Source organism: Anarhichas minor, unplaced genomic scaffold (assembly GCF_050575085.1).
Source record: "Anarhichas minor isolate MPS153535 unplaced genomic scaffold, ASM5057508v1 ptg000024l, whole genome shotgun sequence".
Classification (NCBI taxonomy): Eukaryota; Metazoa; Chordata; class Actinopteri; order Perciformes; family Anarhichadidae; genus Anarhichas; species Anarhichas minor.
Window position 1 is genome coordinate 7,370,638 of NW_027466470.1, and position 71,713 is coordinate 7,442,350.

The following is a 71,713-nucleotide window of genomic DNA, read 5'->3' on the forward strand; positions in this document are numbered from 1 at the left end:
CTATCTCTTGCTTATCTCTGTTCTACAGTACATTACAGGTTGATCACAGTTCATAAGACTGTTCAGCGTACTTAGATAAAAGCAAGTGACTAATTCTTCTTTTTAAAGCGCATCATGACCTTCTTTTTTTCTGTACATCCCTTTACTGTGATGACTCCTATTGTATCCACGTAGGTGAGATTCTTCTACTTCAGCCTGGATGATGCTACAGCCGGACTGACAGCCCGGTCCAGGACGCTGCAGTCTGGGAGTGACGACGCTGTGTTGTGGCTCAGGGAAAACTCACACAGCTACAGCTGGCAGAGAGCAGAGGTCACGTTCTCCTCCTCAGTCAGTAGCAAGGTCAGTGAGGAGACAGTTGGGAGCTTCGGTCAACCAGGGCCTCATTTATGGAAATTATTTGTTAATTCGATATTATCATATGTGTATTATTTAGATATCAATCATTCATTTTGCAGGTATGTCGCAACACCCCTGGTCTTTAAAATGTCATAAAATGTTTTTTTAGAAATGGCCCATGATAGGTTTCTAGAGCCTGATGTGACACATTTACGTGTCTTTTGTCCTTAACAACAGTCAGAATATCATATCATATGGAAACGCAATGATAAAAGGAAGATTTTTATGACTCTGCGGCAACGACATCTATGGCCGGAGGAATTATGTTTTTTGGTTGTCCGTCATCCGGTCCATTCTCGTGAACGCAATATTTCAGGAACACCATGAGCCGATTATCTTTGTTCCAATTTGGCACAAACGTCCACTTGCACTCAAGGATAATCTGATTAGAAATTTGGTGGTCAAAGGTCACTGTGGCCTCGCAAAACACGTTGTTGGCCATAACTCTGATTTTTTTAAAGATTGTCTCCTTCTCAGATTGTCTTCAGATATGAGCCAGGTGATGGTCTCAGAGGGCTGGTTGCGCTGGACGACATCTCTTTTTCAGGGGGGTGTCTATTTGACCCTGACAACAACAAACTGCCTGACCCATCCTCCACCTCCGCCCCACCTGTATCCTCTAACACTCCAGCCTCAACTGCACCAACCCTCCCCTGTCAGGTAAACTACTTGATAAAATGAGCTCATGCCTGCAAAAGTAAATTCTGTGAAGCATAAAGTAATCCATTAAACACGTTTTTAAACCTGTATAATCCAGAGCCGCTGTTCTCTTTCTTCGGTGTTGCAGGATAATGAGTTTTTCTGTTGGCGATCAGCGAGAAAAGTGTGTATTCTGGCAACTCTACAGTGTGATTATCATCCAGACTGCCCACAGGGGGAAGACGAGGATGGTTGTGGTGAGCTGCGTGTTTCACCGACTGACAAATGCTTTTTTTATCATTCTGTCAGCAGAAAAGTACAATGTCGTACGATAACAATTATTTTTTTGATTCGGGTTGATTCATTACCAGGCTACTAGATTTAAATTAGGGTGGTAACTCAGTCTCATTCTTTTAAGTGGGGAGAACGAGATAAATCGAGCATGTGGGTCAAAATTACTGTGCAGAAAATGAGTCATGTGATCATTGAAGTTTTCCTGCCGGATACAATGCCTTTAATTTAATTTCACATTTTGACCTTTTATATGTTCAAATATCAGATAACCTGATTAGTTGCATGTTCCAATTTTGCAACATCAACTTTTGTATGTATAAGGTATATGCAAGTTGTGATGATGGTTGTGTTTTTTTTCAAACATAAGAGAAATGATTACCATTTAAGGAAAAAGGGATTATACTGTTTACTCACAGAGAGTACTCAACCACAAGACCAAAGTTTATTCACCTCCTTTTTTCCCAGCAGTCTTTCTCACGCCTTGTCTCAAACTTTCAGGCCGGTGCACATTTGAGAGTGACCAGTGCCAATGGACGGACACCAGTGATGGACAGAGCAGGTGGCAGAGACAGAAAGCCAGTAACGACACCGAGCCGCCCACTGATCACACTACAGAGACAGGTGACTTTAGGGGCTTATTGACTTATTGAATAGGTTATTGATTTGAATGGACCCACAGGACAAGAATTCAAAGGATAACATGACATCAGATGACATAATCATAACTACACTCCACTACCTACATGTTTAAGAGTCCACTCTTTTGATTCAGGATGTTTTCCCTCGTTCTCAGGCTACTACATGAGAGTGAATTTCAGTCAGGGGTCCACACAGACTGAAGCCCGACTCCAGAGTCCCCCACTCCCCCCTTCATCCGCCTACTGCCAGATTCTGTAAGCGATAGCCACTACATTGATGGCCACGTTTCTCTTATTATCATCCCTAATGTCTGTGAAATATTTGTTTTGATCCAGAGTTGAATATTTAAAGTATGAATTGCTCAATGTTCCACACCACCCTCGTCTTTCTAACACGCAATTTTCTTCCCAATCCAACGCTCTCCCCTTCTTCCTTCCTTCTTTCCTAAACGCAGGTTTCACTTCCACATCGCTGCAGAGACTTCTGGGTCACTCAGAGTGCTTATGCAGCAAGCTGAGGGGAGTGAAGCAATCCTGTGGTCACGCAGTCACAACACTCTCTCCCATTGGCTCCCAGAGCATCTGCCTGTAGGCCTGCACCAGCAGCCGTATAAGGTGTGGTAAGGTATCCACTGAACAGTTAAACAGTTACGTTTTAATCCTCACGAAAGAGGCATACGCAAGAGTGACATATTAAAGAAAACAAACTCTTAAATGGATACAGGAACATTATGAATGAAGAAGCTTGCATACAGAGCACGGGGGTTCACTGCACGGTTTGACGACGATGAAAATAATGTGAATCACTACGTCTCAATCCAATTCAATACCTATGGAGAAGGTTGACTGTCTTGGCAGCTTGTGGTGGTCCAACACCTCACTGAGACATCATCTGTATATTCACAATGAATGGAGATCTCATACAAAAACATACATTTGAAAGTGCATATATGTACAATATGTGTTGGAAATGGATGTATTGCCGAATGTGTCAAGTAATGCTACTTTTGTATAGGGTAAATATATTGCTGTATAGTATACAGTATTTATCATATGCAGTATATCTGAATGTGATAAAAACCCTAGTATGTGCAATCCTGTTATTAAATTTGTATTGGTTGGCTAAATATGATTGTGAATACTGTATTTCCAAATTTACTTTTAATACATATTACTGTCACAGCCTGGCTCATGGCTCAAAAGCACGCAAGTAATGATTTCTATTGTCAGGTTTGGTTCAGCGGCATGAATGAAGTGATTCAGACGGACACGACTTCTGGAGATGACATTGTTGCCGTGGATGATATCTCTTTTATAAACTGTGAAAAATCCTACCAACCACCCGGTAAGTAAGGTTTCCATCAACATTACATGTAAATTTATTGGACATGAGTAGTAGTGGTATGAATCATTACTTTATTAAAAAACTAAAGAGCAATGAGGAAGAAAAGCTGGCTACTCTTTAAACTATGTTTCCCTCCTCAGCTCTGTCTGCCTGTGGCTGCTCCTTTGAAGTTGGTCTGTGTGTTTGGGTTCAGGGGGCTGAAGATGAGCTGGACTGGCTCAGCAGGTCTGGTCCCACTGAAACCCCCAACACCGGGCCTGCAGGAGACCACACTACCGGCAAAGGTCCCTTTTATTCCACACTACCTTTCGACAAGTAGTGTCTTAAAACATTATTCTAATAAATGAATTGTAGTGTTTTGCGCTTATTAGTTACTTTTGTTACAAAAAGAACATTAATGCCTTTGCTGGGAATTTTTCTTTGAAGACGGCTTTGTTAACTTTTACAGTTACTGTGGCTTCAAGTGACAATTACTGGAAATTCACAAGAAGTTACAGTCATTTAGCAGACGCTTTTATCCAAAGCGACTTACAATTCAGTCTATCACATATCTACACCATAGGCACAGCTACGGGAGCAATTTTGGGGTTAAGTGTCTTGCTCAAGGACACATCGACATGCGACTAGCGGAGCCGGGGTTCGAACCGCCAACCCTCTGATTGAAAGACGGCCCTGCTATCCAATTAGCCACAATCGCCCCAAGTCACAAGAACCCCAAGTCACAAGAACCCCAAGTCACAAGAAGAGAAGAGTCATTAAGACAGAAAACTGACTCAATATTGTTAGTTATCTCATCTAAGGAGTTGCAACAGGAATAACAGCGGTGCATTTTTATTTCTTATGAATTCATGTTTTTAGTTGCGGGAGGAAGATTACGTCATAACTTCTTGTACAAATATGGCTTTAAATTGATGACAATAAGGTGTTTCTCAACCTGGGGTTACAAGATGATTATCACGGTCAGAAACAAGAAAAAAGTCAATTCTACCCCCACCCCCCCCCCCCCCCAATTTTACTTTAAAAAAAAAATCCTTTTCTCTTATCTTTATTTTCTGATTCTTTTGATTTTCAAATGAAAATCACTCTTTGCTTGAATTCCTCTCAGCTCATAGATTTATACAACCTATGACGAGGAGTTACAAGTTCACATGTCAAAGGGCGTCAAAAGCCAAAAAGGTATTAATGGTTCCGTTGTTTTACAGGGAAATACATTTACATCAAAAGTTCCCGACCAAGTGTGAAGGGAAATGTGGCCCAGCTGAAGTCTTTGATGCTGCCACCTGCTGGCGAACAAGGATACTGTTTCACATTTTGGTACCACATGTTCGGATCTACTGCCGGCTCCTTGAGGATGCTTCTACAAACAACTGATCCCTTGACAAAAACATTGGTAAAAAGATCAATGAAATTTGTAGTTTTCTCAGTTTATTGCATGTTCCAACAAGTATAAAGATAAGGTCAGAGAAGGACACTTTTTTTGAATCTGGACACCTCACTTCCCTTTACTACAATGTTAGAAAAACGGTTGATTGAGAAATATTTGTGACTGCTCCCACTGGGTTTTCTCTCTGTTATTATACTTTCCACGTAGTTGTGAAATGCTGATTGCAAAATAGCATTAATGCATTGTATAGTGAGTGCAAGCTGCACAGTTTCAGCGCCTACCACGATGTTGCAAAAACCTCACATCCTCATTGTGACGAGTGAATCAGCCTCCTGTCCTTCCTGTAGGTGTGGCAAAAATCAGGAAATCAAGGAGATGAGTGGCTGCTGGTGCAGAGCCACGTGAGCTTGCAGAAAGTCCACCAAGTGATTCTGGAGGCTACAGTGGGGGGAGAAGCAGGAGACATATCCATCGATGACATCTCCCTCATCAGCGGACCATGTCCTGCCTCTGGTAATACAAACTGAAGAGTTCCAGAAAAACAAACAACATTTGACATTTTGGTTCAGTTTCGACTGTAATTCTCAAGAATTTTCTTCACTTTAAAGTGATTCATTATGTAAAAGATTGAGTAGAATAGCCAGGAAAAGAAGGAGTCATGGCACATTTTCAAGAATCACTGTCTCTCCCCAGTGAGTCACATCCACTCAACCATATCTTCCTCTTTTACTGGCTCTAATAGGCTTGCACACTAAAAAGAAAAAAAGATGTTGGAGGGGGGAAATGTTGCCCCTCTCCCTCCTTATCTCTCATTCATGTAGTTGCTGTCGGCACATTTATGTGATCAAATCTTGGGTGATAGGAATTTCTTGATACACCTACATTTAATGGATAAGTCTGGATATATTGTATGTTTTTCTTGTTGTCAACCACTCCCAACAGGACAACAGGATTAGAAATCTAGTCAAAGACCTTTTAAATCACAAATTATGATGCATCAATGACTTTCAAGGTCCACAAGGAAAACAGGAAAACAAAGTCACAAATGCGAGAATTCTTTTTTTGAAGCACTGCCAGTAACCTCCTGTTAAGTCCCTGTTTAACATCCCACCTAGACTGACTCCCATACACAGCGTTTTAGCAATAAACATTGAGTTATAGTAAAAGGTATGCATACTTTTTACAATCCTTTCCAAAACATTACCCTGTAGATTTGTGTGACTTTGAGGAGGGGAGCTGTAACTGGCAGCAGCAGACCACCGATGACTTTGACTGGGTCAGACAGTCGGGCTCCACCCACAACCCCAACACTGGGCCGGACAGCGACCACACCACCAACACACTCACAGGCCATTACTACTACCTGTCCTCCTCTGCTGCTGACAGTGCGGGACAGACAGCTAAAATGTCCTCACCACTGTACCCTGCAGGTGAGACAGTCACCTGTGTGTGTGTGTGTGTGTGTGTGTGTGTGTGTGTGTGTGTGTGTGTGTGTGTGTGTGTGTGTGTGTTACTTCCTTTGCAATCCACAAGCTAACATCAACATTATGCTGCCATAGTTTGGTTCTACTCTTGTTTTCCTACAATTACTGAACTACAACTAAATTGACAATAGGCTCTCAGCGGTATATCTCAAGATTTTATGTAGACAGTGCACTCCTCTACACACTGAGTCACTTCCAGACTGGAACAAACATTTAGTTGAATGTCTCGATAGAGAACGTACCTGATTTAAGACGTTTGAATACATTGTGATCGGACCCTAGGATTTCCTTTCTCTGCCCAATAAATGGGCCTTTTAGTATTCAATTTATAATGTATCATTAATTATAATGATGATGATTATTTGCTCATACTTTTCTTCAGTGGTATTGGAGGAAATATTGCGATATTTTACTTAAGTAAAAGTACTAATACCTTACTGTAAAAATCTCAAGTACTCAATGCTATAAAAAATGTCTGTGGCTCTCGTATCATTAGATTATTAGTACTCATGCATTAATGTCAAAGCAGCATTTTCAACTATTTTGTATAAGGCTGCAACTAAAGATTATTTAACTATGGATCCATATGCTGATCATTTTCTCCTGTAACCATTGATTGGTTGGTACAACTTCAGGAAATACTGAGAAATATCTGTTGTGTGTGTTTTGTCTGTTTTAGACCAGGAAAAGCAGCAAATCCTCCCTTTTGAGCAGATAGAACCATGAATGATGACAAAAAACAATCAATCGTTTATCAAAATTGTTTCAAAATGGTTTAACTAATTGCTTAATTAGCTAATAATTTCAGCTCCAGTTGCACGTACTGTTCACCTTGATGTTTTAGAAGCACTGCTCATGTTTTGTATGTAAACTTTGTAAAGTATCTTCAGCTGTCCAATAAATGTAGTTGACAGAGTACAATATGTCCACTGTAACTGCTGTATGTATTGGAATAGAAGTATAAAGCAACATCAAATGGAAACACTTGAGTAAAATACAAGCTCTACATAAAAACACAAATATCTGGACATCTAAGCGGTCTGTGATCTGGTTTTCTTTCTTCTGGCCCTTCAGGCAAAGGAGCTTGTGTGCAGCTGTGGTACCACATGTATGGCAAAGGAATGGGGCAGCTCAACGTTTACCAGCAGAGTGAAGAAGGGAAGCAAGCTCTGATTTTCTCTCAGACAGGAGACCAGGGTCGGCTCTGGAGGTTCGCCCAGGCGTGGCTTCTGCCCCGGGTTCAGCCTTACAGGGTGAGTCACACGGATCTGCCCGAGACAGTCAGGTAGTAATACACTTTGGGGAAAAGAGATATACATGAACAATAGTGGAAAGTATATAAGTACATTTACTCAAGTACTGTAACTGTACTTAAGTAAAATATTCTTCTTCCATGTTGTTTAAGCACAACATTTAATCGAAACCTGTAAAGTGTAAATGTCTTTTAAAGGGTGAGATCACCCAAAGTACAAATGTATTACTACATCTCACTAAATCAGAATATTCCACAGATGGTGGATAGTTTTCTTTGGGGGTGTTTCTTGAGTAAAATGAGTACTAAGTATATTGATACCTCTAAACCTCTGGACATAAAACTAGAATATGGTCTGACCTTTTTAAACTTATAAATATTGATATTTAAAGTAAGCAGTTTACATGGTTACACGCTTTGTGTTTCAGATCGTGGTGGAAGGTGTGAAGGCTGGCCCCACCCAGGAGGGGGACATGGCTTTTGATGATGTACAGCTGACGGACACTCAATGTTCTTCTCCTGGACATTGTGACTTTGAGAGCAACTCGTGTAGCTGGAGCAACCTGGGAGGAGGAGTCGACCAGGGGGACTGGCTCCGCGGTAGAGGAGCCTCCCCAAACCCCAACACCGGGCCCAGTGTTGACCACACCACCAACTCGACACACGGTAACAATGCGTACACGTTAATCTGCGATTCCACGTTTGAACCGAGTGGATGTGAGTGTGATTTAATACGGTTTATGGAAACTTACAGAAACTTCATGCCACTGATTGTACATCACTTCTGTTCATATAGCACTTAAAATGCATGCAGTAAATAAACTTCACATGCAGACCACAGACACAAACCAGAGACACAGACATAACTAATCTAAGTATATTATCATAAGCCTTGGAAAGCAGACACGTTTTCAGTTTGTTTTTAAAAGTGGACACAGTTGAGATGGATGTGAGAGCAACAAAAAACACCCTCCCCAGATCTGTATCGTATGACAGGTGCAGTTAAAACCATCAGCACCAGGTCTGACTGGATTTATAGTCAGTAGATAGTAGCTTTATTGCAGCATACCAGCTGTACATATATTTAGTTTGAAGTGATGTTGACCATACCATGTTATGAAATGAATATAAGAGTTCTTTCTCTCGATATTTTTGAGTGATCGTGGCACGTTTCCACCAGGTTTCTATCTATATGTGGACAGCTCAGTGGGCGAGTGGGGAGACATGTCCTTCCTGATCAGTGAAGTGTTCCAGCCGTCCACCAGAGGTCACTGTCTGACATTCTGGTACCACATGTATGGCAACCACGTTGGGACTCTCAGAGTTCACATAAATGACAGGTAACTTTAGCCGTTAATGAGTTGTAACATGAAACGTGATCTGTACACGGATAATTTAAACTTGAGCTGTCCTGTCTCGTAGAAAAACGCACGATGGTGACAACGAAGAAGGGATTCTGAAGTGGATTGAGACAGGAAACAAGGGAGACGAGTGGCTGGAGGCCAGTGTGACTGTTAAACATAAAGAAGCATTCTGGGTAATAATGAGCTTCTGATTATTTCATCAGAATGAATGTAGATAGTGTGCGGATGAAAAACTCAGTGTTTTTGTTTCAGTTCGATCTCTTGGTATTTGCCAGTGGTGAAAACTAATTAATTACATTCACACAAGTACTGTACTTTAATTGTGGTACTTGCACTGTACTTTAGTATTTCCATGTTATGCTACTCTACACTACTACTCTTTACATTTCAGAGGGACGTATTGTACTTTTTTCTCAACGACACTTTTCAAATGAGGATTTTACATAAAATACACCGATGTGTTTTTGAAATACAACTCCTGGTTAAAGATTAAACCAGTGGTTCCCGACATTTTGGGCTTGTGGTCTTTACAAAAAAGCAGTTGGAGTTTCTTATCAAAGATATCTATGAGTTATGAGTTGCACTATTTGAATAATTGTTTGAGGCTGAAAGAGGTGAAATTATTCCACATCTAATCTGGTGACTCTTTGAAGGGGCCCGACCCCTAGTTTAAGAACCACTGGACTGAACAAGCCTACTGAATACCAAAAAAAACAAAAAACTTTAACATCCTGGATCTTTCTGATTAAATTCAACTTAAATATACAGCAACATGTAGTCAATTTCATGGTGATAACTTTTATTATCACACATTAAACAATAACAGCAGAATTGTACTAATGTGTATTCTGAATTTCCTGATTGTTGTTTTGAATTTGAATTCTATTTTTTGTTGCAGTTTGTGTTTGTGTATCAGCGGGGTATCAATGCAGGTGGGGATGTTGCTCTTGATGATATCACTATCCTCCCTGGCGGCTGCTACTCAGAGCCCCCCATTGACCCGCCTGAGGATAATAATGGTAACTTAAGACCCTCTTCAGCACTTGTAGAAAGTATTTTGCACTGATATGGGTTGAACTAGACACTTTATCACAACATTTCCCCAATTTAACAGCATTATCTAGACAGTATTTTGTCTGCATTGTGTATAAGCTTGGTGTTATTTCATTTTTTATTACTGTCAACAAAGCTCATCAAAAGGCCAAAACCATCAAAGCGTTTGTCCGTCTCTCAGTGCTTTCAGACTTCCCTGCCCGTCTCTGACACTCTGGCACTCAGCCACATGCGCATTCTTTCCTACTGAAAAACCTGAATCTTTAAAATGGGTCACAAATGAAAAGTTGTATTATAAAAAGGTTCAGAAATGTCCTGATCACTGTAGTTTTTAGCAAACATTAAGGAAAGAGTAGTAAATATTTATTAGGGACTATTTTCAGCCGCGGATTAGTTATTTATGACAGCAGGACAGTGTATGTCGGATTGACTCACGAAGCGTAACAATGCAGCTCATTTATGTGCTTTTAAACGTTTTGGACCACAATGGAGCACATAATGATAAGCTTTATCAGGCTTTGACGACACAGTCAATTGATATGGGGATAAATTAATTGTTAATTTTGGTATTTTCATGTTGACAATAAGAAAAATATAGAATATCACCAGCCTTATTTAAAAAATGTTGGTATAGGAACAACCAAATCAAATAATTCCGTATCCAAATGCTCAAAAATTAGGGCCATTTAAGCCTTAGTGCAAGTGTAAAGAGTTTGTACAAAGTGTTAGGCTGACGTCAACTGTTTCTGTGTCTGCAGACGTGTTGTCTGCAGGTCTGGCTGTTGGTCTGACTCTGCTGGCTGGAATCATCGTCTCCATCTTCCTCTTTATGCTGAACAGGACGTGTAGTACAATGTACACTATCGTTCATAAATACATACATAATTTACATAATGTATACAAAAACACATAAGAATCCTGGTTTATGGTGTCGGCTGACATTTCTGCTTGTGTGTCTCAGAAATCAGCCGACAATTGTGAATGACGACGAAATTGAAGAGAACTCTGCGCTTGACCTCTTTGACCGCAAGATAAATGTAAGTTAGCAGGATTTTCTTGTCCAGCATTCACAGAGCACAGATGATTTAAAGAAACATTGTTTTTTCCTCCCAGGGCACCCAACATGGAACTGAATCAGAGTTTTCCTTCTTCAACCGTCTGTATAATCCATCTCCACATGTGACTGACGCCGCCACAGTAGCTTCATCTGATGCTTAGTCCAGATCAACTCCAATGAAACAAATAACCAATTTACCAATTTGTAAATGCTACCTGTGTTCTTGGAGATATTTGATTCCCATTCTGTTATTTAGAATATTAAATATTGATGTTAGTGGGGCATTTTGCTGAGAAAATAATAGATCAAAGGATGTAATGAGAAAGTATCAGTGACTCTTTAGTTTTAATCATGACAAGTGGATAAAGAAATACATGAGCAGATTTATTGCTTACCTACAAACCCTACAAAGACTGAGGATTAGCGAACACTGAACATTTTAACAACGTTTTTTAGAAAAAAGATTGAAACATGTTGCAGCTTGTTTTATGTTGTTGAGTATGCCTAAACTATTTTGCAAAAAGCTTTTAGTCATGTTGTTTTAAGAAACTGTACGTTGTAAAGACGGCTGTCTTTCTGTTCTGCTTTCTGATTTGAAACAGTTTATTAATAAATGTTTGTTCATGAGGTTTTTTATTCACATCTTTATTGAAATTGCAACAATCGAAATGTACAGCTAAAGCTTCATATCCTTAATCATTTTTCCATCATTGAATTATTCTTTTAAATTTTAAATTTCCAGGGCTGGTATGTATACAACTTCTAAAACCTTAAGAACACCATGTTCCTCAAAACTGGAGGCCCAAAAATATGTTTTCATGTTAGTCAAACACATGTTTCATCAAACACGTAATAGTTTTTTTTCTCCACAGAAATATAGAACACACAGGTTGGCTTGAACAAATTACACATCTCCATTAAAGGTTTACTGGAAAGTTATACATATTTAAAATTTCCTTTGACTAACTGTATACAAACTAGTTCAAACCAGCTCCATCTCAACAAACTGTGACAGTAAACTGCTCCTTGTGCATTTATGCATCAATATTACAAATCTAATCATGTCATGTATAATAAGATATCATTTACTGGGGGCATTTTTCTACAGAATGAGTACTTTTTATTCTTAAAGTACATGTTGCTGTATTTTGGGGTTGGTCTACCTGTTTTATGAGCCGGTAAGGTTCATAAAACAGGTAGATATTAAAGTGTGTAAAGTGCGGATATATTTTTCTATCAGTATGAGCCGGCCGGTAAGAAAAAAAAGACAGGTCTGCCTAAAGGGAGTGGGAGTGGACGAAACCAAGTGTAGATATAGGAGGGGGGCCTTAAGATGCTCCACTATTGTTTTAGACACAATAAACAGTCCGTCGAACTTTTTTATTTGTACCTAAACTACAAAGCCAATAACGTAAAACATAAAAACAAACGTTTAATCCCACACTATGGAGAGATGCCTCCCCACCCTGGCGAGTTAGTTGAGCTATTCTCCTATGTGCGACCATAGACGGTAACACGTTTCATGCCCGCATAAACTGTAGGTGTAACCGGCAAAAAGCCATAAACCAACCTCCACGATGCCGAGGAGGGATTGTAATTATCTGTAAACTCATATATCATATTCACGGACTACTTTATTACCTTTGTACAAGCCCTGTCAAGTATTACATGCATTATGAAGAAACAAGGTTGAATATCCTGTGTAAACAATTTGATTTGGCTGCAAAATATATAGACTGAAAGACGTCCTGTTTCTAAAGCATTTAAAAGCCAATTGTCCTTCTTTGTATAATCCATAGACAAGTAAAAAGTGTTTTTATCAGTGAACTCTTGAAGAGGTGCAGCACCAAGAGCCGCGACCACTAGCGGAGCCTATAAGGCGCCCCACGCGCCGGCCGTGACGACGTTATTCTCTCACGTGATGACGTTGTTTTCTCTACGCTTGAGAGAGAGAGACAGGGAAGACTACACGGAAGGAACAATGGGCGTTGAACTCGATACCATTAGACCAGGAGACGGTAACAGATTGATTTTTTCCCCCCAAATCACTCGATAACTAAAGTAAATTTCCTTTTTAAAATATAGCCGATTTTTAACCCACGGTTTTTCTCATTTCAGGAGGGAGTTTCCCGCAGAAGGGACAGACTGTTTCCGTGCACTACGTTGGTAATACATAGCTAACGTTATTTAAATACTGACTGGTTGTTTAGTTCACCCACATTTAATTTACTATAGCAAATGTTACCCACTCAAACACACACGGGTGGTCGTTAGATGAGAGAATCGATGCTCCTCATGTCTGTTTGGTCATATTAGCTTAGTTTAGCTTAGCACAAGTACTAGCCTGGCTCCGTACCAAGTTACCAACATGTGCTAACCAGCACCCAACATGCTCGCCATCTTATAACGTTATACCTCGTTTGTTAGATCCGTATAAACACGGAAGTGCAAACAACAATTATTTCTCCATCTTAACGTTAGCCGCCCCGCATTGTTTCCTGTGTGTGTGCTAAGCTAAGCTAACTGTAAGTAACTTCATTTTGGGTGCATAGACGTTAAAGGTGGTATAAATCTCCCCTTTATTTCTTTAGCTAACGTGAAATAAAGTGCATATTTGTCCTCCTGCATGTAGTGTTGTTTATCAGTCTAGATTGTTTTCGTGTGGGTTGTCTCGTTTTGGATATATAGATATATCTATATATATATATATATATATATATATATGTCTGTCTTCTCTCGGCTATAATGGCACTCAAAGCCCCACAATAATACATTTGTAAAACTCAATATAGCAATAATTCTTTCCAGAAATCATGACCTGGGTTACTCAAGATAATCCACAGACAACTGCTCACAACAAGCTCTATATGTTTTTAAAATATGTTTCCCCCTTGGTTGTTGAACAGGCACGCTGACAAATGGAAAGAAGTTTGACTCCTCCAGGGACCGAGGAGAGCCCTTCAAATTCAAAATTGGAAAGGGTGAAGTCATTCGTGCTTGGGATGAGGGTGTAGCTCAGGTAAGGAGATTAGCCTCTAATGATTTTATACATCTAGATAGAAAGATAGTTAGTTACTTTGTTAATCCCGCTACAGCAGCATTTATGGTACAGGTTAAGCAATAAGAACAGATGGGCTTCCACATCTTGGGGATTTCTATTGAACCTGTGAATTAGGGGTGTGGCAATTTGGTAAAAAAAAATAATTCCAAAACTGGGCTAGTTACATTTTTAATAATTCTCCCTGCAAAACGTGCTAGGACCACAACATTATTGAAGTGCCATAACTATTTCAGCCATTAATCAAGGCAGTTGAGCAGAATAACTAAATACAAGCACCGCCTCCTTATCTCCTCAATTTGTGTCTGCGTTCCTGTCTTCGCTTTGATATTGGCAGACAACCGACTAGCTTTGGCTACCCTGAAGGTAGAAACGGACTCATCAAAGTAAAATGTGCACACTGGTTGGTCAACTCTCATGGCTTCACCTCTTGTTACCAGAAATAATGTATCATTAACGGTCACAAACCGAGCATTAAGATCAGCGTGCAGAGTCTTCTTCGAGACCGTTAGATTTGCTAAGAGAAAGCCACAGATAGCTTCACCAGGAGTCCACACAGTTATATAAACTGATGTAAACATGTTGCAAAAACAGCTCTCGTAAAGCGTTTTCCGACGACGTAAATATTGCCGACATCACAACAGAAACGATCAAGAAAAAATACAAACGATAGACATTTTAATATAATTTGGCGATGTGTATTGCCAAGACCTAGCGTCAACCAGGCAAGGGAGGGTCTAACAAATTACGCTTTTGATTTGCATTGTGGGAAAGGTAGTATCCAGTGTTTTTGTAGCTTGGCCCTTATTGGGGACTAAAAGTTAGAGTATCTCCTCTTCTGGTATATTAATATTGGGTGCTTGCTGTAAATGTATTACTAAATCACTGGAATACCCCTTTAACAGAGATGCCAAAAAGAGGGTCAGCCATTCAATATTGAACCATATTACTACCTTTTTTATGTAGCTTGCTCTTCACCTCCACAGATGACCATTGGCCAGTTGGCCAGGTTGACCTGCTCGCCGGACTATGCGTATGGTGCTCGAGGATTCCCTCCCGTCATTCCAGGAAACGCCACTCTCATCTTTGAAGTGGAGCTGCTGGGTTTTTCTTAAAAATTGAAAGTTGCTCTTCACAGTTTCTCATGCCATCATCATCTCTGACACAAATAGCTGTTTATTTAAAGGTGCCGTCGGTAGCATTTATAAACATGAATAAATTATTGTAGAAAGAATTCTCATACCGTGGGATGATTGAGACAAATTTGACACATGCCCGGCGCTAATGTTAGTGCTGAGATGACACCGGGATCAAAAAAACTTAAGGAAACAGTACAACTTGTTTCTTCCAGGATTCATGTGGCCTCCATTTCTACATTAGTCTGATGAATCATGGAATTATTAGACATCCAACAGAATGACCACCTAATCTGAACATTTAACACTAAATTTGCACAGAATGTATCTAATTTGTTCGTACCTTTTTATTCCAATGTCCCAAAAATAGTGCGGAAATGATTATTGTCTAAAATGCGTATGAAACACCTTTTTAATGAAGAGTCTATTTGTTCTTTCTTGCATTATGTATTTCTCTAACAGATGCATTGAGTTGATGACCTGGGACTTTGACACAATGTAAAGAATGTCTTACAGACAATAACGGCTTATGATTTCATTTTCATCCCTCCATGTATTGCCTTTCATCCTATCAGATTCTGAATCCTGACTCTTCAACTTTATTCTTGTCTTTTTGTCATAACAAGTTAAAGGCCTCAAGTGTCCTTGTGTTATGTCATGCTTGACAATTTCTTTGGTAATGTTTTACTTCTTTATTGTGTCATCCATTGATAAAGGGTATTTTCCGTGGGTTCTGCATTCTTGCATTAAAATCATGAAGTATACAATAATAATGTGGCATTCATTGACATTCACATGATTTACACTTTGAACAAGTAGTTCTGATAAACACTCGTGTAGTTTTACTCTGAGAACAAATCGCTCCAGACACAAGAATTCCAGGCGGTGCTACAGATTTCTATGCCATGAGTTTAGGTTCAGATGCATCAATGTGTTTTTGCTGTCCTGTGACTCACCATGTAAGGCTTTAGGAATGTTTTCCCATAAACAATATTGTTGTCAAACTAGATTCTGCTCTGTGTTCAGGTGGATTGTAGCAGTTTGATAATAAAACACATTAACTAGCAGGTAAACTATCTTGGCTATCCCTCCCTCTCGTGAGACAGTTAAAGTTCTTCCCAGTGGTGGAAGAAGTTTTTTACTTTAGTAAAAGTACCAATACCACAATGTAAAAATACTCCATTACAAGCAAAAGTACTGCATCCGAAATGCACATTAGTATTGCCATGAAAATGTACTTAAAAGTGAAACTACTTGATGCAGACAAATTAACAGAACTTAATACATTTCCACAAAGTGTGTTTAAAAACTACAAGTTATTCTTAAGTAAGTTTAGGGTTCGTAGATATGTGTTAACTCTGGGCAGTCATATTTACAGACATTTTAGTTTGGCTGTTCTGCCTACCGATTCACAAAAAAATATTAAAATACTAAGCCAATGTTGTCATACCATACTCTGTATTAACTCTTGTTAACTAATGTTCTAAATTAGTTTCCAAATTAGCCCTCCTTTTGCTCTTGATATTCCGTGTATCTCTGCTTTCATAGTGTTTTATAAACATTTTATTATTTTTATTAAATACAGAGATTAGCTTCTCAACACATTTGTGTTTGAACACAGAGCCTTCACGTGTGTTCTGGGTTCATCGGTTTGTTTTGATTGTGGTGGAAACCTTTGAATTACACGAGGGATGGAGCATCTGCTGCCTTCACTTGCGCTTTGTAATCTTCAAGCTTCACAATCAATCGATTCATTAAGAAAACTACAGCAGTTTATTCCATAATGAAAATAATTAGTGGTTGCAGTCTTATACAACAATGTTTTTTAAAAATTGCTCCACCTCAATTATAACAGTAAAATCCACATTTTTGAATGCATCAGTAATCATCTAATGAAATACAATGTAACAGTTACAGGGGCCATTTCTCTGCATACAGAGTACTTTTAATACTGTAAGTGCATTTTCCTAACCAAACTTTTCATTGCCAATGCAGCGCTTTTACTTTAAATGGAGTATTTCTTCAGTGTGATGCGCTATCAGTTCTCCGAATAGTTCCTCCAACACTACTTTGGGCTCATATTGGTGACAATTCCGACGGCATTTGAAGGCAGCATTTGGTCAGCGCTCATCACAGAAGAGAGCTCCACACCTGAAGAAGCGTTACACGGACGCACGGACGGACAGTCTGAAAGTTAAACATGGACATCAACATGATGAGAAACTATACATTTGGCTACATTAATAGTTAAGTTTGCCTCGTCTTCGTCCCTTTGTTTTTCTTTAATTAGACGAGTGCTCGTTAAGCTCATTGCGCTTTAATCATTCTTTGCGCTTTGGCGATGCGTTGCGAGCCGAGAGGAAGGATGGCGATGACCCTGACAAAGACAGCTCATCTCATCACTGCACTGGTTTTCGTTTTCCAGTTACAAATAAGCTTCACGAAGCTTAAATCCGTTTATGGTAAGTTATAAAATACGTGTCTCTTGAATCTGCCAATAATTGTTTTTTAGGCTAACCTAACTTTAGGAACAGGTCAGTTTGCGCAATACAGTAAAAACTGTAATGCTTGTAGAAGTAAATATTATTTGGACCTTAAGCTTTTGTTTTATCACCTAAGGTTATGGAATATGTGTGTGTTGTTAAAGCTAACATAACTAACAATACATTTACCTACTTACTGTGTGTTTCAGTGTAACGTTTGTTTGTTATTCCATGTTATGCATAGTTATCTCTTATTGGTTTTAAACATGCTTTGTTCAATATATATATATTTATATATAATCTATATCTGGGGATTGAATATGCCAATTATAGAAAGCGTGTGCAGATGTTTTGATATTTTCTTAAATAAGGTATCCCTTGTATTTTGTGCTTGGCTGAATGAAACATCGTAAACAGTATGATAAATCGGACTTGTGTTGATCTACAGACTGGGTATCTTAGCAAATTTTAAATGGCAGTAGCAGCCCGTCACTATACGACAGTTGCTTCTTCTATTACCAATAAAGCGGCTCCTGATACTTGCACAGAAAGCATCAATACGCTGCCCACCATGTGACAGAAATATAGACACAGCAGTCACAGCTGTCTGGCCTCACATGCCTGGTCCTGGACCTGCTGGTGTGAAGAATGTGAAGCATGCTTTCACCCTCTGCTGTGAAACGAAAAATTCGGACGCACAGTAGTCACTGGAAAGGGGTCGAATGACGGGATGAGCTGGCATGCTTGCCACATGGCACACGCAGGGGAATTGTTTATGTCCTGTTGCATGTGAGAAGAAGATGTTTGTTAACAGGTGGGATGTTCAAAGATGCATTCTCCACATCTAACATTCCCGTCACATACAATGTCCATTGTTTCTCACTAGGTTGGTTACAATATTCCACACTGACAGTATCTTAGCCTTAATGTTGTGTGCCAGTTTATTGAAGCAATATGATTTTTATGTGAAATATTGAAACCCAAGACTATGTTTTTTTTTAATGGAAATCCTAATGGACGTATTCTTTATGCCTTTTGCATTATTGTATACAAACTCCCCCAAAATTTAGCCTGGCGTATTTGGTATCTTTGGAAACTTTAAAATATGGAATTGGCCCATTTAAAAATACAAGTTCAGTGTGTTTGAATTAGAGCTGCAATTAATCAGCAACTATTTTGACAACCAATGTATCGTTTAAGTTCTTTATTTTTTGCAAGCCTTATTGAGAAACATTTGATGGCTCCAAGTCCTCGAATGTGAAGATTCGCTGCTTTTCTTGGTCTTACAATCTAGCATTCTGCTGCAGAAAACGGGATATTACTTTAGGGGTCCAGTTATGGCTGCATGCTCAACGATCTCTCGTGGGCTCTTAATCGCTTCCCGGCCACTAGGGGCCGCTAGTGGTCACACAGCTAACGTAAATGACGTTGTTTTGCTAACAGCTAACGTAACGGACGTTGTGTTTGGCTAACAGCTAACGTAATAAACGTTGTGCTTTGCTAACAGCTAACCCAATGGACGTTAACATAAGTGTTAATAAAGGGGGTTCAGCCTATTGTGGGTTGTATTCATTCAATCACACGATACACCTGTGGTCTTTCAGACACACCTGGTGGAGATCTGCACTCTAATGAGTATCTTTCTAGTTGATTGTGAAAACCATCTTAAATTGCAACACTAGTTTGAATGTTTTGTTTCATAGTTATGGGTCATGTAGCTGATAAAATGCCAGAAAACAAAAAAAAAAAAAATCGAAATTACCTCGAGCCCGAGGTCATACCTTCAAATGGCATGTTTGTTTTTTTTGTTAACGATGTTACAATTACTATTTAAAAGTTTTCATTATATGAGAAGCTGGAACAAGCAAATGTTTTGTCATTGTTAATTGATAAGTTACTTGAATGATAATTTGATTATAAAAATGTCTGTTTTTGATATTTGGAAAGTTTTCAATTGTGAGGAAATGCTTAACGTTAATTGACAGTTTTGGGTTTTTGAGTTGTCCTAAGTTCTTTTTTTCTTTTTTTTTTTAATGATTTCTTCTCTGAATATGACCATATAATTACATTTTAACAATTTATTTTTGATCTTAGTGTTGCTTCATTATGCCCACTATGCCCTGAACTTGAGAAGAGTTTTTTCTTTCCTTATTTGTTTTTATGTTAAATTAATCGGATTTACAGTCACAAAAGGATAAGTTGCGACATAACAAAATATTCTTGTTTTTCTTTATGTTAGTTACTTTTGTTCTTAAGTATATTTGTATAAAGAGTCCTCTAAAATGTGGATTTTTGCAGTTCACAACTCAGGCATTTTATTTGTATTGTTAATGATATAATTATGTATTGAATACTCCAAAAAACAAAACAGTAAGCTGTGTTCAAAACAAAAATAATGACCTCCCTCTTGTTGATTCCTCAGGAGTCTACCGTACTGACACACAGGGGATGTCTCCTCCAGAGGTGCGGCCATATGTCGTCGCAGGCAACAACCAGCCCAGGGAGAGGAGTCCCAGGTCTGGGGCCCCTGGCTGGGCTGCAGATAAGAGGGGCCACTACAGAGACCAGCACAAACCAGAGGAGTCAGATCCAGACCTGCTGTTGGACGAGGGGCACAACAATTCCACACAGATTGTGGTAAAGTTATTTACAGCCAAGAGAGGTTTTGCAAATTAAGGAAAATTGACTGTTGTGTTTGCTCGATGACCTGTTTCACTTTTCATACCCGTCATAAATCTGTTCATCTCACACTTCTGAATCTGAAAAATGCTACGCTGAAACTTGATACCCCCACCAACATAAACATGTCACATGTGTTGTCCCTAATACTGATTTCAATCCCTACATTTTTGCACAGGACATGGATCACGCTTACTATACATCTAAAATCTACGGTTCTGGAGACGCAGCCAGTAGAGAGCTGTGGGTGAACATCGACGAGATCGAAGAGGATGAGTGGAAGGCGTGTGGCTTTCTGTCCAACACCTACAGACAAGCTGAGGTATGAAGTCAGTCTGTGCGAATAAATGGGACAATCGGATTTTAAATATAAATATCTCAAGTAAAAGAAGTCCGGTGGGCAATCCATCTTTAATTAATCTATTTACTTTCACTTTCCAGAATGAAAAAGTGACAATTTTTCAATTGTATTAATGAACTGTTGATCAGTGCATTACAGTTCTGTTTCTGAATGTGTTGAATTGAGAACACTGTACACGCAGTGTCAGCTGCAGTACACAGTACAGCTACACACACACACACACACACACACACACACACACACACACACACACATTGTGTCGTTCTTCAGCATGAGTGAAAAAGACATAAGGCTTGCAAAGTGGAATATACTGCAATTCCTTTTTTAGTTGGATTTTCTTATGTCCAGTTCCTGGAGCACTTTTATTTTGAGATTTGTTTGAGTGAGAAAGGGTACTCTTGGTGCAGTTTTGAAGAAAATGTAGGTTGTTTAATAGTTAATATTTCATTGTGAACATACAATTGGACTTCAATTTTCCACAAAAGAAAAGCTACAAAAATGTTTTAGGATGCCAATTATAGTAATAAATAAATAAAATGGAAATCAGCAGGTCATACCTTAACAAATTTGGAATTGCCCAAGAAAATTGCAAATGGTGCATCTCTAGCACTTTTTCTTTCTTCTTTTCCAGAGAGTGAATCTTTCCTTTGACTTCCCTTTCTATGGACACATACTAAAAGAAATCACAGTGGCAACTGGAGGTGAGTCTTTAACTACACGTCTTTTCTTTAGAAGTTGTTATGAGGCTTAGTGGGTATTTAAAGTAGTTCTGGATGTCATCTCTTCTCCTGAGTTACAAGTAGAGCTGCATTATATGAATTGGGAATTTTTATTATATATTTCTTCACTTTTTCCCTTCATAGCACAGTGCATACTTAGCATACAATTAACCAAAAGCAATTTAAAAAGCAATTTAAAAATATTTGATTGCTGCTTTAAGAGACTATAACCTGCTTCACAGGTTTCTTTTGATGTTGTGTGTAAAGTGTTCTGGTATATGCTTTAGTGTTCTGTATGCTGTAGATCTCTTTCTATTCAACCTCTCCATCTCCAGCCTGAATAAAGTACTGAAGTTCAACAACAGAAATTTAAGATCTAGATTAATCTGCGAAAATACAACAGAAAACAAGCGGAGTTACTGAGAGTGAAGAAGTTTGTTTTGGGGGGTTCTGTTTGTTGGCCCTTTGTCTCATATCTCGTCCATGATTAAAATGATTATTGTGAATATCTCCCTGCATTGCATATAAATGAATGCTAGTAACCCCGGCATGTTTTACAGGTTTCATTTACACTGGAGTTATACTTCACCGTATGCTCACAGCCACTCAGTACATTGCCCCTTTAATGGCGAATCTGGACCCAAGTCTGTCCAAAAACTCTTCTGTGTTTTACTTTGACAACGGTAAGAGAGACCATTTTACTCAACTGTCCTCAATTGTGACTGCTTGTTTGTGTGTCTGCTGTAGAATATTTACACTACATGCCTGTGATGGTTATGTTTATGTATATCTACCACGTAGGCACTGCACTGGTGGTTCAGTGGAACTGGATTCACCTCCAGGACAACATCAGTCTCGGTACTTTCACCTTCCAGGCCGTTCTGCACAGCGATGGCCGTATCGTCTTTGCATACAAAGAGGTGACGTTTCATTTCCTCCTTTAGTTCTTCTGTTAATGTGAAATTTGTTTAATTATACTGCTTTTTTCTTTATAGATTCCTTTAGACCTCAACGACATCAGCACAGAGAATCATCCTGTTAAAGTGGGCTTGTCGGATGCTTTTGTGGTTCTTCATGAGATACAGCAGATCCCCAGTGAGTGACACATTTGGTGTATAAAAAAATGCATTTTCTTACTTTATTTTTACTAACCAAAACAAAACACTAGATCTCATTAGTAGTTAACAACATTATATCTTTCCTGACATGCTCCAGATGTTCGGAGGAGAACTATTTATGAGTATCACAAAATCGACATCCTCAAGTCCAAAATCGCAAATTCTACAGCTGTGGAGATGCTACCTCTCGCAAGTACGTTTCATGCTAGCGCTACGTTGCAGCATGGCCTGTAAAAATGCATTCAGGTTTAATTCACAGAGGCCAAAGCCGTCTCTTCCGCCTCACTCTTCACCGTTTTCTTTATTCTCAGCATGTCTCCAGTTCTCCAGCTGTGGTCCATGTGTCACTTCTCAGATTGGCTTTAACTGCAGCTGGTGCAGTCGGCTACAAAGGTAAACTGGAAAGCACTCGGAGCACCGAACCGACTGCACATTCCAACTGATTGTATTTAAATGAACGAAAACAACAGGGAAGTTTAATCTTCATCTGAATCCAGGGTTGCATTAAAATACACAGATGTTGGCTGATGGCAAACATTATATAAAAATGACCTTTTAGCAAAATTCCAAGTGAGTCAGACTCATGACCACTGCATTTTAATTAATAATGTTGTAGTGCTTCCTATAAGTGACTTTTTGTTGTCAGATATACTCAGTGTTGTGTGCTTATATCATCTAAATTTGGTTGCAATTACACAATTTGCAGTTATACAGACACAAGAATTGTTCAACCAATGAGAGGAAAATAAAATCTTTCAATGTTCTTGTCTTATTGGTTCTAAATTTTATGCTACAAAAAGTTTGGAAGATGCCTGCTTGATCTGATTAACTTACAAGCCTCACTTTAGATTCGCTGAATGCATTTTTGCACAGGATGAGGACTCTGGGTTCTGTCACTCATCACCTACATTGCAATTTTCCAGTGTGGACAGAGGAGAAACAATCACAGCAACCATAAGCTTTTCAATGTGGGACGAGGATTGTATCAATATAGAAAAAAAACATGAACTTTCTTTTGTTAAGAATAAACTAATTTACAAAAGCTTTATTTCCCTTGTTGCTTTTCTACACGCTGCCCTATTGCAGTGGAGTAAACGGTGTAAGAACTATATTCTACATGATTCCTACCAAAGCCTTCATGCAGAACACAGTGTCATAGTATTTAAACTACCTGGTAACTACAAAAATAAATCATCAACTGGTTGCAAAAGTCTTTAATAACATTTGGTTGTGAAAAAGCTTCGGTTCAAACACTTTGTCAATACTGTATCTTGAATGTTTGTGAAGGTAAACCTGTGATGACGGCTCAAGCTCACACTAATGGTATTTACTGTCTTTTCTTAGATGCTCCAGTGGCTTTGATCGTAACCGGCAAGATTGGGTCGACTTCGGCTGCCCGGAGGAGGTTCTCATCATTTTGGGATTTGAGTAAACTACAGAAAGTTAAACTCGGTTAGAAAACAACAGTTTACTGATGTTTGTTTTTCCAGAGAAGAGATCTCCGGTGCCTCGGAACAACTGATGTTACAAACGCCGAATCTCGCCACCTCACACACACGACCACTTCTGTTGCAACGACCACAAAGCAGCAGCGGTCGTCCAGCATGACCTCCAGACCCCCCCGCAAGACCTCCTCCGTCACCAACCCCTCAACGCACAGCAGCACAGGCAGAAGAATAATGTCCACTCCGCAGCCTCCAACCAGCAAACCTGCAGAAGGTAAGCAAGTTGTCTGTAGTAAACAAAACATGTATGTTTTAGTAGTCTTAGCATTGATTCATTTGCGCAGATAGGACATTTTATTTACTAACTCGTTATCGGTGGATCCGGGCTCCGATTGCTGCGTGTTCTCCACCAGTCACACAGAGAGGCTTCATACACATGACAGTTTGAGATTTACAAACCCTATTTATCATGTTCAATTTCAGAGTTTTTAGAATTTTATAAGCTATTTATTTAGATATTAATCCAGATTTTAAAGTCCTCTGTAGGTCGCCCTCTGCAGCTAAAGACTTGTCCCACTACCTCTTCATAGAATCATCTCGTTTGGTAGCTTTATGTCACTTCATTTCAGTTTTTTTCTCATTTAGGACAGATTACTGCAAAGGACATGGCAGGTGTCATTACTATCTCATGAGTTAATACTTGTTGCATTGTATCCACGGCCGGTGTGTTTTGTAAAGTCTGACAGTGTGAGGGTCAAGTGGTCAGCTATTTCCCAGCCCTCTGTTAGCTCCTAGCTGAGTGTATACAGCGCCATGTTAAATACTACATAGTATCCTCAGTTGCTAAAGGATGACTCAATGTATGCCTGTCACTCTGGTTAAGTCCGAATAAAGGAGGGCTGTTATTTTTGGCTGCAGTGGATATTGTTTGTTAGAGTAGGATGTTGTATTCAGATATTTTACTTCGGTAGATGGAAAAGTACTTGATATCTATTAGAAATGGACGTGGTCAATCTCTTAAGTTATTTTCCCAGAGAATTTTTTTTAAATATGAGTGACACATAACTTACTGTATGTCTTATCAATCAAAATAGTATATCATGTCAATGTCTTTCTTTTCCTAGATGACTCAAAGATCTCTTTGCACATTAATGAAGCACGTAAGTCATTCCTACCGTGTCTGCTTATTAGTTCATGTCAGTATTAAGTCAGCTCTTTATCAAAACTTACATATTTGTGTTAAAGGCACAGTGTGTAGCATGTAGCAGGATCTATTGACAGAAGTGGAATATAATAAGTATGTTTTTGATAGTGTATAATCACCCCGGAAATAAGAATAGTTGTTTTCAGACCTTTATATCTCCATATGGAGCTGGCTGCTGTGTTTCTACAGTAGCTCCAAACACTGGCTCTTGTTTAGTGCATTCATCATTCCTGCTGCGGCTGTAGTTCTCCCACACACTTGGCACACGGGAGATGTTTTGGTTGGTTGCAACCTCCCCGCTAGATGCCACCAAATCCTTCACACCACATCTTTTGAAGTGGTAACCGCTGCATGCATGTGCTGTTTTTAAGCCCAATCTCAAGTGTTCCTTAGTTGTATCCGAGGAAGGGATTGACTGAGACTCTCATCGTCCCGTCTGTGCAGCGGGACACGAGGAGACCACGGGAGAGCGTGACGAGCGGCCGCTGACTGGTCTGCTAGCGGGCATTGTCATGGTGATGGTCGTCATGGGAGCGGCCGTCCTTATGTCCGTCTACATGTACAACCACCCGACGTCCAGCGCCAGCCTCTTCTTCATGGAGGTCAGTGACACGTTGTGTTCTTACTTTGAAAGTGAATGAGGGGAAGTACTCCATCACGGTCGACGTTTGTCAGTTATTGTTCTCCTGCGAGCAGCAAAGCCTAAAGATACAAAGCTGGTCTCACGGGAGATGACTGTACACATTAAGTTTGATACTCATCAATGACACCAAATGTCAAAATGTCCCCGTCGTAAAAAATGATTCCCAGACTTGGAATGATATTTGCAGCTCATATTAATGGTTCCCGTTTTCAACTGTATTCTGCACATTTTATGTCCCAGTACTTCACATCAATGTGCACATTTTATTTTATTTTTTACCCTCTGGCATTTTGAAAGCCGGGGACTTTAATTGTATTATACATTAGTTTTGTTATGGTGTCTCTCCCAAATCAAAGCTGGAGAGTTTAGAGGCATCAAGTAACATGTATTCATCCGAAGCGATGCAATTACAGAGTGTATTTAGTGGAATAGAAACACACAGTTAAAAGAATGAAGTGCTCTGTATTTTCATTATACCCAGTTTCGTGTTCATTTTCTGTCACTTTCCCCCTCTCAGCGGCGGCCGACTCGCTGGCCAATCATGAAGTTCAGGCGAGGCTCTGGTCGCCCTTCTTACACCGAGGTGGAGGCTCCCAGTCAGGACAGCATGGTGGTCATCGACCCCAAACAGTCTTTTGTCATGGCAGACAGAAGAGAGAGTGAACAGAAAGAAGGATTCATAGTTCCTGATCAGAGGGAGCGCTTCCTGGTCTCAGAGAGCTGACACTACGTATCCCTGGAGGTTTTGGGACAGAGCTGGATCTCTATGTGACGGAGACTTTATTTTCCATTCAGCTGCTGCTCAAGTTCATTTTAAGGATAGAATTTGAGTGTTCAGAGAGGAAAACACCAAACCTCTATGAGGAAAGTAACTACAGAATATATTTACAGTTTGGCTTCACGTTTACATTAATGAGCCATTCCTAATGTAAAAAATATAAAAAGTTTAAATGTATTTAGTCCAGGTCACTCGTTTGTTTACTACAGCTTCACAAAGTGCAAGAGCTGAATGTTTGTTTTGAGACCATTTTCTCACAAAGACGGTTGTTATTTTCCAGAGTTATGTGTTGTTCCCACACCTTCACAAAGAGGAATGTCGTATTCGGGTGTCATTTCCTCATCTCAAGAATACAGACTGAATTCCTCACTATTACACCCACCTTCATCGGAGGGCAAACAGGGTGCACAGTGATTTACCTTTGAGCACAATGAATCGAATGTCTGGGACCTTTTTGAATTTTTACTTTATTTTCCGAACGAAGTAAAAGCAGATATAATATATTACTGATTGGTTTGCTGTACACTTCCACATCACAACCATGGGGAAAAAAATACAAGTCTATTTGTTTTTAACATGATACTGTCTCGTCATTTTCTTTCGGTAAAAACAGTGCAAATTGCATGTATTTATATGCACAACTAATGATGTTACAATGAAGTCTATAAAATGTATAATAATTGTTTAGGACATATGAAATCATCTTTTATTTTAAAAAGTCTTAGAACTCAAGTGCTATAGATTTAACCTTTAAGAGTAGTTTTAACTACTGCACATTTTTACAAGATAACATGAGAATCAACTGTTTCCTGCACTCGGTGACAAACGGTACTAGTGTCCAGTATTATCTGAGGCATGTTTAGTCTAAAGTTAAATTAAGGCAATGAATGGATCACTTAATACTGGCCTGTAGGCTGCACAGTTTTAGGGTCAAGGCACTTCCGTGTTGAAGATACTGCGAAGGTCCTGGCTCGATGGTTTAGGTTTCCTCCTTGTCTTCTGAAAGAGAACCAAACACAATGTATTATAATCAAATAGCACTTCCTATTGAATGGGGGAACAATTCATAAATGTCATCAAATTGTTTTGTATTTACTTGACAACCACTTCACAGTATTTGGTTTATATCTCCAACGATTACCAAGTCAAATCAAAACAATGCTATATATTAAATCTAAGCAGGTTATGAGTATGTCGTAAAAGTGACAAAAGCACATTCAAAACAGTTGCAAACTAAGAGAAAATAGCTGTTTCATCCTTGAAAAAGACATTTAGTGAAGTTTGATTTCCTGTTAGTGTAAAAACAGTATAACGCCCTGTATACAGGTAGGATGTTGCTTCTTACCTTTCACTGGCGGTGCAGGTAATCGCCTCCTCTGCTGCCTTGATGACTCCACAGTTACAGGCTGCAAGAAGACGCATGTGAAACTTTTTTTGTAATTATTATTCTTGCACACAGTGTTTGACATACGGTGGTGGTAGTTACACTCTTATATGATTTATGTTAATGTATACAGGTACCATGATTGGAATGGTCTTGGTCTTAGTGAAGCGTGACTGTTGTGTGTCCACATTGAGGCCTGCACTCTTCAAAGCAGCAATTCTGGCCGAGATGTCGCAAATCTGGAGCAGAAACAAGCAACATGGACCATGTTTGATCAAGATCAGACTGATGATATACTGTAGTTGTCACTGTACTTGCAGCACCCCCTTATGGCCAATCTGTGTTTTTATGAATTCATCACACAGCTTCTAGTAATTCAGGCCTAACAAAAAGCAGCAGAGCACTTTCTTAACATACCAGTTTGAACTCACCTGCAGCTCAGACTGTTGAACCTTAGCAGCTGCTGATGCTACCTGCTCTTCCAGGAAGGACAGCTCCGTGTCCGACGTGGCGCTGCTGATGCCCCTAGCACACTCCTCCAGGTCACTCAGCTCCGCCTCCAGACTGTACACCTCCCCTGCTGCCACGTACACCTGCAGCATGTCCAGTTCAACACCGGATTAACTTCAAAACTTGGTAATTACAGCAAAGTCAACTTGGTAATTGAATCCTAAGAATGACTTTGACAGACCCCGTAATGCATGTATTATTTTCCCTTTACAGGGTACTAGAAGTAATCTACAGACCAGTAGTAGTATAATACTGGTAGTACGCTCCAGTAATACTACTGTACACTGAAAGTAGCAACTAAAAACATCCAACAGTGACATAATGTGCAGTGAATTAAACAAATATGAATAAAAAGCTAAACTTACGTTCTCCTCCAGTCTAGAGAACTGTTGATCCAGTTTCTTAGGATCCGCGTCGGGGGGCAGCGAAGTGTTGGAGACTCGGGGGCCGTCTCCTCCCTCCACCCCCTGCAGCAGCAGCTCCTCAGTGGCGTTCAGCACCTTCAGGACCTCAGTGGTGATGCTGCGCAGAGACACCGCCGAGTACCTCTACAACACACAGACAGACAGGCTGACGGAAAGCTTTGGAACATCCAAGACTTGTGTTTATGATTTTAAAAAGTACATTTTAATTGGAACTGATTTATGTATAAGGTTTGTGATGTGGATGTCCTGGTGTCTGGCAATGGGCGACTGTGGCTAAGTGGATAGCAGGGCCGTCCTTCAATCAGAGGGTCGGCGGTTCGATCCCCGGCTCCGGCTCTGCTAGTCGCATGTCGATGTGTCCTTGAGCAAGACACTTAACCCCAAAATTGCTCCCGTAGCTGTGCCTACGGTGTAGAAATGTGATAGACTCTGAATTGTAAGTCGCTTTGGATAAAAGCGTCTGCTAAACTGTAATGTAATGTAATGTGATGCTGCAGTTCTGTTATAGCATCATCTAATAAACTACAGTGTGAGAATAAAAGCATACTGAAATTAAAACTATGGAATGAGATGCATGCATGAAAAACGCAATAAGCAATGAGAGAAGAAAATGTGAGTCAAAAAGTGCAAATAAGGAACATTTGCTTCCTAGATCTGCAACTATCGCCACTAGCTGCATCCATCAAGCAAAACGAGTTCTCACCTGCTCCAACAGAGTGGATATAAACTGTATTGTTTTGTAAAGCTCCATGTCTCTACCCTACAGCAGAGAGAAGCACAGAAGAAAGGACAGGCCAGACAGGAAAACGAAAAACAGCACCAAGCAGAGTTGATTAGTAGTTAGTTACATCGCTAAGAACAGTTTATAAAGAGAGTTACTCAGTAATGTAATGTTTTCTTTCAAGTGGGCCGGCCTTAGCTGAGCTCTGCGGCGATTACAAGATGAGTAACTTTAAAATGATGTACGGTGATAAAATGTGTGTCAAATGGGGAAAAGTCATGAATTCATTCATAAACAAATAATCTTAACTCGACAGCCACTAACTAGGTTCCTCCTGAGCTGAGAACTGCGCAGAATTCTTACATTTTTAATTTGTTAGAGGAAGAATGTCATATTTTCAAAAGTTACACCTACTTACAGTAATTCTATAATCACAACAGACTGTACGTGGAGAATATAGGTTATTAAAACTGCATCTGAGTGTTGATTACTAACAGTAATGTTGCATTTATTTTGAATCACTGTCCATAGTGAGGTAAACATTTTAGTTCTTACATTTTGAATCTCCTCAGGCGACAGTAAACCCTCCTGAAGAGAAGACGTGCTCTGCTCCATGTCATCTGTATTTTCGTCTTTGGTTTCTTTACTTTCACATTCTCCCTCTGCAGCAGCTCCCAGTGTGTCCATGACTTTCAACTCATGAGTGACTTTTCTGTCCTCTTGTTTGTCATCATTCATTTCTAGTCTTTGTTTCGCCTCGAGAGTCTCTTTGATTTCTAAATGTATTTTTTCTTGTGCATTTCTATCTTTTTCCTGACGCTCATTTTCATTTGTGCCTGTAGCATCTCTACTCTCCTTTCTTCTGTAAATATCTACTCCAATTAGCTTACCTATGTTTTCTCCTGGTCTTTCTCTCACAGCCGACTCTGGCGTTACGTTATCGCCTCGACTTTGAAACTCTTTTGCACTTCTTGTCTCCTCTGATGCATTTGTGCTTTGAGGTTTGACAATGTCCTTAAATCTACCTTCTCCCTCAATGTTTACATCCTCATCCGTCTCTACTTCATCTGGTTCTTTACTTATGCTCCTATTTTCTGCAGCATCATCCTTTATTGCCTCCATCTGCATGTCCTCCAAAGTCATCATCAACATGCTGCTGATTATTCTGTCAAATTCTGCATCTTCCTCATCACTGTCTGTTGCTGTATCCTGACTCTCTTCACCTCCTCTAATCTTTCCCTCTTCTTGTCCCTCTCCTTCTTCCTGTTTATCTGGCCACTTCATCTCGGGCTGAGTTACTTGTTGGACTTTTGTCTCGTCCAAGGATATTAACTCCTCTGTTCTCTTTGCTTGGACCACCGTTTCCAACTCCATCTCTTGTCCTTTCTCTGTCTCTTTTGCTTTTTTAGCCATATCTTCTTTTTCTTCACATGTGGGCCCCTTTGCCATCCTTTCATCCTCGTCTGTTACTCTCTCCTTCGTGCGATCTTTCTTTTCCTCTACCTCTGTTCCATCTTGTTGGACATCTTCAACTTCTTCATCACAGCTCTCAGTCTTAATTTCCTCATTTTCATCCTTTAAATCAAACATATTTACATCCAAGTATCCAAATGATTCTCTCCTATCCCAATTCTTTACCACTGCTCCCTCCCTCTCAATTCCTTCTTCATTTATTTCCTCCTCCACCTCATTCTCTCCAACTTTATCCAGCTCATCTTCAGTGGAAGAAAACTGAGAAGCACTAATTAGACTGGCCAAATCGCGCAGCGGAACGGCCTGGACGTCTTTTTCTGCCTGCAGTTTCCACAAATTCTCGTCTATCGCTTCCTCCCCCTCTTCACCTCTGCCTGCTCGGTCCAACTCATCCTCCGTGGATGAAAATTGGGTGGCGTTGGCTTGATTAGCTAATCTGCACACTTTCACCGCCAGCTCCTCCTCCTCCTCCTCTCCTGTCTTCTCTTCATCCATGACGCCAACTCCGTCCAACTCATCCTCTGTGGAGGAGAACTGGTTTGCCCTGACTTCTTTTTCCAACTGACAGAGTTTAGAAGTAAGTCCGTCCGTCTTTTCCTCCTCCATATCTTCCTGTTTGGCTCCTTCCCATTCTCCTTCACTCTGGCCATCTTTGTCTAAGTCATCATCAGTCGACAAGTAAGTGAGTCTGGACTGTGCGATGAGCCTGTATAATCTGTATTTCATCTCTTCGTCTACTTCATCTTCCTCTGTTCTTCCTTCATCCAAGTCGGTCTCCATCCTCCATGGCCTCTCATCATCTTCCCCTCTGTCCTTGCTTCCTAGACTCTTATCCTCCCCGTCTCCATCTTTATCAACATCTCTCACTTCAACATCTCCCCCTCCTCCGGTTGAGGACTCAGTAACTCTGCCTGCTAGCTGTTGTAGTTTCAACGTGAGCTCCTCCTCCACCTGATTGGCTTCATGCCCTGTGGTGTCACTCTCAAGGTGTAAACGTTCAGGGGTCGTAGCTCCTGAGGTCAAAGTGCTAGGGGTCGCAGCATCAGACGAATGTTGGGAATGGTTGTCTCTCTCCCTGTAATCCTGTGAAGGTAAGAAATAATAGATTTAAGAATATTCTTTTTCTGGTGAATGAAGTATGGCTTCTTATAATGTTTATACTATTTGCATTTGAGCATCTTACATTTTCTATCCACCTTACTGTTATTTATTTCTATGTAATTGAGGAAGCATTCTAACTGTACAATTCTGGTACTTTATTTTCTGCTATGAATCAGAGCTCTTTCCATCTTATTTCATCTCATCAGTCTGTAGTTTTTATTTCTTACCAGCACCGAAGAAGACAACTCTTTTTTGCTCCTTTTCTTCCGGGATCTCCGGACTTTCCCCATATCTGGCTTGGCAGCCCCCTTTCTCTCCTCTTCGGCTCCTTCCACATTAAAGTTTACATCGAGGATGCTGGTCCTGCAGGAGGATGAAGAGCGACCGATCTCTGTGGGCACCTTCCTCTTAAAACGAGCCAATAGAGGTTTCTTAGGCTTCCAGCTCCCCTCAGGGTCTGAAAACAGATCGTCTCTGCTGCCTGTAAGCGGGGACGGTGTCCTGACACGGGCGCTGTGCTCGGATTTGGTTTCGTTGTCCGAGTCCATGCCTTCATAGGCGGACACCACTTCAGACTCTCTCTCCAAGGCACTGAAGACCAGGCTCTTCCTCCTGGTCAGCAGACTGGGACGAGCCAGCTGGGCGCTCTGCAGGGCCATCCAGTTCCCGTCTGGGCTCTTCAGCACCGAGGACACACCTCCGTACACACCTTAGCACACACACACACACACACACACACACACACACACACACACACACACACACACACACACACACACACACACACACACACACACACACACACACACACACACACACACACACACACACACACACACACACACACACACACAGATATTATGCAGACAAGCAGAGACCATATGCCACACAAGCGCACCACACAGAGTAAAATTGCATATGCAGCAACATTAAAAAAAACAAAAGCAGTGGACGAGGTAGGTATTAGCTGACATTGACTATTATATCAATTAGAAATTACTAATATTCTATAGACTTGCTATCGATCAAGTCAACTTTTCTTTGTTGATAGTTAATTCAATATATTTAATATGCAAATGTAGCCAACCAAAACAATGATGACTGGTGGATTTTAAAAAGTTGAAGAGCATTCAAAGATCTTACCAGTGTTGTCCAGCCGTTCAACACTCTTCCAGGTGGACATAGCTGACCCACCTCCGTCCTTTAGCGCCTGTGAAGAGTCCTGAATCAGACCTGAAGGGTCAATGTCCAACAGTGAGAAGGCAGAGTGAGACCTCTGAGAGAAGATGACAAATAAGAACGATTGATTGTTGCGTCACGGTCACACTGCTGGTTAAACGGGTCAACACGATCTATTGACTTTACTTCATTGCCGTCATCCAGAGGTCAGCTCATCTCCCCATGAAGATGAGTTTAGTTTCAGTTTTTTCAGAAAGGTTTTGTTTTAGTTTTTAAATATTTAGTTGTAGTTTTACAGTAGTTTGAGTTTGTTTTTGTTGGGGCCAGATATCATTTCTCACAGAATGAAGCTACATATACATAAAAAAATACATGGATGGAAAACTATAATGTCTAATGTTTAATCTTCATGCTACTTTAGTGTCAGATATGAAGCCACAGCGCCATCTCCTGGAATGTCAAGTCCGTTCAATTTCTGTGGTTCAATGTCACCGGAGTGAACAGAAATTCATGCTCTCTATTTTTTGGTATAGTGAGACACTATAGCTAAAAACCTAAAACAAATTCACGTTCCTTTTTATTTCATTTTAATTAGTAGTTTAACCAGGTGGTTTAGTTTCAATGTTTCTTAAAGTATATAGGAATTTACTAACAACATAATATAATACAATATCATTTTCATTGCTTATTTTTGCTTACTATAGCAAACCTGATCTGAACTCATAGGATCTCTTTTTGTAAAAAGTTTCAAGCCAAAAAGGTTGACAGTCACTGGTTTACTCTTCAGTACTTGAGTAAATTTACTTTTCACCACTATTTCTTCTACATGGCTCTTAACAATCATTGTACAAACAAAACCTAAGTGAGTGTGACTCTTTTACCCAGAGATCTGGTTGGTGTTTAAGGGAGCTGGATGCTTGTTCACAGTCAGACTGATGATGATGATGATGGTGATGATGAAGGTCAGGGTTGTGTTCAAGTGGCCAATCCTGGTCATATTCTGCCCTCATCTCAGTCAAAGTTTTCCTCCTGCTAATAATCTAAGAGAGACAGGGACACGGTTAGTGCTGCGTATGGCTCTGTACAAACACTGGTTCTAATGGTTTGTATTCATATGTGCAGGAGTTAGACATTGAACGAGCAAAACAGCTGACTCACATTTGAGTATTACACAATGGCCTTTCACACACACAGTAAATCAACCTAATCACACACTTTACAACATGTGCTACTTTTCATACTTTTTGCACAATAGTTTTTGACAGTTCCTCAATGAGCTCTCCTCTGTGCTCCCGGAGATAGTGAGCCTCATTCTGCTTCTCCTGGCAAACAAAAACAACCAAAACACATAAATAAGAAAGCTATTCGGCACCACACACCCACAAATGCACGCTATAAACCGATTACTCCTCTAAACACACACTTTAAATACACATTTACTGCTCTCAGTTCAAAAGCGTCGGGATAACAGATCAGTGAGAAGTATTATTTTTTAACATACAGTGGTATTCTGAAAGGTGGCTGCAGAGTTTTGGGATATCATTTACAGGTAGTTCTTGCAGATCCACACCGACACTCCTATATTCTGATATACTGCGATATTATACTAAATACTTGAGCACACTATGGAAAATATTGCAGCTTATATTTTCTTAAAATGGAGTTACTCTGCTGTTCTGATTTAAATTGCTTGAATACTAATTTCACTGTATTTTAATGAAATGCACAATGAGGACATCTTTACTTTTAACTATTCCAATGAGAAATAGTCACTTAAAACAGATACTCTGACCGAGAGATCTCTAAGGAGATGAGGTGAGCCTGATCTTCAACAAAATCAATGTTTTTTTAGAAAGTTTATCATATCAATAGTGTTTATCATATTCAAGTTGATAAACAAAGGGAACTTTAAATCATTAAATTAATTCTTAGAGTTTGTTATAAAAGTGATGTTGAATAGTGAAGTAAAAGTAACTTATTTTTGTTCAATATGGCCAGTGATCCACAGTATTCTGCATTGTTATTGTTGGCCTAACAATGACCCTGATACTGTAGTATTAAACTGTCCTTTGGATTGCAGCATAATCTTGATGTTTTTTTTGTTTATAATCGGATTTAAACTCTGAAAATAAAAAAGCAGAGAATTCAGATTAAGGAGGACCGCAGACGATACTTATCAAAGCACATGGAGTGCAGACCAACGACAAAAAACATTGTGCAGCATCTACAACACGTCACGGTCAGAAAATAATTGACAGAAAAAAGGTAATTATAGTGCACGGTTGGGAATTAATGTCAAATCAAACAGCAGTTTTTGGGACACAAAGTGCAAGACAGTGTGTGTGTGTACAAGTAATCCATCAATAAATGAGTTTTTATGAGATGTGAACAAAATAAATAACCTGACTGGCAGAGTCAAACTCAGCCTTTGAAATGGCCTCATCTATGGCCTCCTCTGCCACCCGCAAGGCCACAGTGATCGTCTCTGCTATGCTGTGCTCTGAACACAAAGAAACAATAATCACTTGTTATGTTGTTACCTGAATGAACCTTAAATTAGAAATAAAATCATAAACATAGGAAGGAGTAATTGCACAATTTTCAGTTTAATTCTGTATTCAAACTGTGTGTCACTAATCTGCTTTCATTGCTTCATCAAGGCACTACAAACAGAGACGTGACCATCAGGTCGCTGCAGCTTTTCTTTCATGTTTGCAGTCATTTCATTTAGCCTGCAGTGAACTGGGAGAATGAGGAGACGTCGGGACAGCAAACGAGAGATCAGAACAGACTGCACACATGCCAAAAGATTACAACAAGAATCGAGATCAAAATGTATCTCTCCACTGTTTCATCTGCTGTAAAAAAAAAAAAAAAAAAAGATATTCATGGCAGCTGGGAACAAATATGAGTTTTTGGATTCCTGAGAGGATTACAATGAATGACCACAAAAAACAACAACCTTGAACTGGATAATGTGGCCTCAGAGGGTCAGTTGCAGCGACTTTCTTATGCAGATTGAATTAAGCTCTCGCTATTACAAGGCTGAATTACCAACTGGCCAAGTAGGGCAAACGCCCCGGGACCCTAAAGATGACAGGTTCACTGAAATGAGTTAATATAAACTGACATGGAAAAGGTCTTACATTGACTCCTGCATTTCATATGATACATTCACTTGGGACATGAGAATAAAAGCCCCTTTCTCAGGATTAACTTTAGGCTTTTAGCATTTATTTTCTTTGTTCTGCTATTTAGTGAACAATTTATTAGAAATGCTGCACATAAACATATGTTAGTTTTGTGTCACGTTACAAGAAGATACAAGATGCAGGAACACAGAAATAAAAAAAGTGAAAAATGTTATTCCAAAGATTAATTTACTAAATGTTTCACAACAAAGCTGCACAGAACAAACAAGGATTAGTGAAATCATAAAATATATCTGCACCTTGAGTTTGCCTGTAGAAGGTTGAGTCACTCCCACAGAAGCTGCCCTCATTGCAGATACTGTCCTCATAGGCGCTGCTCTCTGCGCGCACACACACACACACACACACACACACACACACACACAGTAGATTAACATGGGATTAAGAAAAGTTTACCTCTTGTGTTTCATTTTGGTCGTTCCCTTTTAAGGTGTGTATTTGATGTAGCACATTGTACTCAAGAGAAATGGCCAACTGTTACCTCACTAGACTATGTTGAGTGCATGCAATGTTCGTACATTCGAATGGTTAAAAAAACAACAATCAAAACATGAAGCGAGGTGGCCCGATGAGTCTGCAAACATTTCAGGGGGTTTAAGATGATTTGTAAACTGTGAATATAATTGAAAACCTAATAAAGAGGATATCTGCCTTTTAAAAATAAAGGTTTGTTATTTTAACTACATGACTTGATTTTAGAGAGTTGGTGACGGAGCAGCAGCGAGTTCAGTCACACTGCAGATAGTTTCTCCTTCCTACTCTGAGCTCTGTGCCGTCCACAATGCAGACGTATGTGGTTACATAAGTGCATTAGAACGGCCTCACATGTGGCATTACCAGGCAACCTGATCTGTGACGCTGGTTCAGAGGTACAGTCGAGTACACAGGGTCACTTCCAATCATTTTAAGGGGCAAACAGAGGACTTGGGCTAAGTGATGTGAACTGTAGATTCTTTTTTTAAATGCAGTGAACACTCTACTCTTTCATTACTAAAAACCCTTCAAGCAAGCATGAGTTCACTGAGGTGATGCATCCTGTAAATTAAGACAAAATTATGTATTTTAGGGGCTGCAGCATGGACATTTTATCTGTGACGCCAGTATACAGTATATGTATGTGTGCAGACGTCTGTGTTGTATCATCTAATCAGTTGGGACACATTCGGCCGCAGCACAGGGACATAAAAAGACTCATGACCGATGAGCAGCTAAGGTCACAGTACCCCTGAAGGCAGCATGAGACTCTTTGGCTCCATACAGGTGTGTATGTTTGTCACTGTATTATGTTGATACTTTGAAAGATAAGACTAATGTGATTTGTATCATACATTTATAATAAGTCATGATACTGTTTATTTCAATTCTTACCAAAGACTCCCAAGACAACTGAAAATTGGAGATCATATTGTAGCAAAAGCAACTCATATTGTTTCAAATATTCTTTCACTAATGAACACATTTTATCTATCTCTTTATCTAGGTTCACATTTGTGTCTTTGAGCGAAATATTTCAACAACTGTTAGTTCATTTGGTACAGACATTCATATTCCCCGCAAGATAAAATGTAACTATAACAACTTAACCTTACTTTTAATCTGCCATCTTAATGTCAAAATTGTAATTGGTTTATGACCAAACGCCTGCAAAACTAATGGCATTCCCATCAGCCTCAGCTGTACTTAGTGTTTAGAGGTAATTAGCAAATGTTAGCATGCTTCCACGCTAAACTTAGATGGTGAACATGGTAAACATATCTGCTAAACCGCATGTAAACATCGCTACTGTGAGCATCATGTTGTAGACGGTAGTATTTTACTCAAAGCACTACTGTGACTAAGAACAGTAGAGCTGCTAGCAAGGCTGTAGATCCCCGTGTGGCTAATGTTAATGTATATTGTCTAAATAAAACAGAGGAAAATGGTAAGGAACAAGTTGACAGAGTTTGATTAATACCTAACAATATATATATTCATGGTTTTGTACTTGTGATTAGCATAATTTTAACTTCTGACTGCTTTCAATATTTCTCTTTATGTCTGTACTTTTATATACCGCATGTAATAATAAGCATCAAATAATGTTAACTGTGTCTGTATGTGTTCTCTTCCTCGGGGTCACTTTGCTATTTAGCATTACTCTTTAGACGAGCATGTCTCCGAGCAGTGTAGTCAGTGTGTGTCATGGGGGAAATGTTTCACTGCGACACAAATCTGACACATGGTGATGCCTCTATTCAATGCCATTAGTTTCCAAATGTCAGCTCTATTCATTCTGATGCTTTTTATGCAGCTCACATTGTTTGTTATGCAAAGTTACAACGAGTCAAACGATGCAGATGCAGATTTGGCAGTTGATTAAACACAATTTCCAGTCATAAACAAATTAAACGGTATGATACAGTTTGTGCGTGTGAGCGGAGAATGAAACAGTAAACCGGAATGTGACGCTGAGCGGTGGCCTGATGCCAGCACACATCAGTCCTCCTCCCACAGGGGTCAGAGCGCTGCATCATCTGCAGCCAGCGACCTCGCCTCCACAAAACACTCATAATTCTCTGAAATCCCTCGTCTGTTCAATCAGATCAGAGTCTCTGAAGTAATGGCCCGGAGATGCACTCCACAGCCTGTAACGCTCTGTCCCCAACATGCTGGAGCATATGCTGCTGGGTGAACAGTCCTATTCAGAGGAAGACATTGTCAGCATGGCTGGCTACAGCAAACACCTAACCCTGTGTGTTTGCGCTACACGCTTCACATTAAGATGTGCAGGACTGGTTAAAGAAACACTACTCAGATTACAAAATGTCAGTAAAAAAATGTGATGCAAGATACTAAAGCCTATATTCTTACTGTCACTGGTGAAATATAAATAGGTTGAAATTGAGGTTTAACTATTATTTCCAGGTCAAAAATAACTTTCAAGCTCAATTTAAAAATAAGTGACAAATTGAATGAAGATCATTTGTGGCAAATTCAGTCAGTCAAAGATTTATATATATTTTTTTATTTTTTTTATTTTTTTAATCAGTCGGCAACCTCCGGTTCTGATGAGTGAAGCCAAAGTAGAAGTGTCTTAAAACTTGCATTCTCTCTGCTGGCCGGCAGTGAGCAACTCCTCCGGTTGCAAAAAGAAGTTTGGTTGTATGAAAGTCTATGAGAAAATGACCCTACTTCTCACGTGATTTATCACCTCAGTGAACATGGTAAACATGAGATTATGGTCTCAATCGCTAGTTTTAAGTCTTATTCAATACGGCATCGAATCGTAAAAACGGTAATCGGTAAGACGTCCTCTTCTCATATACATGTCTATGGTATTTACAGAGTTTAGCTAGCTAACAGTTGTCTATCCTGCAAACACAGTGCAATATTAGCATTCATTTTTGAGTTGTGCTTCTGGCCACCTGACGAATGCAAGTCCAATATTTACTCCCCTTTTAGCTTTGTTTGTCTCTCCACCAAATCTGTCTCTTTAGCCGGTAAACCCAGTGGAGCATTTAGCAGCTAGTCGCTAACTGAGCAGGTCGTGTCCAGTGGGTTTTTAGAGCTTCGTTGCTGTAAACTGCCTGTTGCAGCTAAAAACGGTGAAATAAGAGCGTTGAAAGTAAACTACAGCAATAAGGTCACAAAACAAAAACAAAAAGACAAAAGCAAAAATGCTCCGTAGAGCTGAGGGGAGGTACAAAGTTTCACATTACAGTCATTTGATCCAAATTCTTGATTGGTGCAGCTTTACAAGAAATAAGACATTGAGATTTGACAGACACCATAGGCCCAAATTATACACACGGTATCACAAAATGTGTCACATAAGATATGTCATATCACCAAGTTAACAGAAACAAGTTCTTTCACAACACTAATAAACAGAGGGGTTTACCAGTAAGCTCTGAAAGCGCGCTGTGCTCCGCCAAGTGCTTCCTGTAAAGAGTCTTCAGCACTTTGGCGCTGCCAAACCTCCTGAAGCGCGTCTTCACATTAGTGTAGAACCACTCCAGTGACTGTGTCTTCAACAACCTGAGAGAGACACACACACAGACATCAGGTTAAATATATATATATAACCTGTATGTATATCTAACAAGTGTCAAACGCCGAAGACTTTGTTGTATTGGTGATATTATATGCTGATGATACATTTCTGGGTATAAAACCGCTGTAGCTTTCCAATTCACTTCCAACGAGAAACTGTGCAGGAATATCACCTTAGAGACCAAATTAGTTTGTGGATTAAAAAAGCAGTGAGAAACAAAGCAGGATATGTGGCATGAAAGCTTTTGCTGGAAGAATTTATTTGTTCTATGACTTCTGTATATCTCTCACACACACACACACACACACACACTAACAAATTACACCGCTTTCTCCTAAATAAAAGAAACACTCAGTACACATCTTCCAACTCACGTTCGTGCACTGAGTAAACCACACGAGAATCCATAAAACATCTGGGCTGTATCACCAAACTCTGACATGACACGACACACCACAGCAATACAGAAATACAGCCAACCATTTGAAACCTGAACCGCTGTATGGTGCATCAAAGTCCTTCTGTAACATAAAGCTAAGAAGCTGCATTCAACACAAAAAAAAAGAAAATTTTAATAAAAGAAAAGGAGAAGATTGTCGTTGCACATACATCGTTTGTTGCCTCACATCTTCCAACACCAGCGACTAGTGAGTCCAAATACTGAGTCCGAATATTTCAGCCAGAGGAAGACTTGATCCTGTTCTGTATCTTAGTGACTATGTAATAAACACAAAATCCATGTCTCCAGCGGTGCAGTAAGAGCTTAATAACCTTTGACGTCACAGTCAGCCTCTCATCACTTAACTCAGCCTCATGGACTTGACACACACACAACCACACACACCATCAGAATCACTACTACAACCACCACCACTCAACCCTTACCTGCTCTTCTGGCAGGCGGAGCAGAGCCAGGCTTTGTCCCGCTTGTTGTAGACCCGGCAGGCCTTGCAGACGTTGTAGTGGCAGTCGTGGCACTGGCGCTTGGGGTTGAGCAGGAAGGTGAAGGGCGAGCAGCAGCGGATGCAGCAGCGCTGGTTGAAGCAACTCCGCCGTGACAGCAGGAGGCAGCGACTGCCCTCCTCGTCCAGCTCCTGCTTCAGTTCACTGGGGAGGAGGAGGGGAGAGAGAGGGGAAGGTTAGAGGGAGGACGATCGTGAAACCAGGAATGTGTGTGAGAGAGTTATCCTTAATCGGGGGGGGGGGGGGGGGGGGGGGGGGGGGGGGGGGGGGGGGGGAAGGACAGAATATTTATGATATTAGTTCCTCTCTGTGGGTTTATCGAGTCAAATAGGATGATTATGAAAATGGACATGAAGTACATACAAACACAGTCAGTCACATTGATCCTTTGCCTCCCTTTAATGAAAATGGAGCAGAAATTAAAGTGGTTTCACAAAGTCTGTCATTTTATTCATGTTCTAGTCATTTGAAAGCAAAATAAGCAGCAATATCTCCCTTAATGTACATTATTCATTCTAGGGTGGTGAAACGCCGGCAGAGCTCTTATTAAAAGTGAAATTCTCATTCATAAATGTCTTGATTGAATATTTAAACGTCGCCTGCTGTGCTCAAGTAAAGGATAACGCAGGAGGGTATTCTCAATAATACATCAGCGTGTTCTCCTCGACAGCAGCAGTACCTTTTCTGCCGATATGTAGAGTACCATAAACATTTATTATAGCTCGAGGTCCATTTAGTGGCTGATCTGAAGCTTTCCATCATATGACATATGACTGTTTGCCCAGTTGTTATGCAATTAAAGATGCTTAAATATAATTTCCTTGAGCACGTTAGGGACTTCTCTTCCATGGTTTAAAAGTTGAGCTTCACCGTCAGAAATGTTGGGAGTGTTTTTGACCTATTCAATTAATTCTATTAAAGTGCTTCAACAAAATACTATGGTATAAGGTCGCTAAGACGTCTGTTCTTTTATTTTACTAATCACTATTTTAATCAGTATTTAAACACTGGTATTACTTATTTTACTTAAGTAAATTATCTGAGCACTTCTACCACCACAGGATTTAAAAGTGGATTAATACTAAAGTTTACAAATATAATTACAAGGACTTTTGTATTTTTCAAAAATTCTGAAAAGAATCGAGTCAGCAAAACATTCCTTTCACAACAAATCTCATAAAAATACATGCCAACAGGATTTATTTATCATATTGCTAGTTTCCCTGCATGCAGCTTGTAAAGAGATACAAGAACAGAAGGATCCCCAAACACGCACATGAAGTCACTTACACTACATCTCAAAGCGATGCAACATGTGAAACAGGCTAAAGATGATGGAATACGACGTTACAGTAGGAAAACAAGATGGACGAAGGCAGACGAGAGACAAATGGAAACTGGTGGAAGTAGTGCAAGATGGTAAGTGTCACAAAAAATCCATTATTTTCACATCAGGTCAGCAGGAGCATCAGCCATTACTGAATCATTCATAGAGGCATCATTACGGCGAGTCTGACAACACGGGCACAGAGAAACAAAATCAGCCACTGTAGGTTTTAAAGTTCATTTCATTTCAGTTTTAAATGACTATAATTCAAAATGTAAAGCAAAAAATAAATTCCTCATGACCCTGTCACTGTGCTTTTGTATAGACTGTATTAAGTCTATTAAATTCACATAATACAGTTTGACAGAACCAAAACAACAAAAACGTCCAAAATGGACATTAAGTAGAATGACCACCTCTCTGAAACAGTTCAACAACAATTCATTATAACCTTCATGCAGGTAGAAATGATTGCAGGACTGTGGTATTAGTTTTAACTCTGGAACTAAAGACTGGCAGCTGTGTGCATCTCAGTTGGTTTACCAGAAACTGGATACAAGAAGTGTGTGAAGGGGAATTTATGTAAACACATGCATATGCATTTGTGTAACAAGCTTTGCCTAATGTCACAGATTATAAGAACAAAGTATAGTTGTTTTTTCACAATTTTAAAACAGGATTACAATAGATTACTGTGAATAGAGATTATAATACATGTACACACACTAAGTAGGTGTGATTAAAATCATTCATTACTTATAATAACCCACATTAAAAATGTTCACTGTGGAGATTAAAAGCCTTTTCTCTGCTCAACACTCCCTCTGCTGGCTGGTCGATGAATCTCATCCTAAACTAGAAAGTACTATTATCTGCAGCAGTTAAACTGTGGCAACAACCTAGAAAACAAGGCACATTAATATCAGTTCATTAACAAATGGAGTGCGTGATATTTCAGTTAGTATTGTCAGACACTTTTACAAGATTATATCCACTGAATTAGATGAGCTCAGTCAACAGTGACACTTTCTCTCTGCATGAGAAGAAGGGAGGGTGAACAATTGAACACTGGATTGATCACGCATCTGTATTCCCCTCTAATCTTCAACTCCCCCGTCTATCACGCATCGCTGTTTGACATTCACAGAGGCTCCGGGATTTCATCTCAGAGGGTTGTCAGTAAAAGAAATTGAAAAAGCAGGATGCATGAAGTCGAAGCCCACTTAACGACTAGACAAGAGGGATTCACCCCTTAGATATCTGAAAATGGTACAAGATGTCATGTTTCAATGTACTTCTGCTGAAGAGGAGATGTGGTGTGAATGTGTTTGACATCATTTAGCAAGTTAAATATAAAATAGGTGTTCTTGGCTTTTTCACAAATAAAGAAAATAATAATGTATAAATACGTCCTCTTTTAAGCTAAATGTCAGCACAAGTCTAGTCATCTAGCACAGTAAACAACAACAACAAGATTAGCTATAAGTAGGCACCTGAATTGCTCGACACACTTTTAGTAAGAGGAAGTAGAAAGCTCACCACTTAATGGCTTTGGATAACGTCAAACCTCGCAGGTACAAGAGTAACTAACTCGTTTAGAGCTAGATTTACACAGTTGAAGAGATTAACTAAAATACTGTTCTCATGTACAATTAATGAGGTACTCCTCCATTTCAGGGGCAAATATTTTACTTTTTATGCCACTATTTCTTTTGACAAGTGTAGCTCAAGATGTCACAATAATAAAATACACAGGAAGAGCTTATAAAATGTAAACACTATCTGGTTGGGGCCCCTGGATACAATTCAGATGTCTGAGTTCCACTAAAGAGACATGATCCCTCCAATTCCTCAAGATGGTTTGATTCAAAATATTAACATAAATGCATCCCAAATGTATCTTGTGACCTTGACAAATCTACTTAAGTTAAAGTTAAAGATCTACAGTTAGAGTTAAAGATACATTAGCTTGAGTTTGACCATCTGCAACAGTAAAATGCTTGAGGTCAAACCTGTTGAATGCCGTTTTTAAATCCTGTATCGTTTGTTGACCAACTTGCATTCTCTTTTCTTTCTCTGTCTTTTTTTTGCATATCGTTTCATAGTATTGGATCATTACTGCCACCTGCAGGTCAGTGTGTGTGTATGTGACCACTGTGACATCACTGTGTGCATGCATGAGCATCCTTGTGGGCGTGCAAAACAGGGGCTCACTTAAAGAAAAACAGCTCCATGGCACTACTAAATATCTAAAACTCCACAGAACTACTAAAAGTATTACTTTAACACAGAGTTTATCAGCATTGTTGAGAGCATCTGTCACTACAACAAATGTCACCTTGTATGAACTTGCACTGTATGCAATTTGTACATACGGCGGAATTCAGTGTTGGATATCTTGAGGAAATTACAGCCATTAAGTTTATCTTGCATGAGTGGTCCAATTTGTTATCGTTTGATTGGGTTCCCTGATGGCTGAGAGCCTTTTTTATACGCAGAAGAACAATATTATGTAAGCATAATGAAGTACAAGGACCAAGTAACAGAGTCACGAGAAAATGACATTACCATGTTATTCATAACCTCTGACGAGTAGACAATCATTTACCACTATGCACCCCTCTCTCTTTATCTCTCTTAGGTCAAAATAAACCCGAGGTGCAGATCAAACCCATCCAATTGGCTTATTATTCTGTCTTTGTGTTCATACATGTTGTGATTGGGCTCTGAAGGTTAGAGGTTTTGAAGAAGCCAGTCTGAGTACAACAGGAAAGGGCAGGGGCAGTCACTTCCTGTCCAGAAAGACAGGATGTGAAACACCCGCCGAGGTCTAAAAATGCCTCGAATGTACACTGAGCTCCACACAATGTGAATGTATACTGCTTTTACAATATATTAGATTTTGTTATAATGGATATCAAGTATCTCTTGACTCACAAAAAAAGTTATTTGAGTTTATCTAAAACCTCCTGATGCTCTGCGGTTGTAATCATTGACAAAAGGATTGCACAAAATGATAAACTTAGAGGATTATCACTTGAATCTGTAGCTCCTCTCAGCTTCATGGATTAGTGTTTGTGTCACCTGATGAATGCAAATCAAACACTCTGTCTTGTAGCTCTGTTTTTGGTCTCCACCAACTCCTGAAGGAGATATCCGTCTCTTTAGCTGCTACAGGCTCAATAACTGTGTCTCTCTGTTGTTTGGTGCTGAGCAGGTAGAGTACAATTGGTTTTTAGGGATTTTTTCTCTGAAACCAGCTGCGGCTGATAACAACGCCCGAAGACTTTAAAGTTGAGGACAGTAAAACCGAAACCATGAAGCTAACATACGTTGAAATGCTTTATAAAGTCGAGGGGAGCAGCAGAGTCGGGTGATAATTCTCTGTGTGTTCATAACTAATGTAAAAGCAACTCACATTTCATCCACTGTTCATTTCAAATCTTATTAGAGCAGCTTTAAACAAGATCAAAGAATGTCTTTGTTAGACTGCGTTATATGTAAAGTTGTTATGTAGTTTCTATAAACAGCGGTGAAATATAACCATGTACATTCACTCAATAAATTGGTATTATTTTTATAAGTTTGAATGCAGGACTTTTACTTGTAACAGAGTATTTCAACACTGTGGTATTGCTACTTCGGTAAAAGACCTGAATACTTCCTCCACCACTGACCCAAAGTAGTAAATATACACTTGCAGGTTTATGTGTTAAAAGTCAGCGTGCAGGTCAGAACTAACCTGAGGCGCTGCTCCTCCTTCTTGCGTAGCCTCATGTCCCTCTGCACCACCTGCAGCACATGCTCCGCCTCGTTGTCTGTCAGCCCCGACAGATCCAACTTCCTGCCCATCGCTGACACTCTTCAGGCTGTCACTCAACCCCTCTGATCAATCAGCTCGTTGTTATCATCTAAAGAAGAGAACAGTAGGAATCAAGAAATAAAACAAAAACAGCAATCAGAGCAGAATATGACAGTGAAATGAGGTATTGGTAGACAAATGTACGATGTAATGTTTATAAAATAATAGGAAGTCGGTATTATGAAATATAGTTCAACTGCAGCATCTAAATCAAGCTTAAAGTGGATTCAACATCTCTCAGAAACAGTTTTAACAAATGTTGAACATGATCAACTTCATGAAAGTAGGATTAACTGTTGTATTAGACTATTAGTTATAGCTATGTGTACCTAATAAAATAGCAACTTTCTCTACACCACTAATGAATTTAGACCTTCAAAAATGTTATTTCACTACATGGGAATATTGCAGAATAATTAAACATTAAATGATAATGTTTATATTTTTAAAAAAAGCACTAAACTTGATTTGTCAACGAGACCATAAGGTGAAATAGTGTCATAATTGTAGTAAAGTGTCCTTTCAGAGTCCTACTGACTAATTAGAAAGCTTCCCGCATGTCTACTGTATGACAGTGAATCAAAGTAAACATGCATAAACTGTTTTAAATGTATTGTATGCATGTATCCCGGCACCTCCTACGCATGTTAAACCTCCTGGTTTATATAATAGAGCACAGACCTGAGTCCATAAGCACTTAAAACTCATTTTGACGTCCTACAAGCCACTTACTCAAGTAAATCAGGGGTATTAACACCGAGCAGGAGTTGGGATTTTCTGCATTAGCATTCCTGAGGAGGAAAATCTCTCGGTCGGACAAGTTGAGGCCAATGTTTTTATGATGGAAGCCGACATGACAGCAGGTCTGCAGTGAATCCCTGTGGATGTGGAGAGCAGCTGTAGCTGTGAGCTGTTTAAGATTGAACAAAACACCCCACTAAAAGCAATGCTGTTTATCTTTATATTAACAGTCACAACCATGAGTACTTTTGCACTTTCGATGCATTAGATCTTGATAATTATATTGCTGGGATGTTAAACAAATAGCAAAGTATTCAAACTGGAATAAATGACAGAAATAAAGGTGACTTTTCCTCATGAGTAGTCACAGACACAATATCCTGGTGATAATAATGTTGTTGGTGCAATCTGCCGACAACAAACAGTAGGCTATATGTCGTTAAAAAAAGATAAGGTTTTGCGCATTATATTTTACATCTTTCTCTGACAAGATTTTCACAAAAATCATAACTCACCGATCTCTCGGTCTGTCTCTGGCCGGGTGAAACTGACCACCGGTGCACCTTCACGGACACAAAAAAATGGGTGGAAAAAACACGACAGCAATTAGTCTACTCCTCGTCCCATTTATGAGAGTTCTCACCAAAAAAATATTCAATACCGAACCCGTAAGGAGTCTTCAAGACGCTCTTTTTACAATCTTTCCTCGTTCTTTGGTTGAGGTCTGATTCGTGCAGCCTGTCCCGGTTTCTGAGAGTAAATCAGGATAAAGCCTGATCCGGGTCTACTTCCAGTGGTTCTCTGCTGGGAACAAGGAATTAGGTGGCATGGAAGTGATGACAGTTTGAGTAAACAAGTGAGAGGGGGGGGGGGGGGGGGGGGGAAGGATTACGGTTTAAGACATATTCTTATAATGCGTACAATGCGTACAGAGTATTTATCTTTTTTGTAAATTTCTAAAGGAAAAAAAATGAACTTCTTGGACACATCCGTTTTAGGTGGGCACAGCGCCAAAGAAATTCCAGCTGACACTTTATCACAATGCCTTCCATAAATATCTGTTAAAATGTGTAGTACAAGCAGACTCACAGGCCAATAGTTGACGATAAATTGATGTCCTGTGTTGTGAAACAGACTAATTGCTGCAGAGCTACAAGCTGGTGGTGTCTGGAGGAAGCTGGAGTCTGATTGGGAAATGAGGAGCAGGTGTGCTGCTGGCTGGTTGTCGAGGAGCGCGTGACTGAAGACACTCCAGAAACACTGAGGCCAACTAGTGGACAGGTGGAGCATTACAGTCAGAAATGACAGGAGGGATGTTAGTGCTGTAAATAAAGAGGTGGAATGAATAAAACTAAAAGACGTAAACTTCATTTTTATTGTCACAAACATACAAGTACATGAAATGCATTATCTGCATACTTTTGTAGTTTTGTATTGAACGCTGAGCTGTAGTTCACAAACAGCATCCATGAGTGTCCCTCCAGTCCAGGTGGGAGAGAACAGTGTAGGATGTGGACGATGGCGTCCTCTGTGGCTTGGGCTGTATACAAATTGTAGGGGGTCAAGGGCGAGTGGCAGCATGGGGCAGATGGATTTAACCAGCCTCTAAAAGTACTTGCTGGCTATGAAAGTTATTATTGATTTCAAAACGTGTGTGTGTGTGTGTATGTGTGTGTGTGTGTGTGTGTGTGTGTGTGTGTGTGTGTGTGTGTGTGCGTGTGTGTGTGTGTGTGTTCGTGGCATTTCTTAATTTCAGTGGTACTTCATTATTTTACAATAAAAGCAGTTGTTGGCACAAATTTCCTCAATTCCAATGACCCCAACATATGATTAAATCAATACATACAAAGACAACACATTTTACATTCAACAACAGTCATGTAAATAATGTTATTACAAATTATTACAGAATCTCTCATTTAGCTCTTGTGCTATCCAAGTATGCTGATATTTAGAGTCACAAACACCCTAAAATGGGCATATAAAACCTAAACTATCATAGATACAATCAACAATGAAGTTTGTGACCTCAACCACAAAAGTTATGTAATTATGTCGGCTAATGTTATTTCTCTATAAACCTGCTGGCATGTTTTTTCGATGATATAATTAGGAGGTGTCCAAGGAGGGACTGCAGGGGAAGGAAGCAGATACATCAGTTAAACATACCAGAAGTCAATATTATGGTTAAATTAGTCTTGCAGTTAAACAAATCTTTTTAAATTGTTTATGTGCGTGTGGATGGGTTTTCTTATCTACACCCTCTTAACTGCTTTCCCTTTCTCCACATGAAAGTGGTCGGCTGGCAGTGAGTATATAAAGACCTGTGTGTATCCAACTCTTCAGTTCATTCGCCATGGAGAAAAGTGTGCTGCTGGTCCTGTTGGTTCTGCAGGTCTTCCTGCTCATCACAGCCTTCACTTCTGCTGATGCAGCCGCCCTGGGGACAGATCCTCAACAGCCTCCTGGTCTGGTAAGCAGATCCACTGTAACGAGCTTCTCGCATTGTCAAAAGGTCCTTGATTGTCACAATTAAGGACCTAAATAGCAAACATGTTGTTATATAACAATATTAATATCTTATACCAATGAAATACAAAAGTAACCTGTCGTCACTACGTTCGGATATTACACAATCAGATATTTTGGTCATTGAACATTCCACTGCTTAATATTTCAATTCAGTGTCAACATTTTTGTAACTTGTCAAATAGGTTTTAATGAACATTTTCCTCCGTATGTAAATAGAAAACGTCACCTGGCCGGCATTGTGTTTCATTCAAAACTATTTGTTGTTTGCAAAAAGTAATTTCTAGGAGACTAGGGTTGCATGACAATGAGCAAAACTATATGTGAGAACGTTGTTTTTGTTCTTGTTGTCTAAGTTGTAAAGTTTTTATTCAGTTTTGATCACCAGATGTATCGATCATCGCACTGTTGTTCTCCAGTAAAGACATACACATACACTAGCTTAAGCTTTACAAGTACACTGCTCTTCCCTGGTTTAGCCTCAGGTTTTATTGAAGTATATCATCATCTTAATATAAATATGGACACTATTACCTGTTTTTCCCAATGTCCTGCAATAATAGATAAGTTATTTCAATAAGTAATTAAAAAAAAATACTTTGAGTGTACTTTATTTCACAGTCCCCCTTAAACACAACTCAGCCCCTAACCTCTTCTTCCCAGTAAGGAGGCCAATCTATTGATGACCCCATGTAGCCTCGTAACTATGCGGGCTGTAATCTAAAGCATTATTCAAAGCCGTTGAATAACTTACAGGTTGGAGATCATCAATTTGTTTGGAGACGACAATTGCACTTTGTTATACAGGTGGTGAGAAGAAATGGCCGCAACGGAGACGTATTGGGAAACAGACGGAAGAGATATTCCAACTGTAGCTGGAGATCAGGAGCATGTGGAATATTGCCGGTAAGACCAAACTTGTATTTATTCCATTCCATCCTAAAATTACTGAATCTCCCAGAATCTGCATCTCAAAAAACACTTGCTAAAGATCATTGCTGTCCGAATTCAACCCTTTAATTAGCCATTATTGAAAAGGAAGAGCATGTTGTATCACTATAATAGCTCACTAATAACTGCCGGGTTGTTATTTGTTAATTCAGAAATATTCTTTGAACGAATCTGTCAGTAAAATGTGTAAAATGTCTTTGTTACAGATTCTTCTTCCTCCTACTCCTCCTCCGAGGTAAGAGATTATTCGTCATGTTAACACAAAACTATATCCAACATGCTTGAAGACATAATATAAATTCAAATATTGAGGAATCTGTAATGTTTGAGTACCAAGGAGCATTTCATTAACTAACTACATTAGGCCACAGGTTAAGTATAAACATTTGGGGAAGTCCACACTCCAACAACACCAGCCTACATTACCTGAGATAGAGTTACACTGTGATGCTCTTTGATGTTAGCTGAGTTGAACAGGGTTTTTTAAGAATGGTCTACAAGCACATGCTTCTTTATATATTCAATTAGGAGTTCCCCACCTGTAAATACTTTGTTGCACAGTGAAACTCAGATAACGGCACAACCTGAAAACTAAACAAAAAAAGGACGCCTCACATCAGGACTTTTGTTGAAATATTTAAACCTAAATTGAATGGATATGGAGTTGTTTTATCAGATGATTATGCTTCATAAAGCACAGTCACCTCTCTGTGTTGTCACGCACACACCTGACCCACTCTAACAGCCAGTAGCTCACAGGACTCTGATTGGTCCGTCCTCTGGTTTACTGGACACAAACGCATTAGCTTACTAGAAGCCTGACAAGATGAATTTTCGTGTCATGTGATCTCACAATTCTTTGACAATTGGTTGGTTGAAGCCATTTTGTGATTAACTTGTCTTTCTTTTCTGTGTTTCTTTCTGTCTACAGACCAGAGGTAGGGTTCAGAAGGCAGAATGGGGACATCACAGATTGGTGATTTGATTGATTGTTACTGATTGTGCATATTCAAGGATATGAATTCTGGTGATCATGACACCGCTCCATCACATATGCACTGCTTTGATGTCATCGTCTGTTAAAACAAATAATACTGTTATTGGATTGCTTGTAAAAGCAAAGTTCATTGGTGTTTATAGTCAAATGCTATTGTTGCCAACAGCTGCATAGAGTTAATAGTGATTGACAGATAATCCTTCACTGCTGTACTGAACACAGTGCTCACATCGTCACACATTGTATTTCATTACAAGTGTTATGTATTTCACAAAAATGTGTTCCTGATTAAAAACAATGAAAAGCAGAACCTTGTGTTTGAATTTGTCCCTTGTTTTCCCAGTTAAACCATCGAAGGTTTAGGAAAAATATGTGGTTTTGGTAAAAGGAATAACTTTACATTTTGGTAAATACACAAAAAAAAAATGATTGACAATCAAAGACCTTTGACAATACGAGAAGCTCGTTACAGTGGATCTGCTAACCAGACCAGGAGGCTGTTGAGGATCTGTCCCCAGGGCGGCTGCGTCAGCAGAAGTGAAGGCTGTGATGAGCAGGAAGACCTGCAGAACCAACAGGACCAGCAGCACACTTTTCTCCATGGCGAATGAACTGAAGAGTTTGATACACACAGGTCTTTATATACTCACTGCCAACCGACCACTTTCATGTGGAGAAAGGGAAAGCAGTTAAGAGGAACTGAAATTAAGAAATGCCAAGAACACACACACACACACACACACACACACACACACACACACACACACACACACTTGTGTTTTCAAAAAAATGAATAACTTTTATTTAATTCACTAGAAATACGAGTGATATAACTCAGTGCTGTCTGTCTTAAATCAAGACATGCATCCACACGGCAACCTCAGAGAACGCATATCATGACCATTAACTTACACTGGGCATGCGCGTGACGGTGTAAACAGGAAGAAGATGATCTACACGCTGCAGTTGGTTTAGTTGCAGAACATTCGTGGAAGAGCGACAATGGCCAAACGAGGGACCAGAGACTTTTTTGCTTGGACCGACGACGAGGTCGAACTGCTACTGAAAGTCACACATGAGTATAAGATGGTCAAAGCGGCGCAAAATACGGACTGGGAGTCGTTACAAAACAAGTACGGCGACATATTGGACCATTTCATTGAGCATTATCCCACGCCGGCGGACGCCATGCACATGGGAAAAGACTACCCACACAACAAAGACGAACTTACCAAAGGTATGGAGCCCCAGCTAAAAAGTTTTGGCTTGAAGTTTTAAAGTAATAACGCATGTGCCTGTTTTTAAATGAAAGCATGACTGTTTTTTTGGGGTTCTGTTTCGTGTCTTTTACCTTCTTAATGTGTATCTTTTTTTTATTTTGCACAAACAACCTTTGTTCCTGGGGGGGGGTAGTGTGGTGTGTAGAGCGAAGATGAAACTGGAATGATCCAGATAACCACCCACAACTTAGCAATGCTTCATTCCAGTATATCTTTGGTGTTAAGTAGCCAAAGCAGAGTAAACTACATTTAATCAAGTACTGTACTTAATTACAATATCGAGGTACTCTTATTTCAGTATTTTGTATGTGTATATCTATTTTGTGATACTTGATACTCCTACTTCACATTTGATGCCTTACACAACAGATATAAAAACAAGGTCTTTCTGTTTTGTGTTCACAGTTAAATTAACGACAAAGATTAAGGCCATACGAGTCCGCTACAGACAAGCGGTGGAATCCGGCAAAAAAAGGGGCCACGGACGAGTCCTTTTGCTGTATTTTGAGCTCTGCGAGTCGATTTGGGGAGTCTCTCCAGCTACCAGTGCCATTAGGGAAGGGATCAATACAGAAGACATCAATACAGAAGACATCAAGACAGAAGACATCAAGACAGAAGACATGGCAGTGGAGGTCCTGGGAGCCAACGGCAGCACCTCTCACTGTGGGTCATCTTCCGTGTCAGGTGGGGACAGAGGGACAAAGGATGCGACCTCTGCGGCGACGGTGGCAATTCGCCACCAGAGACTGGATGCGTCCCTAGGTGGCCACAGGAGGGAAAGGCTAAAGAGGAAACTCTCCATGGACTCAGTGGCACGGGAAGATCTTGAAATTAAGAGGCAGCTCCTTCAGTGTCTACAAGCCACAGACGCCAAGCTTGTGGAGACAATGGGCCGGTGGTCATCCTCCATGGACCGCCTCAACACCAACATTGAGGTGCTGATGCAGCACATCATGGGATCTCGGAACCGGCCTACGACGCCACACTCATCGCACAACCAGGCACATGGACAAAAGCCTAGTGAAGTTTATTATGTTACTGGTTAAGTTTTCTAGAGTGTTTATTTTCTATTGTATATTTTATTCTACTGTAATAAAAGGTCCTTGATACCAAACCTGAGATCTGACTCTTCCCAACACATTCACTGAAGCAGAGATGAATTTAGTTTTTTTTATGTTATCATTTACACACAATAACCACCAACTAAGATACTCCAATGCTACACGGTTATAACATCTACAACCTGTAGAATTCACAGCCTACTTTGCAAAAGGTTTGTCATCTTCTGATAAATGGGCAAAACACATCTATAACACATTATGAATGCTAAAAAAAATCCCATTTGTTGAGTAATGTTTCAAATAATGAATATGCTACTGTCTAGCAAAGTAATCCTTTTAACTTCTACTCCAATGCTACACGGTTATTATCTCACACACAAAAATACTTTTAAAAAAATGAACAGTTATAAATCAAACATCTACAAACATGCAGATGGTGTGTTTTTTCCTCGTACGTTTAGATAAAGTAAACAATAAAATAAGACTGAATGCACTTTCTTCATCACCGGAGTGAGGTCAGCCAGCATCCATCAGATATTCATGCGTGCCTTGCAAAGTGATAGCCCATAATACTGCTCCTGTGGTGTAACTCCGCCATTGGGGTATTCCTTCATGAGATACGGCATCAGGGGATAAGCTGGATCACCCAGCAGAAAAACAGGGACAGCATCTTCGCCCTCTATCAATTCTTTGGGGGCATGGGGGAATTGCTCCAACTTTTAGGTCACAACTAAATTTCGAGTTGGCAAATATACGTGCGTCGTGCACACTTCCCGGCCATTTCACAACAACGTCCATGAAACAGTATTTGTAGTCACACAGCCTGTACATTCAAAGAATGTTTCCCCTTTCTGTTGATGTAGTCTGTCGATTTAGCACGGATGTACTTGGGACCCAGGAAGACGGTGATGGCCCTACAGACTTGTCGGATGATGACTGAAACAACTTGTCGAGACAGTCCAAATGCATTAGCGGTTTTCCGGAGTCTGCCCTCGTCACTCAGGTAATACAGCGTGCACGCTACCTTTGTAAGTACATCCACGGGCGCCCTCATCGTGGTTGTTGCTCCCTCCACATGCGGACGTAGTATTTCGCTAAGGTTGAAATGAATCACTGGTAGCCCTGGCTGTTTGTTTTCTTCCGGGATAGTGTGGACGCTCAGTGTAAACTTAGCAAAACATATGCGTTTTCAAATGGAAACGGCGTAGTGTGGACATGGCCTCAGACAGATCACCAACTACAAGCCTAAAGCCCCCCACTCCATGAACGACCTACGCCTGGCAGACGAGCTGAACGACTTCTACTGTCGCGTTGAAAGACAATGGGACAGTCCAGACCCCATCCCCCGTTGCTCCATCAACCAGCCCCAGACCACCAGGTCCCCCTCCCCCAGCTCAGCAGGGGCCCATGCCTCTGTACTCTGTACCACCCATCCCAGTACCCCCCACCCTCATCCCAGTGACGACTCTCTCTATTCTGGAGAGAGACGTCAACAGGCTTTTTAAAAGACAGAACCCCCGCAAAGCAGCCGGCCCCGGACTCTGTCTCCCCCTCCACCCACTCAAGTGAATGATCCGAGTACTTCTCCTACCATCCCAGCCTGCAGAGGAAAATAACCAGAGATATCAGTCAAATAAACAAAGTCAATGTTAAGGTTTAATTGGACTGGTTGATTGTAGATAGTCTGTCCAGGCAATTGTGTGTAAGGGGTTAAAACAAGACAAGAAGGTAAACAACAGCAATAGCAATGTTTTATTTTGATCATTTAAAATGCTGATGCAGCGGGGAAATACAGTAGAGAGAGATATTTATTTCTGCTCTTTTTCTAATTCAGTTATCAGTGAAGTAAAAAAAAAAACAGGACAGAAGAATTGTAGATTGAATCATTTTCCGCAAACGTGTAGTATATGTTATCAGCTGTAGTCTCAATCAACAGAATAAGTAATGCTGCATAATGTGTCCACAAGATGGAGTCAGTCAGCCTTCAAGTGTTTGGAATTGAGAATTCATTATTGAGAGCATTCTACATGTAGTGTAATTTAAATGTTAAAATATTTAAGGAAGGCTCACTATTCGTGCTAGCAGTGGTCAGCTGGGTTGGTAAATGCTGCACCTTCCTACTTTCTAATCAGGAAATCAGAACAGAGGAGGTTGTACTCCTCTCTGTGTCGACGGCTACTCAGCACACACTTTGTAAAACTCATAACTGATTTTGTAGAGAGGATTTCAATATTTTCCTGGAAATTGTTCAACATTCCCAAACTTATCTTCCCTTCTCCAGACGCTTTGTAACCCGAGTCGTCATCAACACATCATCAAATAGTACCTTTACTTGTTCCTGTTATGACGCATGTCGGTTTTAATCATATTCAGGATGTGATATGGAACATTTTCCCACCGGGGATCAATAACAAAATGTTATCTAATAAATTGGCACACGGTTTGATGACTGAAATGGGAAAGGAAGTCAAAAGAGGGATTACAGCAGAAGGAACAGAAATGTGGAAGTGATCAGCAGCAGTGAGTATATAAAGACCTGTGTGTTTCCAACTCTTCATATCATCAGCCATGGACAAAAGTGTGCTGCTGGTCCTGTTCTCTCTGCAGGTTTTCCTGCTCATCACAGCCTTCACTTCCACTGATGCAGCCGCTCTGGTGAGAGATGATCAGCGACTGCAGCCTCCTATTCTGGTAAGAAGACCTATGCAGGAGCTGGAAAAGCTTTGATTCTAATTGTGTTTTCTCTCAGAACCGTCTCAGTCTAAATGTCAAACATGTGGCTGAGAGAGAGAGAGAGAGAGATGTCAAACACGATTTTGTTCAGTTTGTATTGGCAGTTTTGAGTCACGGCACAAATCAATACCAGTGACTTTGAACACAAGTACTCATTAGAGCTGACAACTCAAAATGATTTTGTTGTATGTGAAGGAAGTAAGTGAGCCCGTCAGAGGAAGGGGTGGACAAAAGGTGAAACGACAACTCCCCAGCTGCTGGTTGAGGCCCGGTGGATGTTCACTCATTGGAGTGGTAAAAACATCCTTGATTTTTGAGTTTTTTTCCTTTTTCATTTACGATAAATTAAATTCCTGAACTGAACTGTTTTAGAGACTTTTTTTTTCTCTCTCTTTTTACAGTTTCCTACATCAAGCCCGGATTTGGAAGAATTTATGTAAATGTGCGTAAACAGAACTGACTTAAACAGATTTAAACAGAAACCAAAATTGAGATGTTTTTCCTGCTTTACATCTTACTGACTTTTATCGTTTTTTTCTGCATCAGTGAGAAGAAGAACCTCCAGCAAGTCTTACATCAGAACTGAAGACAGACACGAAAAACCTGCATCTTCTCTTCAAGAAAGCTGCTCTCTGTTGCTTTACTATTTACTATCTTGATGACAATAATCAATCATTACATGAACAATACTCCTTTACTCCTGTGCTCAAAAAAAATGCCAACAAGCCATGAAATATAACGTTTATTAAAATGTTCAACTGGTTTTCATATGAAAGCTTACAAGCGTTTTCTGCTACGTTGCTATTTTTTTATCATAAGTTCCCTACAGTGATTTAAAATTGTTATTTTGTACTTTGGCTGCAGTTCAGTAAATAAAAACAAGTGTTTTGTATTCAAAATAAAAAGTTAAATCCAGCCATGGCTACCTTAAATCATGTTGGAGGCTATTGTAGCTTGTTAACAATTAAAGAAACAGAACAGAATTATTGGAGAATGAAACTAACATCACATTGCTTAAGATTTGTAGTTTTCTTATATGTGGTTAGGGGAAAGAAGCAGATAATGTGAGTCAGTGTGATAATTAAATCAGACTTGTGCTTAAACATATGCATGTGGATTGACTATTTGTATCTGCATACGCCCTCTTTGTCCACATCAAACTAACTGATGGCAGTTAGATATGTCTGTAGTGACTGATTGCAGCAACTAGCCACTCGGCTGGGTGCGGGACAAGATCCTGTTCCTTACTCGATACAACAAAGAGATTCCAGGCGTTTCACACTTTTGGGTGAGGTTCCCGTTTAATTAGTGTTCACAGATGATATACAATAGGATAGCACTTATCTTCCTGGTCTCCCTCTGGTGTGTCTGGCTTGCGGTAAAAACCGTGCGATCTCCCCGTCACCCATGCCTCATTACCTGTCAGTTGCACCTGCGCCCCATATATTAATTACCTGCCACAATACTCCACACTGCTGCCCGTGGTCAACCTGATATAGACTCCTAATTCAAATATATAATACACAGACATAACTAATGGCTCCTACAATGTCACTCTGTATTAAAGGATTTCTTGCTACAGAAAGCATGAACCTGGTGTCTTTACTGTATTTCACTTTACACTCACATACTTAGTTTTAATAACCTCGCCACGGCTAAAACCACGAGGAATGTGGAAGATTACCTTTCAGCTTTAATCCATCAAGATTTGGCCGTAGAGGCTTGTTTCTTTTTCTTTTTTTGAGATAAATACTTCCTTCTCCTGTTTTGTGTTGCCTCAGCTGTCGAGCTGCTCCACCCAGTAACAGAAAACATAAACACTGATTCTGCTTTTCACTACGAAATTCTTTTGGTTCCTAGTTGGCCACATAAATATTTATGCATGGAGAACCAAGTGGAGAGAAGTCACAGGGCATGTTACGTTTAAGTAGTTTGTATTATTCTGTCTAGTGATCATGGTCCCTGCCTGTCTGCTCTCCCACTCCCGCACCAGAGATCACATGACCCCAGTCCTTCACAACCTCCACTGGCTCCCCAAACAGCAAAGAATCCAGTTCAAGATTCTTCTCATCACATACAAAGCCCTTCTTAACCTCGCCCCTTCATACCTTTCGGACCTCCTGCATCGACTCGCTCCCAACCGCAATCTCAGATCCACCGATGCCAACCTCCTTACCCCTTAACCTTGTTCCTATATAACAGACACTATGAAAGAAAGCTCACTGTTACAGACATTCATTTAATGTTTCACTAACATGCCAGGAGGCCCTGACTCTATAGAGCAGGGGTGGGCAAACTTTTTGGCTCGGGGGCCACATTGAGTTTTAAAATTTGACAGACGGGCCGGGCCGGTAGCAGATGAATGGAGTGTTTGTGTGAACTAATATAAATTACAATTTAATTTCAGCGGGAACAGTGTTGTTGGTCACCCTTTTTAACCAGTGCGTCAACGTTATGTGTCAGTTTGGTTGTGGCAATTCTCAGAACAGATCTGAGGTGTTCATCAGTTAGCTGGGATCTTACACAGTATTTATTTTTTTATCGCATTAATGCATATTTTATCGTGCACTTAATTATTAAGCAGTCATTTTCGACACAGTGTTTTTAGTGTAAAGGTTAATGACTGTGGTCTTTTTAGCAGTTTGAGTCTTTGACCGGATCATACAAATGTTTGACTGTCACATCTAACATTATCAGAGTTCTGCTCTGTAATGTCTTTCCTTGTCTCTCCCCCTGTGTCACGGTGTGGGTGCATCTCACTGCAGTCAGGAAACGTATCAGAATACCCTTATTTTATTGGCTAAACTGCATCACGTGACGTGATTTACAACGCATTGGTCGGTGTTTTTCCTGCACCGCTGAACAAGTGCCGTAAATGCTGGAAAGGAGCGTGAATAACTCCGCTGCATAAAGCAAAGTCCCGCGACCCACTGAAAACGGGTCCGCGACGAACCACCAGTTGAGAATCACTGGTCTACAGGATCGTGACGAGCAGTGAACAGCTGTTTGTGTGGCGTGTCTTCCGTCTCTTCCTGTTTCCTTCACCTACATTCCCCTGGGTCCTAAGCCCCTCCACGTACAGCTTATTATCACCCTCTTTGCACCAATGTACATTTATAACAAATACCACACATATTACACGGTAATCAGCGTTGCATATGTGTCAAACTCTATCGGCGCATCTCCGGTTCTTTAATGTAACGTAAGTGGAGCGACGAGCCTCTCCCAGCTGTTAGCAGACTGTTGTGCTAGCAAGCAGGCTCGCTCGCGAGCTGTACCCAGCATACAGTTCGGCGGTGAAATTTTATAAATGTACAATTATTAGTGTTACAAATTGTTTATGTGTCACAGACTGTTGTGTGCTGTTGTGTTTTTCTCTGTTAAAGAGCGTTAGTTGTGGGTTGTTAATTGTTGTGTTATAAAGTTATGACCATGACTAGGGTTCCTTCTCAATACATATAAGACAACTAGCGCTGACCGCTGTACAGAAGCGGCAAAGAATACATTTAGCTGCCTGTTGAAAGCAGACAGTAGTTGTTTCGGATATGCACCGGTATAATGGTGTGTGAATAATTCATATCATACGGGAAATTAAAACCGGTATACCACCCAGCCCTAGTCTTAATTATAATATGGACAATTTTGTACCAATATTTGACGGGCCGGATTAAAACGCCCAACGGGCCGTATCCGGCCCGCGGGCCGTAGTTTGCCCATGCCTGCTATAGAGTGATGCAGGAACTCACAGGGCTGCTGATGAACTACTCTTGAGAGGCTAACAGCTAACACATTAGGTAGCTGGCAACATGCTACTCAGTCACAATCATGTCACAATCGTGTCCAAAATCACTTCCTCGTTCATTCCACTTCCCACGAATCATTTTGCATCATCACTGGCAGGTGTGCACAACTTTTGCTTTGCATCACATTGTGGTGTTGTTAGCGGAAAGTCTACATGTCGCAAGATTACCTTTTTGTTCCATTGTGGAAAGTTTTGAGGCCATTTAAAATATTTTAAAATGTCCTTTTAGCTGTGTACAGCTACATTAAAGTGTGCATTTATTATAGTGCTTATAAATGCACCAAGGATGCCCCCTTGTTCAGACAAACCGCAGCAAAAGATGCCTCTATGGTATGATGCCTCTATGGCAGATAAATCATTGTAAATTGCCCTCTAGGGTGCACTTCCATTAAAGAAAACATGATGAAGTGCCCTCCATGGGGCCTTTTCATTTGAGAAAACGCGATGATGTGCCCTCCATGGTGGCCTTCCAGTGGAGAAAACATGATGCCATAAAGGCGGCTGTAAATGCTAGAATACTGTGCTGGTGCCCAATCGCATGCAGCTGGTGCCCTTTTCCTATAATTCACTGTACAAAATCTTGGTTGAGGAACTTTTTATTGAACAAATCATTTAGTTATACATTTTACAAAATGTACTCTTAAGCCAGTCTACACAGAGAGCAGTACTACCTCCTTTGCTTTGATTTGCAGATCAGAATACACAGAAATGTACAGTATCTTCTGCTGACCAGTGCACACTGATAAAGGGGACTTTCACAGCTGGACTCGGTGTCTACCGGTCTGTCGACAGGCTGTGGTTATACTGGGCAGCTTACCCAGAGTAAGTAAACATTTAAATTAAACTATCTCCAATTCTGAAAGCTTCTTCTGAATTTCTAAGAATAAAGATGACACACTCATTTTGTATTTATGCCAAGATTTTTATTTTGTTTGCTACCAACTTTATATTATGATATAAAATCAGTAAAGTAGCAGAAAACGCTTGTAAGCTTTTATATGAAAACCAGTTGAACATTTTAATAAAAGGTTATATTTCATGGCTTGCTGTCATTTCTTTGAGCACAGGAGTAAAGGAGGAGTATTGTTCATGCAATGATTGATTATTGTCATCAAGATAGTAAATAGTAAAGCAACAGAGAGCAGCTTTCTTGAAGCGAAGATGCAGGTTTTTCGTGTCTGTCTTCAGTTCTGCAAGACTGGCTGGAGGTTCTTCTTCTTCTTACTGATGCAGAAAAAAAGGATAAAAGTCAGTGAGTTGTAAAGCAGGAAAAACATCTCAATTTCGGTTTCTGTTTAAGTCAATCTATTAATTGATAAATCTAGCGGTTTATTAAATAAAAAACAAAGTTCTACATGTTTGCATTTTGTTCACCTCGAACGTTCTCTTTTTCACTTGACCATATTGCAAGATAATAACACAGATCTCAATCAATGATACTATTCATTCTGAAAAAATTAAGCATATTTACAGTAATTCAACCATATCATGCCGCTGAGGTTTTGGTGGAGAAAACTGTAAAAAGAGAGAAAAAACAGTTCAGTTCAGGAATTTAATTTATCGTGAATTAAAATGAAAAAATCTCAAAAATCAAGGAAATTTAGTTTTACCCGTCCAAAGAGTGAACATGCACCGGGCCTCCACAAGCAGCCGGGGAATTGTCGTTTCACCTTTTGTCCACCCCTTCCTCTGACGGGCTCACTTACTTCCTTCACATACAACAAAATCATTTTGAGTTGTCAGCTCTAATGAGTACTTGTGTTCAAAGTCACTGGTATTGATTTGTGCCGTGACTCAAAACTGCCAATACGAACTGAACAAAATCGTGTTTGACATCTCTCTCTCTCTCTCTCTCAGCCACATGTTTGACATTTAGACTGAGACGGTTCTGAGAGAAAACACAATTAGAATCAAAGCTTTTCCAGCTCCTGCATAGGTCTTCTTACCAGAATAGGAGGCTGCAGTCGCTGATCATCTCTCACCAGAGCGGCTGCATCAGTGAAAGTGAAGGCTGTGATGAGCAGGAAAACCTGCAGAGAGAACAGGACCAGCAGCACACTTTTGTCCATGGCTGATGATATGAAGAGTTGGAAACACACAGATCTTTATATACTCGCTGCTGCTGATCACTTCCACGTAAACAATGCACGTTTTGAAATGATTTCACAAGTCCAGTTTCATCATTGCAAAGACACCCGTAAATGTCTGCTTCCTTTTCTTGTAATCCCTCTTTTGACATCCCTGCCCATTTCAGTCATCAAACCGTGTGTCAATTTATTAGATACAATTTTTGTTCTTGATCCCCGGTGGGAAAATGTTCCATATCACATCCTGAATATGATTAAAACCGACATGCGTCATAACAGGAACAAGTAAAGTTACTATTTGATGATGTGTTGATGACGACTCGGGTTACAAAGCGTCTGGAGAAGGGAGGATAAGTTTGAGAATGTTGAACAATTTCTAGGAAAACATTGAAATCCTCTCTACAAAATCAGTTATGAGTTTTACAAAGTGTGTGCTGAGTAGCCGTCGACACAGAGAGGAGTACAACCTCCTCTGTTCTGATTTCCTGATTAGAAAGTAGGAAGGTGCAGCATTTACCAACCCAGCTGACAACACGAATAGTGAGCTTTCCCTAAATATTTTAAAATCACATCATCATTGCATCACATTGTGGGGTTGTTAGCGGAAAGAAGTTTACGTGTCACAAAGACTACCTTTTTGTTCCATTGTGGAAAGTTTTGAGGCCACTTTATTTGGATAAATTAACACACTTAGTATTCGGACACTCAAATTAAATATTTTAAAATGTCCTTTTAGCTGTGTACAGCGACATTATAGTGTGCATTGATTATAGTGCTTATAAATGCACCAAGGATGCCCCCTTGTTCAGACAAACCGCAGCAAAAGATGCCTCTATGGTATGATGCCTCTATGGCAGATAAATCATTGTAAATTGCCCTCTAGGGTGCACTTCCATTAAAGAAAACATGATGAAGTGCCCTCCATGGGGCCTTTTCATTTGAGAAAACGCGATGATGTGCCCTCCATGGTGGCCTTCCAGTGGAGAAAACATGATGCCATAAAGGCGGCTGTAAATGCTAGAATACTGTGCTGGTGCCCAATCGCATGCAGCTGGTGCCCTTTTCCTATAATTCACTGTACAAAATCTTGGTTGAGGAACTTTTTATTGAACAAATCATTTAGTTATACATTTTACAAAATGTACTCTTAAGCCAGTCTACACAGAGAGCAGTACTACCTCCTTTGCTTTGATTTGCAGATCAGAATACACAGAAATGTACAGTATCTTCTGCTGACCAGTGCACACTGATAAAAGGGACTTTCACAGCTGGACTCGGTGTCTACCGGTCTGTCGACAGGCTGTGGTTATACTGGGCAGCTTACCCAGAGTAAGTAAACATTTAAATTAAACTATCTGCAAAGGTGAAAGCTTCTTCTGAGTTTTTAAGAATAAAGATGACACACTCATTTTGTATTTATGCCAAGATTTTTATTTTGTTTGCTACCAACTTTATATTATGATATAAAATCAGTAAAGTAGCAGAAAACACTTGTAAGCTTTTATATGAAAACCAGTTGAACATTTTAATAAAAGGTTATGTTTCATGGCTTGCTGTCATTTCTTTGAGCACAGGAGTAAAGGAGGAGTATTGTTCATGTAATGATTGATTATTGTCATCAAGATAGTAAATAGTAAAGCAACAGAGAGCAGCTTTCTTGAAGCGAAGATGCAGGTTTTTCGTGTCTGTCTTCAGTTCTGCAAGACTGGCTGGAGGTTCTTCTTCTTCTTACTGATGCAGAAAAAAAGGATAAAAGTCAGTGAGTTGTAAAGCAGGAAAAACATCTCAATTTCGGTTTCTGTTTAAGTCAATCTATTAATTGATAAATCTAGCGGTTTATTAAATAAAAACAAAGTTCTACATGTTTGCATTTTGTTCACCTCGAACGTTCTCTTTTTCACTTGACCATATTGCAAGATAATAACACAGATCTCAATCAATGATACTATTCATTCTGAAAAAATTAAGCATATTTACAGTAATTCAACCATATCATGCTGCTGAGGGTTTTGGTGTAGAAAACTGTAAAAAGAGAGAAAAAACAGTTCAGTTCAGGAATTTAATTTATCGTGAATTAAAATGAAAAAATCTCAAAAATCAAGGAAATTTAGTTTTACCCGTCCAAAGAGTGAACATGCACCGGGCCTCCACAAGCAGCCGGGGAATTGTCGTTTCACCTTTTGTCCACCCATTCCTCTGACGGGCTCACTTACTTCCTTCACATACAACAAAATAATTTTGAGTTGTCAGCTCTAATGAGTACTTGTGTTCAAAGTCACTGGTATTGATTTGTGCCGTGACTCAAAACTGCCAATACAAACTGAACAAAATCGTGTTTGACATCTCTCTCTCTCTCTCTCAGCCACATGTTTGACATTTAGACTGAGACGGTTCTGAGAGAAAACACAATTAGAATCAAAGCTTTTCCAGCTCCTGCATAGGTCTTCTTACCAGAATAGGAGGCTGCAGTCGCTGATCATCTCTCACCAGAGCGGCTGCATCAGTGGAAGTGAAGGCTGTGATGAGCAGGAAAACCTGCAGAGAGAACAGGACCAGCAGCACACTTTTGTCCATGGCTGATGATATGAAGAGTTGGAAACACACAGATCTTTATATACTCGCTGCTGATGAATCACTTCCACGTAAACAATGCACGTTTTGAAATGATTTCACAAGTCCAATTTCATCATTGCAAAGACACCCGTAAATGTCTGCTTCCTTTTCTTGTAATCCCTCTTTTGACATCCCTGCCCATTTCAGTCATCAAACCGTGTGTCAATTTATTAGATACAATTTTTGTTATTGATCCCCGGTGGGAAAATGTTCCATATCACATCCTGAATATGATTAAAACCGACATGCGTCATAACAGGAACAAGTAAAGTTACTATTTGATGATGTGTTGATGACGACTCGGGTTACAAAGCGTCTGGAGAAGGGAAGATAAGTTTGAGAATGTTGAACAATTTCTAGGAAAACATTGAAATCCTCTACAAAATCAGTTATGAGTTTTACAAAGTGTGTGCTGAGTAGCCGTCGACACAGAGAGGAGTACAACCTCCTCTGTTCTGATTTCCTGATTAGAAAGTAGGAAGGTGCAGCATTTACCAACCCAGCTGACAGCACGAATAGTGAGCTTTCCCTAAATATTTTAAAATCACATCATCATTGCATCACATTGTGGGGTTGTTAGCGGAAAGAAGTTTACGTGTCACAAAGACTACCTTTTTGTTCCATTGTGGAAAGTTTTGAGGCCACTTTATTTGGATAAATTAACACACTTAGTATTCGGACACTCAAATTAAATATTTTAAAATGTCCTTTCAGCTGTGTACAGCGACATTATAGTGTGCATTGATTATAGTGCTTATAAATGCACCAAGGATGCCCCCTTGTTCAGACAAACCGCAGCAAAAGATGCCTCTATTGTATGATGCCTCTATGGCAGATAAAACATTGTAAATTGCCCTCTAGGGTGCACTTCCATTAAAGAAAACATGATGAAGTGCCCTCCATGGTGGCCTTCCAGTGGAGAAAACATGATGCCATAAAGGCGGCTGTAAATGCTAGAATACTGTCTGCGTGCTGGTGCCCAATCGCATGCAGCTGGTGCCCTTTTCCTATAATTCACTGTACAAAATCTTGGTTGAGGAACTTTTTATTGAACAAATCATTTTGTTATACATTTTACAAAATGTACTCTTAAGCCAGTCTACACAGAGAGCAGTACTACCTCCTTTGCTTTGATTTGCAGATCAGAATACATAGAAATGTACAGTATCTTCTGCTGACCAGTGCACACTGATAAAAGGGACTTTCACAGCTGGACTCGGTGTCTACCGGTCTGTCGACAGGCTGTGGTTATACTGGGCAGCTTACCCAGAGTAAGTAAACATTTAAATTAAACTATCTCCAATTCTGAAAGCTTCTTCTGAATTTCTAAGAATAAAGATGACACACTCATTTTGTATTTATGCCAACATTTTTATTTTGTCTGCTACCAACTTTATATTATGATATAAAATCAGTAAAGTAGCAGAAAACGCTTGTAAGCTTTTATATGAAAACCAGTTGAACATTTTAATAAATGTTATATTTCATGGCTTGCTGTCATTTCTTTGAGCACAGGAGTAAAGGAGGAGTATTGTTCATGCAATGATTGATTATTGTCATCAAGATAGTAAATAGTAAAGCAACAGAGAGCAGCTTTCTTGAAGCGAAGATGCAGGTTTTTCGTGTCTGTCTTCAGTTCTGCAAGACTGGCTGGAGGTTCTTCTTCTTCTTACTGATGCAGAAAAAAAGGATAAAAGTCAGTGAGTTGTAAAGCAGGAAAAACATCTCAATTTCGGTTTCTGTTTAAGTCAATCTATTAATTGATAAATCTAGCGGTTTATTAAATAAAAACAAAGTTCTACATGTTTGCATTTTGTTCACCTCGAACGTTCTCTTTTTCACTTGACCATATTGCAAGATAATAACACAGATCTCAATCAATGATACTATTCATTCTGAAAAAATTAAGCATATTTACAGTAATTCAACCATATCATGCTGCTGAGGGTTTGGTGTAGAAAACTGTAAAAAGAGAGAAAAAACAGTTCAGTTCAGGAATTTAATTTATCGTGAATTAAAATGAAAAAATCTCAAAAATCAAGGAAATTTAGTTTTACCCGTCCAAAGAGTGAACATGCACCGGGCCTCCACAAGCAGCCGGGGAATTGTCGTTTCACCTTTTGTCCACCCATTCCTCTGACGGGCTCACTTACTTCCTTCACATACAACAAAATAATTTTGAGTTGTCAGCTCTAATGAGTACTTGTGTTCAAAGTCACTGGTATTGATTTGTGCCGTGACTCAAAACTGCCAATACAAACTGAACAAAATCGTGTTTGACATCTCTCTCTCTCTCTCTCTCAGCCACATGTTTGACATTTAGACTGAGACGGTTCTGAGAGAAAACACAATTAGAATCAAAGCTTTTCCAGCTCCTGCATAGGTCTTCTTACCAGAATAGGAAGCTGCAGTCGCTGATCATCTCTCACCAGAGCGGCTGCATCAGTGGAAGTGAAGGCTGTGATGAGCAGGAAAACCTGCAGAGAGAACAGGACCAGCAGCACACTTTTGTCCATGGCTGATGATATGAAGAGTTGGAAACACACAGATCTTTATATACTCGCTGCTGATGAATCACTTCCACGTAAACAATGCACGTTTTGAAATGATTTCACAAGTCCAATTTCATCATTGCAAAGACACCCGTAAATGTCTGCTTCCTTTTCTTGAAATCCCTCTTTTGACTTCCTTTCCCATTTCAGTCATCAAACCGTGTGTCAATTTATTAGATACAATTTTTGTTATTGATCCCCGGTGGGAAAATGTTCCATATCACATCCTGAATATGATTAAAACCGACATGCGTCATAACAGGAACAAGTAAAGTTACTATTTGATGATGTGTTGATGACGACTCGGGTTACAAAGCGTCTGGAGAAGGGAAGATAAGTTTGAGAATGTTGAACAATTTCTAGGAAAACATTGAAATCCTCTCTACAAAATCAGTTATGAGTTTTACAAAGTGTGTGCTGAGTAGCCGTCGACACAGAGAGGAGTACAACCTCCTCTGTTCTGATTTCCTGATTAGAAAGTAGGAAGGTGCAGCATTTACCAACCCAGCTGACAGCACGAATAGTGAGCTTTCCCTAAATATTTTAAAATCACATCATCATTGCATCACATTGTGGGGTTGTTAGCGGAAAGAAGTTTACGTGTCACAAAGACTACCTTTTTGTTCCATTGTGGAAAGTTTTGAGGCCACTTTATTTGGATAAATTAACACACTTAGTATTCGGACACTCAAATTAAATATTTTAAAATGTCCTTTCAGCTGTGTACAGCGACATTATAGTGTGCATTGATTATAGTGCTTATAAATGCACCAAGGATGCCCCCTTGTTCAGACAAACCGCAGCAAAAGATGCCTCTATTGTATGATGCCTCTATGGCAGATAAATCATTGTAAATTGCCCTCTAGGGTGCACTTCCATTAAAGAAAACATGATGAAGTGCCCTCCATGGGGCCTTTTCATTTGAGAAAACGCGATGATGTGCCCTCCATGGTGGCCTTCCAGTGGAGAAAACATGATGCCATAAAGGCGGCTGTAAATGCTAGAATACTGTGCTGGTGCCCAATCGCATGCAGCTGGTGCCCTTTTCCTATAATTCACTGTACAAAATCTTGGTTGAGGAACTTTTTATTGAACAAATCATTTTGTTATACATTTTACAAAATGTACTCTTAAGCCAGTCTACACAGAGAGCAGTACTACCTCCTTTGCTTTGATTTGCAGATCAGAATACACAGAAATGTACAGTATCTTCTGCTGACCACTGCACACTGATAAAAGGGACTTTCACAGCTGGACTCGGTGTCTACCGGTCTGTCGACAGGCTGTGGTTATACTGGGCAGCTTACCCAGAGTAAGTAAACATTTAAATTAAACTATCTCCAATTCTGAAAGCTTCTTCTGAATTTCTAAGAATAAAGATGACACACTCATTTTGTATTTATGCCAACATTTTTATTTTGTCTGCTACCAACTTTATATTATGATATAAAATCAGTAAAGTAGCAGAAAACGCTTGTAAGCTTTTATATGAAAACCAGTTGAACATTTTAATAAATGTTATATTTCATGGCTTGCTGTCATTTCTTTGAGCACAGGAGTAAAGGAGGAGTATTGTTCATGCAATGATTGATTATTGTCATCAAGATAGTAAATAGTAAAGCAACAGAGAGCAGCTTTCTTGAAGTGAAGATGCAGGTTTTTCGTGTCTGTCTTCAGTTCTGCAAGACTGGCTGGAGGTTCTTCTTCTTCTTACTGATGCAGAAAAAAAGGATAAAAGTCAGTGAGTTGTAAAGCAGGAAAAACATCTCAATTTTGGTTTCTGTTTAAGTCAATCTATTAATTGATAAATCTAGCGGTTTATTAAATAAAAACAAAGTTCTACATGTTTGCATTTTGTTCACCTCGAACGTTTTCTTTTTCACTTGACCATATTGCAAGATAATAACACAGATCTCAATCAATGATAATATTCATTCTGAAAAAATTAAGAATATTTACAGTAAGTCAACCATATCATGCTGCTGAGGGTTTGGTGTAGAAAACTGTAAAAAGAGAGAAAAAACAGTTCAGTTCAGGAATTTAATTTATCGTGAATTAAAATGAAAAAATCTCAAAAATCAAGGAAATTTAGTTTTACCCGTCCAAAGAGTGAACATGCACCGGGCCTCCACAAGCAGCCGGGGAATAGTTTCACATTTTGTCCATCCATTCCTCTGATGGGCTCACTTACTTCCTTCACATACAACAAAATCATTTTGAGTTGTCAGCTCTAATGAGTACTTGTGTTCAAAGTCACTGGTATTGATTTGTGCCGTGACTCAAAACTGCCAATACAAACTGAACAAAATCGTGTTTGACATCTCTCTCTCTCTCTCTCAGGAATTTAATTTATCGTGAATTAAAATGAAAAAATCTCAAAAATCAAGGAAATTTAGTTTTACCCGTCCAATGGGTGAACATCCACCGGGGCTCATCCAGCAGCCGAGGAGTTGTCGTTTCATAGGAAGCTGCAGTCGCTGATCCTCTCTCACCAGAGCGGCTGCATCAGTGAAAGTGAAGGCTGTGATGAGCAGGAAAACCTGCAGAGAGAACAGGACCAGCAGCACACTTTTGTCCATGGCTGATGAAATGAAGAGTTTGAAACACACAGGTCTTTATATACTCGCTGCTGATGAATCACTTCCACGTAAACAATGCACGTTTTGAAATGATTTCACAAGTCCAGTTTCATCATTGCAAAGACACCCGGAAATGTCTGCTTCCTTTTCTTGAAATCCCTCTTTTGACTTCCTTTCCCATTTCAGTCATCAAACCGTGTGTCAATTTATTAGATACAATTTTTTTTATTGATCCCCGGTGGGAAAATGTTCCATATCACATCCTGAATATGATTAAAACCGACATGCGTCATAACAGGAACAAGTAAAGTTACTATTTGATGATGTGTTGATGACGACTCAGGTTACAAAGCGTCTGGAGAAGGGAAGATAAGTTTGGGAATGTTGAACAATTTCCAGGAAAACATTGAAATCCTCTCTACAAAATCAGTTATGAGTTTTACAAAGTGTGTGCTGAGTAGCCGTCGACACAGAGAGGAGTACAACCTCCTCTGTTCTGATTTCCTGATTAGAAAGTAGGAAGGTGCAGCATTTACCAACCCAGCTGACAGCACGAATAGTGAGCTTTCCCTAAATATTTTAAAATCACATCATCATTGCATCACATTGTGGGGTTGTTAGCGGAAAGAAGTTTACGTGTCACAAAGACTACCTTTTTGTTCCATTGTGGAAAGTTTTGAGGCCACTTTATTTGGATAAATTAACACACTTAGTATTCGGACACTCAAATTAAATATTTTAAAATGTCCTTTCAGCTGCGTACAGCTACATTATAGTGTGCATTGATTATAGTGCTTATAAATGCACCAAGGATGCCCCCTTGTTCAGACAAAACGCAGCAAAAGTGCCCTCTTAGATGCCTCTATGGTAGATAAAACATGATAAATTGCCCTCTGGGTGCATTTCTATTGGAGAAAATGTGATGATGTGCCCTCCATGGTGGCCTTCCAGTGAAGAAAACATGATGCCATAGGCGGCTGTAAATGCTATATACTGTCTGCGTGCTGGTGCCCCTTAACATGCAGCTGGTGCCCTTTTGATATTTTTCAGCCCTGCCCCTCA

The 71,713-nt window shown here is 39.9% G+C and overlaps 4 protein-coding genes and 2 long non-coding RNA genes across 6 annotated transcripts; 5 read left to right on the forward strand and 1 right to left on the reverse strand.

Moving 5' to 3' along the window:
• The first annotated feature begins 12,815 nt into the window (after nucleotides 1-12,815).
• LOC142956414 (peptidyl-prolyl cis-trans isomerase FKBP1A-like) lies at nucleotides 12,816-15,876 on the forward strand. Its single transcript, XM_076098005.1, has 4 exons — nucleotides 12,816-12,927; nucleotides 13,028-13,075; nucleotides 13,816-13,928; nucleotides 14,954-15,876. The coding sequence occupies exons 1-4, from the start codon at nucleotides 12,831-12,833 to the stop codon at nucleotides 15,080-15,082; spliced, it is 387 nt and encodes a 128-aa protein (XP_075954120.1). The 5' UTR covers nucleotides 12,816-12,830; the 3' UTR covers nucleotides 15,083-15,876.
• A 1,513-nt stretch (nucleotides 15,877-17,389) lies between these two features.
• On the forward strand, nucleotides 17,390-27,113 carry plxdc2a (plexin domain containing 2a). The gene is made up of 14 exons (XM_076098105.1): nucleotides 17,390-17,565; nucleotides 20,009-20,223; nucleotides 20,444-20,587; nucleotides 21,258-21,327; nucleotides 21,906-22,028; nucleotides 22,147-22,265; nucleotides 22,341-22,440; nucleotides 22,561-22,656; nucleotides 22,775-22,856; nucleotides 23,808-23,868; nucleotides 23,954-24,182; nucleotides 25,033-25,068; nucleotides 25,557-25,714; nucleotides 26,273-27,113. Exons 1-14 carry the CDS (start codon nucleotides 17,445-17,447, stop codon nucleotides 26,477-26,479), a joined length of 1,761 nt encoding a protein of 586 aa, XP_075954220.1. The 5' UTR covers nucleotides 17,390-17,444; the 3' UTR covers nucleotides 26,480-27,113.
• A 399-nt stretch (nucleotides 27,114-27,512) lies between these two features.
• On the reverse strand, nucleotides 27,513-46,713 carry myripa (myosin VIIA and Rab interacting protein a). The gene is made up of 17 exons (XM_076097284.1): nucleotides 46,604-46,713; nucleotides 41,457-41,678; nucleotides 40,419-40,555; nucleotides 36,776-36,858; nucleotides 35,729-35,824; nucleotides 34,568-34,648; nucleotides 34,208-34,366; nucleotides 33,291-33,423; nucleotides 32,375-32,856; nucleotides 31,260-32,129; nucleotides 31,044-31,148; nucleotides 29,556-29,612; nucleotides 28,793-28,975; nucleotides 28,349-28,510; nucleotides 28,055-28,156; nucleotides 27,879-27,939; nucleotides 27,513-27,532 (listed from the first exon to the last, which is right to left on the reverse strand). The coding sequence occupies exons 1-17, from the start codon at nucleotides 46,711-46,713 to the stop codon at nucleotides 27,513-27,515; spliced, it is 3,063 nt and encodes a 1,020-aa protein (XP_075953399.1).
• Nucleotides 46,714-49,823: 3,110 nt separating this feature from the next.
• LOC142956097 (uncharacterized) lies at nucleotides 49,824-52,315 on the forward strand. Its single transcript, XR_012955986.1, has 4 exons — nucleotides 49,824-49,937; nucleotides 50,801-50,899; nucleotides 51,151-51,179; nucleotides 51,876-52,315. It is a non-coding gene; the product is annotated as an uncharacterized LOC142956097 (long non-coding RNA).
• A 578-nt stretch (nucleotides 52,316-52,893) lies between these two features.
• On the forward strand, nucleotides 52,894-54,343 carry LOC142956561 (uncharacterized). The gene is made up of 2 exons (XM_076098207.1): nucleotides 52,894-53,178; nucleotides 53,627-54,343. Exons 1-2 carry the CDS (start codon nucleotides 52,944-52,946, stop codon nucleotides 54,268-54,270), a joined length of 879 nt encoding a protein of 292 aa, XP_075954322.1. The 5' UTR covers nucleotides 52,894-52,943; the 3' UTR covers nucleotides 54,271-54,343.
• A 2,512-nt stretch (nucleotides 54,344-56,855) lies between these two features.
• LOC142956164 (uncharacterized) lies at nucleotides 56,856-57,738 on the forward strand. The gene is made up of 4 exons (XR_012955995.1): nucleotides 56,856-56,976; nucleotides 57,214-57,312; nucleotides 57,420-57,460; nucleotides 57,565-57,738. It is a non-coding gene; the product is annotated as an uncharacterized LOC142956164 (long non-coding RNA).
• Nucleotides 57,739-71,713: the final 13,975 nt, after the last annotated feature.

Bases quoted from the DNA above. Each gene is read 5' to 3' on its own strand.
- LOC142956561 (XM_076098207.1), top strand. From the start codon at position 52,944: ATGGCCAAACGAGGGACCAGAGACTTTTTTGCTTGGACCGACGACGAG. The intron at 53,179-53,626 runs GTATGGAGCCCC...TTGTGTTCACAG, and splicing joins CAAAGACGAACTTACCAAAG to TTAAATTAACGACAAAGATT.
- LOC142956414 (XM_076098005.1), top strand. From the start codon at position 12,831: ATGACGTTGTTTTCTCTACGCTTGAGAGAGAGAGACAGGGAAGACTAC. The intron at 13,076-13,815 runs GTAATACATAGC...GTTGTTGAACAG, and splicing joins TGTTTCCGTGCACTACGTTG to GCACGCTGACAAATGGAAAG. The intron at 13,929-14,953 runs GTAAGGAGATTA...TCACCTCCACAG, and splicing joins GGGATGAGGGTGTAGCTCAG to ATGACCATTGGCCAGTTGGC.
- plxdc2a (XM_076098105.1), top strand. From the start codon at position 17,445: ATGCGTTGCGAGCCGAGAGGAAGGATGGCGATGACCCTGACAAAGACA. The intron at 20,588-21,257 runs GTATGAAGTCAG...CTTCTTTTCCAG, and splicing joins ACACCTACAGACAAGCTGAG to AGAGTGAATCTTTCCTTTGA. The intron at 21,328-21,905 runs GTGAGTCTTTAA...CATGTTTTACAG, and splicing joins AATCACAGTGGCAACTGGAG to GTTTCATTTACACTGGAGTT.
- myripa (XM_076097284.1), bottom strand. From the start codon at position 46,713: ATGGGCAGGAAGTTGGATCTGTCGGGGCTGACAGACAACGAGGCGGAG. The intron at 33,424-34,207 runs GTAAAAGAGTCA...ATCTTCTCTCAG, and splicing joins AACACCAACCAGATCTCTGG to AGGTCTCACTCTGCCTTCTC. The intron at 32,130-32,374 runs GTAAGAAATAAA...TTACCTTCACAG, and splicing joins AGTTGTCTTCTTCGGTGCTG to GATTACAGGGAGAGAGACAA.